General features: G+C 38.2%; 3 protein-coding genes across 5 annotated transcripts in view; 2 read left to right on the top strand and 1 right to left on the bottom strand.

The window, feature by feature from the left end:
- The window catches only part of LOC593806 (26S proteasome non-ATPase regulatory subunit 12), a 15,308-nt gene extending 12,060 nt beyond the window's left edge, over positions 1-3,248 (bottom strand). Inside the window, exon 1 of the mRNA XM_030984155.1 lies at positions 3,075-3,248. Within this exon, the coding sequence (XP_030840015.1) occupies positions 3,075-3,164 (90 nt within the window). The 5' untranslated portion in view covers positions 3,165-3,248. The remainder of the gene's footprint in view (positions 1-3,074) is intronic.
- Positions 3,249-28,598: 25,350 nt separating this feature from the next.
- On the top strand, positions 28,599-51,390 carry LOC590798 (alpha-L-fucosidase). 2 transcript variants are annotated; one of them, XM_003730587.3, is made up of 10 exons: positions 28,599-28,674; positions 30,226-30,405; positions 30,941-31,177; positions 31,587-31,693; positions 34,853-34,983; positions 36,503-36,633; positions 46,309-46,409; positions 46,857-46,989; positions 47,583-47,753; positions 48,949-51,390. In XM_003730587.3, exons 2-10 carry the CDS (start codon positions 30,302-30,304, stop codon positions 49,196-49,198), a joined length of 1,365 nt encoding a protein of 454 aa, XP_003730635.2. In that variant the 5' UTR covers positions 28,599-28,674; positions 30,226-30,301; the 3' UTR covers positions 49,199-51,390. The 2 variants fall into 2 exon arrangements, with proteins under 2 accessions (XP_003730635.2, XP_030840014.1); XM_030984154.1 differs by lacking the exon at positions 28,599-28,674 and adding an exon at positions 29,576-29,666.
- A 3,250-nt stretch (positions 51,391-54,640) lies between these two features.
- Positions 54,641-64,340, top strand: LOC590773 (lysosomal alpha-glucosidase). Of its 2 annotated transcripts, none has more exons than XM_030984153.1 (9): positions 54,641-55,133; positions 55,981-56,123; positions 56,540-56,708; positions 57,594-57,690; positions 58,153-58,391; positions 59,855-59,986; positions 62,089-62,199; positions 62,996-63,109; positions 64,005-64,340. In XM_030984153.1, exons 1-9 carry the CDS (start codon positions 55,080-55,082, stop codon positions 64,107-64,109), a joined length of 1,164 nt encoding a protein of 387 aa, XP_030840013.1. In that variant the 5' UTR covers positions 54,641-55,079; the 3' UTR covers positions 64,110-64,340. The 2 variants fall into 2 exon arrangements, with proteins under 2 accessions (XP_030840013.1, XP_003730637.3); XM_003730589.3 differs by lacking the exon at positions 59,855-59,986 and adding an exon at positions 59,585-59,716 and having other exon boundaries at positions 54,789-55,133; positions 64,005-64,207.
- The last annotated feature ends 7,749 nt before the right edge of the window (positions 64,341-72,089 follow it).

Genomic DNA, 72,089 nt, shown 5'->3' with positions numbered 1-72,089 from the left:
TGCGTCACCTGTTTAAAGCATGACATGTCAAAATCTCGGCGCTTGTTCAGAAACCTATCCAAAATTTGACCAGTAACTCTGGCATGGAGATACCCTACTAAAACATACCCAAAATGAAGTAAATATTCATTAAATGTCCAAATAAAGATCATGAGTTAAAATTTGTTATGTTTATTACCTGTTTCGTGTCAATTTTCTTGTTATTTTTAGAGCATTTTTCGGAAAAACATTTATTTAGGTATACACTTTTTCACAGGTTTCACAGCAAACCGCTGCACATTACAAGTGCATACCAATGGTGGGTTACGGGCGGGCGCGCACCTGTGTGAAGCTATCTACTGTAATGAGGATCTGAGACATTACTTACGGTAAATAACTTTACAGTACAGGCGCGCCCTCGCCCACAACCACCATCGTTATGTTTTAGTGGGGTAGAGTAAAGGAGCCCGTTTTCGGCCACTTAAGACAAAATCCTATTTTTAGGACTCTTTACTTCCTATTTATTATCATTTCTTGTTCAAATCATGAAGCAAATATTATTATTATTTAAACAAAAAAAGAATCCCAGAAAAAAATCACGAATTGCCATGACAATATTCATTTCAATTTTCACTGTTTTGGAGCCGGTTATGGGCCGAGCGTTTCAGTTTACGGCCGCATGTACAAAGTCAATAGGAAGCGCTCGCGCGCGCCGTGCGTTTCCTATTGACGCGTTTCCGCGCTGATGTACAGCACAAGCGGGCGGAGCAGGTATCCCACGCCGGAGCTCCCTGGTGCTCGCCTGGCCGAAGATAGGCACAGCGGTGATCAGAAGTTGGAATCTGAATTAGACAGAGATATCGTGTGTGCGTCGCGTTGTGCGGCTGCATTGATTTAATACATGCGATGAGATACTTTTGAGCTTGCGACTAGCACAAAATCGGGCTCTAAATCTGAAAAATACTTGAAATAAAGCTCATTTTATGGTACCCATATTTCTTACAGCCACGCGTAAGATACTCAATTTTTCAGATTTGGGTAGCGGGACCGGCGATTACATCGCTAAAATGTGATATTTTAGGATATATTTTCCATTGCAAATGTGGTTCTTCAGTGACACTGGCATGGTATGGTATGTGTGGGATATGTGTTATGCTATTAGGCCATGTAAAATTGATTACATGTTGATCGTCCGGATTTTTTGAAAAAGAGGAGGAGGGTGTACCATGTTATTTGATATTTGATATTTTTCCCAAGATGGCTGCCGCGTGTACAAATAGTATATATAATATGTACATCAACCAACGTTGCTGTAGTGAGTTTGATTTGCCCTAAAATATCAATTTTGGCTTTCTTCAACAGGTTTCTTTTTGTCTATTTTTAAATATTAAATGTTGCCTTTATTTTAAATATGTAATTTGTAAATATATTGTCATTTTTGTTTTGATTTTGTAATTGTTGTTTTAACATTTATGTAGATCTACATGAATGACATGATATTTAACATTTTCATTGGAAGCCTTGAAGGCGTACCTACAGGCTAGCTTTGGTCTGTCCAAGTCTGCACTACAGGAAGCTGCCTCAAGCAGAGGACGCCAACTAAGTGACATGCATACTACCATCACGTCATGATATTGAATGCCAAGTATTAAATCCTCACTCCAACATTGAAAGTACCAAGGGTGATGACCCATGCATGTATAAATCGAAATCCAGCTATGCTGCATATACCCTACCAAAGGAGTGCCAGAATGGGAGTATATGCCAGAAACCACTACCAAGATTTGTTGACTGTATCAAATGTTAAGGGCAAAATCCAATGCTCTCTCTTTCCTGAAAAGAAAAACACTGAGAACACATATATATATAGATCAAATTTCAACTCTAAATTTATTTTTGACAAAGAATTAAAACAAGTTGTACAAAATCTGTGTGGTGTGACGTAATTATGCCATTGAACTAAGTTAAGTAAAAGTAGGTCTAGGCTAGACCGAAAACTTCAGTCTCTCTAATCGTCGGTTGTTCCACTGAGACTACGTCTGGCTCCACTAGACCTCCGATTATAGAGACTGAAGTCTGGGGACCTCTTTCTGTGAGGCACTGTACGGAACAAATGGTTCGGTTCGACCGGACCGCGATGAATGAGATATGCAACGAGATTTTCACTCTTTACATCCTCATAACTGCTGCAATTACAACACAAATTAAAAATAACATATATATAGCTTATTTGACTTACGATAGCTTGCTCATTTAGATCCTAAGTTAATGATTAATCCGAGAAAGTCTCGTCGTCAACATTATCCGTCTTGGTTTTAGTTGATGAATATTCATTTTTTCTTTTCGAACGTCCAATAGCTACCGTAGCTACGTACGAGTCGGCCCAGCTTGACCAACGAACTCCCACGAAACGAGTGCTCTGATTGGCCATTTGGCTATGTTTTGGTAGGTGGACCCGGAAATATATCGGCCGCCGGGTAATATTTTGAATGCATGAACGTACTGCTTCGCGGATCTGAGATACAAATTGGATAATTCATATAAGTAAGTCCGTAAATTACGTATTTAATATTAAGTTATCAAATTTTGATAACTGTAATTAGGACAAATGACATACCGAACTAATTTACATCTGATTTAGAAATCAGAAAATTAGATCTAAATAAAGAAAATCGGGGAGAAAATGTTTTGACATAAAAAGCTGCCATTGTTGGCTATAGCTACCCGCACGGTACGAGATCTCTGGGTTGCCATCTGTACTATTGGGGAATGACAGCAAATGTCAGTTTTATTAAAGAAATGACCCAAATCAGATGGTTATTGCTGTCTAGTCTAGGCCCTCTCTCATTTAAATTTGAAGCCACTCGAGTAGATCGGCCAATGAGAGTGTGTAAACTCTGTGCACAGCGCGCAATGCGCAAGTTCTTCGTGGTGTGGCTATGTGATATGTGTGGGAAACACTGGTTTACAAGGTACACCAAGCCACAAACACAATTATCAGTACATGGGTCACTTAAAGTCAACGTGACTTGCAATTCGCACAGACTTTATCGCCCAACAATCGTTATCGATTCTCTTCCAAAATAATGGTTTACCTTTCCAAGTTGCTCACATTCCGGTATTCTCTTGTCAACCGTCTCTGTATAGTCCACCTCCATTTTCTGTATCCTCCCATCTTCGGCCATTTTTGCTTAATTTTACTTCTGATTTTCGCCTGGAGGTTTTACACTTTCAGTGTCAAACGATTGTCCTTTGTGATATTATGGTGTCTTCGAGAAAAAAATTAAAAGAAAAGGTAATAATCAAAGTACCGGTAGTCAAGCATTCCGCCTCGAAGAGAGATAAAAAGGACAAATGTGTGTATTTTTACAATATTATCTGAGAGTCAAGCATTACTATATGTCGACGAATTTCATATTCTTTAAAATTCGATGTAAGTTCTTCAGTAAAAGTAGACTTTTGCCTAGACAGAAATACCCGTCTGGTCAGTGGCGGATCCAGGGGGGGGGGGGGGGCCGGCCCCCCCCCCCCTTGAGAAAAAAAATCATGTAAAATCACGTGATTTTTACCTTTTTGGGGGGTTGGGCCCCCCCCCCTGGCGCTCAAGGGGGGGGGGTGCAAATTGAATTTTTTTTTTGAGTGCTCACTACCCCCCCCCCCCCCCCCCCCCACACTGAGCGAATTTTTGGCCGGCGGCGAATTTTTTTTCCGTACTCGAGAGAGCAAAAATCCCATGTGCGCATGCGCGTGGACTTATGATTTCTCTGCTACTTCCCATACGAAATGTACATGTATTCGCATGTACTGTGCACGATTCGCGTTCTACGAGTAAACGATGGCATAGTAGTCTTCAAACACAGACTCTGATTTGCCAGTTTGACAAATCAATATGCGTATGTGTCGCGATGTGCTTATTCAAGTCTGTGTAGTTGTATGATTCAGACCCAGTAGTGCATATGGAAATACATTGCAACTTGTATAGAATGGTATAGTAGTCTGCAAGCACAGACGCTAATCTGACAGTTTGACAACATACTAGTAGTGTGCTGAGAAGTACTTTATTCAAGTCGCCAACATTCGTTGTGTTAAGAGTTAACATCCTTCTGGCTCTCAGCAGACCATGATTATAAATAAAAGTAATACAGAGAGTGCGAGCATACTGGAGGGAGAGCTAGAGAGAGAGAAAGAGAGAGAGAGAGAGAGAGAGAGTGAGAGAGCAGTGGCACAACACAGACAACTACGAAAACTTGAATAAAAGCACTACTCAATACACAATAGGCCTATATTATTCTGTCAAACTGTCAAAGGAGAGTCTGTGCTTGCATACTACTATGCCACTCTATAAGTTGAGGTGCATTTCCAATACACGCACCAGTAGGGTCTGAATCATAAAACTACTCAGACTTGAATAACACTATTTTGTCAAACTGTCAGATTAGCGTCTGTGCTTGCAGACTACTATGCCACTCTGCAAGTTGAGATGCCTTTCCAATACACGCACCAGTAGGGTCTGAATCATAAAACTACACATATTTGAATATAAAGCACTACTCAAGACACTATGTTGTCAAACTGTCCGATTAGCGTCTGTGCTTGCAGACTACTATACCATGCTATTCAATTTGGATGCATTTCTGTAAGCACTAAAATGTCTGAATCATACAACTACTCAGACTTGAATACTAGTACTATTGCTACGCACGATATTCAAACTGGCAAATCAGAGTCTGTGTTTGAAGACTACTATGCCATCGTTTACTCGTAGAACGCGAATCGTGCACAGTAGATGCGAATACATGTACATTTCGTATGGGAAGTAGCAGAGAAATCACAAGTCCACGCGCATGCGCACATGGGGTATTTGCCCTCTCGAGTACGGAAAAAAATTCGCTGGCCGGCGCGTTTTTCAAATTTTCGGGAGCAAAAAAAAAAAAAAAAAAAAATTGTGCTCTGTATTAGGGGGTACTTGAAAATGGTGGCACCATGTGGGGGGGGGGGATAAGAGGACACTTCTTTTTTTTTTTTTGGGGGGGGAGGTCTTGAAAATTGAAAATTTGAAAAAAATTCGTTGGGGGGGGGGGTAAGGTCACCTTTTTTTTAGGTCAGCCATTGTCATAATTTAAAGAAAACAAAAACAAAAACAAAAAACCAAAGGGGTGGGGGTTTCCTCCAAAATACACACATAAATACCAAAGGGGGGTTCAACCCCCTCCCCCCCCCCCCCCTGCGTATGCGCCTGGCTGCAATCATATTAATATGTTGGTGAACCCCTCAGAGTGTAAATTGATGAAAATGTCTGGAAGGAAATTGAGATATAAGGGGGGGATTTCTCCAAAATACACAAATAAAAAATACCAAAGGGGGGGGTTCAACCCCCAACCCCCCCCCCCCCTCCCCAGCCCCTGCGTACGCGCCTGGCTGCAATCATATTAATATGTTGGTGAACCCCTCAGAGTGTAAATTGATGAAAATGTCGGGAAGGATATTGAGATATATCAGATCCCTTATTACTGTGTCACACCATAACTCGGAAATGAAAACATTACAGCAAAAACGTTTGGGGGGCAGACAAAATCTGCACCACTCCGCTGAACGTTTTTCAAAGTGGGGTCTAGGGGCCAGGCGGGGATCCAGGATTTCTTAGGGGGCCCCACATTTGAAATTATGCGAGCCAAATATTGGTACGTTTCTCTAAGTAGGTGGGGGTGGGTGGTATTAACTGTCAGGTAGAGCGTAGCATAAATTGGCGTGGGGTCTATAGGGGCGAAGCCCCGGCGGGGGTCAAGGGGTGGATCTCCCAGGTGCCTGCATTAGGGCCCTAGATGGAATCCAGGGGGCACAGCCCCCGGAAGTTCAGGGGTTTTATGCATTTAATCACGGTCAGATGAGTAAATTTTGTGACAAAGGCAGGTCATTATTCTTTCTTTTTTTTTTTCTTTCTTTCCTTAGGAATTTGCCATTTTCCAACAAACGCATTAAAAAGTATAACTTACTAAAGATTGATTAAAAATATTTCTGGCAACATTTGTAAATCACCGGTATCGCTATGGAAATTAACCACGTTTGAATTATATTTGGGGCATCTGTACCCCCAAGCCCCCCCCCCCCCCCCCCCGATACACCTTGTTGGCGGGGAAAATCGCAACTGATCTCTCCCCCTACCTTTCTTCTTTCTCTTTTTTTTCCTTTCCCTTTCTCTCTTCTTTTTCTTTCCCTTCCCTTCATATTCTCTGTTTTAGGTTTGATGGGGGGGGGGAGCAAGGGCCTTTTGGGCCCCCGATCCACACGTTGTTGGCGGGCATTAATTGCAGCTGTTCTCTTCTTCTTTTCACCCTTTTGTTTTCTTCTTCCTCTTTTTGTTCCCGTTTAGCTCTCCTCTTTCCCTTTTCCTTCGACTGCGCTTGCGCGAACCAGGTCACGAATGATTTGTGGCGCCATTTTCAATTCGGACCTCACGCACGTACGTAAGTCAAGTCAAGCTTTAAGTTTTATGTCATTGTCGGATTGATTGAGGTTGTATGAATTTGGATATTGATAACATCGCGTAACTAGCATTTTGATGTTTATTTAACGAGTGTAATTTGAATTCACCCTGTCATGATTTAGAGAAGAAGGTTGATTTAATTAATTTGTTCATTTCGCAGGAATATTTATTCGTTTTTGCTGTGTGTGAGAGCTATCAGATATTTCGTAAATACGCATGGTAATGCATTCAAATTGAATTCACTATCTTTTTGTCAGGTGTATTACTATTGCGACAGTGTTACTAATTCATCTCTAATGAGATTTTATTTCAATCTATTAGTCAGAATGCAGTTTACATGAATCATGGTCCAATGCGTGCAATCTACATTCTGACTCGTGAAGAACACCTGTAAAAATAAAGTGGTCACCAGGCAAAAGTGTTGTACGAAAATGGCCTGCAGTATTCGATTCATGATTAATAGCAGGTAATTAAAAGTAGGAAAGGCTACCTATATACCATGATATCAATTTCATTCATAAAAAATGAATTTTGCCATAAATCTCTCATCGTGCTTCTGTATCTTTTAATTACACACATTTCATTTCGTGTTCATGTAGGAAAAGTGATTGGAAGTTGGTGACATTCCGGCCGGGCATTCCAGATTCCATGCGACTTTCGGATAACTCGAGCCTAGATCTATAAAGGATGCCGAAGAAAATTAATAAAAAGGTACTGTAAATATAAGTTGCCCGCATTAGATTACATTATTAGATTAAATTGGTCTGAAAATAATTCATGGAATGTAAAATGATTGCACCGAATGAATGCACAAAATCTACTTAGGGTCTATTCCTTGATGGTTTCCGTTCAACATGCTCCCAACCAACAATTAAACATTCAGCACATGCTGTCGTTTTATTGGCTTGCATGTCTCCCTGTTCTTTTCCTTTTCTTTCCCATGCTTCCCTTTCGTTTAATTTCAAAAAAATTAATAATTCTATTACAATTCCGGTCCGATTATTCAATGATAGGGGTGACGACAATGTTTGATTGTTAGATGGCCAATCAGCAAAACATAATATTTTTATTACCACTACTAACGCAGATGATAGTTGAAATGAACAAATTATATGAATGAATAATCATATTCTGAGGATATGACAGTGGGATTTTTTCCACCCATATCGCTTAAAACTGTCGAATACCGAAAAGGCCATTTTCAAAATGTAATCAAATTTAATGCAGAAATCTTTGTCAAGTGCCTTGTTACAAATTATTTCATTCACCCGTTACGAATAATTGTATTTCAATAGATCTAGGAAGAATGCAAATTGCAACATTAGGACAAGTCATAACTATTGGTGTCCTACCTAGCAACAGGTCAATGAAGTAATTAGTAACGAGGCACTTGACATTAAAGATTTGTGCATTAAATTTGATTACATTACGAAATGGCCTGATGCCCCGCAATATATCAGCTTCATTGCAGGGTTTCTGCCTCTCGCTGTGTGCTATATCGCAATGTAGATCATTCATCAGATTTGTTGAAAGAGTCCCACCCCCCCCCCCCCCCACCCCCCTCCACTCTAACCCGTTTTCTTTTTTAGGGTTGGTCCAGGGCAGACAAATCCAGTTTGGCAGATTAATAATAATAAGATTTTTACTGTTTTATCCTTTGCTACTTTTGTAGATATTTGTGAGGCAAGATTTAATGTATAATTTTATCGGGACTATGTCAGTTTTTTCATGGAGATATAAATGTATATATGTTAAATTTTGAATATCTAGATCTTTCATGATCGTGTAAACATACACACAATCATGGGAGCTAGATGGCAGCATGAATGGTTGGGGCGAGTGTAGATGGAAGACCTTTGTTATTACAGCACTTGTGGACTTCATTCGGAAACTGTCAGAGGACAGGGCATTATAAAAACAGTTGCTGGGTGTACTTTTTTCTTTCTTGAAAGGTCTCACTTTTGTATTGTTTTATTCTAACAAAATAAAAATAAAAGTTGCTTTGACTTCTCTGTATATTTCCCATATTATGTTGTAATTTCCTTTTTTCGGTGGCAGCACCAATCAGGCTCTTGCATTTAATAAGCTGTCCCCTCATTCATATTTTATATCATGTATTTTTTTATATCCTGGGCCCGTCCTAGAGTTGCTATTAATAAGAATCAATCATAAGTCCTTAGTAGTCAATCGCAAGTTTGCAGTTTCCAATATTCTATGCCACATAGTTGCGATTGACCTTTTATTTTTATTTGATAGAATATAGTTAACTATATTTTTTATCATTTTTATTGTACATTTATATGATTATTCCTGTTTTTATGCACATTTTTTGTAAACATTGTATATATGTTGATATTAATGAATCGAAATTGAATGGAATTGAATATCAATCGCAAGTGCACTTGTGGACTTGATCCTTAAACTGCCGGCGAACAGTATACAGTAATACCAGGTGACGGTTTTATTTGTCCTATATATCTTCATGTTCTGAAGGGGGGGGGGTAAACTAAATATAGTTGAATCACCTGTATTACTAAAGCTGGCTGGACTTGATCCTTAAACTACCGGTGAACAGTGCAGTAATACCAGGTGATGGTTTTCTGTTTCCTATCTATATTTTTTTTCAGGGAGTAAAATAAGAATAGGTGAATAATTTGTAATACTAGAGCACTTGTGAGTTATGAGCTGGCTGGAGTTGATCCTTAAACTGCTAGTGAACAGTGCAGTAATACCAGGTGATAGTTGTCTGTTTCCTATCTATATTTTTTTGTCAGGGGAGTAAAATAAGAATATGTGATCACCCAAACCACTAGAGCACTTGTGAGTAATGAGCTGGTTGGACTTGATCCTTAAACTACCGGTGAACAGTGCAGTAATACCAGGTGATGGTTTTCTGTTTCCTATCTATATTTTTTTTCAGGGGAGTAAAATAAGAATAGGTAAATAATTTCTAATACTAGAGCACTTGTGAGTTATGAGCTGGCTGGAGTTGATCCTTAAACTGCTAGTGAACAGTGCAATAATAGCAGGTGATAGTTGTCTGTTTCCTATCTATATTTTTTTGTCAGGGGAGTAAAATAAGAATATGTGATAACCCGTACTACTAGAGCACTTGTGAGTAATGAGCTGGTTGGACTTGATCCTTAAACTGCCAGAGAACAGCGCAGTAATACCAGGTGATGGTTTTCTGTTTCCTATCTATATTTATGTTCTAGGTGTGAGTAAAATTAGGTAAATGACTTGTATTACTAGAGCACTTGTGAGTAATGAGCTGGCTGGACTTGATCCTTAAACTGCTAGTGAACAGTGCAATAATAGCAGGTGATAGTTGTCTGTTTCCTATCTATATTTTTTTGTCAGGGGAGTAAAATAAGAATATGTGATAACCCGTACTACTAGAGCACTTGTGAGTTATGAGCTGGCTGGACTTGATCCTTAAACTGCCAGAGAACAGTGTAATAATACCAGGTGATGGTTTTCTGTTTCCTATCTATATTTATGTTCTAGGTGTAAAGTAAAATTAGGTAAATGACTTGTATTACTAGAGCACTTGTGAGTTATGAGCTGGCTGGACTTGATCCTTAAACTGCAAGAGAACAGTGTAGTAATACCAGGTGATGGTTTTCTGTTTCCTATCTATATTTATGTTCTAGGTGTAAAGTAAAATTAGGTAAATGACTTGTATTACTAGAGCACTTGTGAGTTATGAGCTGGCTGGACTTGATCCTTAAACTGCTAGTGAACAGTGCAGTAATACCAGGTGATAGTTGTCTGTTTCCTATCTATATTTTTTTGTCAGGGGAGTAAAATAAGAATATGTGATCACCCAAACTACTAGAGCACTTGTGAGTAATGAGCTGGCTGGACTTGATCCTTAAACTGCTAGTGAACAGTGCAGTAATACCAGTTGATGGTTTTCTGTTTCCCATCTATATTTTTTTTCAGGGGAGTAAAATAAGAATAGGTGAATAATTTGTAATACTAGAGCACTTGTAAGTTATGAGCTGGTTGGACTTGATCCTTAAACTGCCAGAGAACAGTGCAGTAATACCAGGTGATGGTTTTCTGTTTCCTATCTATATTTTTTTTCCAGGGGAGTAAAATAAGAATAGGTGAATAATTTCTAATACTAGAGCACTTGTGAGTTATGAGCTGGCTGGACTTGATCCTTAAACTGCAAGTGAACAGTGCAGTAATACCAGGTGATAGTTGTCTGTTTCCTATCTATATTTTTTTGTCAGGGGAGTAAAATAAGAATATGTGATAACCCGTACTACTAGAGCACTTGTGAGTAATGAGCTGGTTGGACTTGATCCTTAAACTGCCAGAGAACAGTGCAGTAATACCAGGTGATGGTTTTCTGTTTCCTATCTATATTTATGTTCTAGGTGTAAAGTAAAATTAGGTAAATGACTTGTATTACTAGAGCACTTGTGAGTTATGAGCTGGCTGGACTTGATCCTTAAACTGCCGGCGAACAGTGTAGTAATACCAGGTGATGGTTTTCTGTTTCCTATCTATATTTATGTTCTAGGTGTAAAGTAAAATTAGGTAAATGACTTGTATTACTAGAGCACTTGTGAGTTATGAGCTGGCTGGACTTGATCCTTAAACTGCTAGTGAACAGTGCAGTAATACCAGGTGATAGTTGTCTGTTTCCTATCTATATTTTTTTGTCAGGGGAGTAAAATAAGAATATGTGATCACCCAAACTACTAGAGCACTTGTGAGTAATGAGCTGGTTGGAGTTGATCCTTAAACTGCCAGAGAACAGTGCAGTAATACCAGTTGATGGTTTTCTGTTTCCCATCTATATTTTTTTCAGGGGAGTAAAATAAGAATAGGTGAATAATTTGTAATACTAGAGCACTTGTAAGTTATGAGCTGGTTGGACTTGATCCTTAAACTGCCAGAGAACAGTGCAGTAATACCAGGTGATGGTTTTCTGTTTCCTATCTATATTTTTTTCCAGGGGAGTAAAATAAGAATAGGTGAATAATTTCTAATACTAGAGCACTTGTGAGTTATGAGCTGGCTGGACTTGATCCTTAAACTGCTAGTGAACAGTGCAGTAATACCAGGTGATAGTTGTCTGTTTCCTATCTATATTTTTTTGTCAGGGGAGTAAAATAAGAATATGTGATAACCCGTACTACTAGAGCACTTGTGAGTAATGAGCTGGTTGGACTTGATCCTTAAACTGCCAGAGAACAGTGCAGTAATACCAGGTGATGGTTTTCTGTTTCCTATCTATATTTTTTTCCAGGGGAGTAAAATAAGAATAGGTGAATAATTTCTAATACTAGAGCACTTGTGAGTTATGAGCTGGCTGGACTTGATCCTTAAACTGCTAGTAAACAGTGCAGTAATACCAGGTGATGGTTTTCTGTTTCCTTTCGATATTTATGTTCTAGGTGTAAAGTAAAATTAGGTAAATGACTTGTATTACTAGAGCACTTGTGAATTATGAGCTGGCTGGACTTGATCCTTAAACTGCTAGTAAACAGTGCAGTAATACCAGGTGATGGTTTTCTGCTTCCTATATCTATATTTTTTTTCTGGGGAGTAAAATAAGAATAGGTGAATAATTTGTAATACTAGAGCACATGTGAGTTATGAGCTGGCTGGACTTGATCCTTAAACTACCAGAGAACAGTGCAGTAATACCAGGTGATGGTTTTCTGTTTCCTATCTATATTTTTTTCAGGGGAGTAAAATAAGAATAGGTGAATAATTTCTAATACTAGAGCACTTGTGAGTTATGAGCTGGCTGGACTTGATCCTTAAACTGCTAGTGAACAGTGCAGTAATACCAGGTGATAGTTGTCTGTTTCCTATCTATATTTTTTTTGTCAGGGGAGTAAAATAAGAATATGTGATAACCCGTACTACTAGAGCACTTAATTGTGAGTAATGAGCTGGTTGGACTTCATCCTTAAACTACCGGTAAACAGTGCAGTAATACCAGTTGATGGTTTTCTGCTTCCTATATCTATATTTTTTTTCCAGGGGAGTAAAATAAGAATAGGTGAATAATTTGTAATACTAGAGCACTTGTAAGTTATGAGCTGGTTGGACTTGATCCTTAAACTGCCAGAGAACAGTGCAGTAATACCAGGTGATGATTTTCTGTTTCCTATCTATATTTTTTTCCAGGGGAGTAAAATAAGAATAGGTGAATAATTTCTAATACTATAGCACTTGTGAGTTATGAGCTGGCTGGACTTGATCCTTAAACTGCGAGTGAACAGTGCAGTAATACCAGGTAATAGTTGTCTGTTTCCTATCTATATTTTTTTGTCAGGGGAGTAAAATAAGAATATGTGATAACCCGTACTACTAGAGCACTTGTGAGTAATGAGCTGGTTGGACTTGATCCTTAAACTGCCAGAGAACAGTGCAGTAATACCAGGTGATGGTTTTCTGTTTCCTATCTATATTTTTTTCAGGGGAGTAAAATAAGAATAGGTGAATAATTTCTAATACTAGAGCACTTGTGAGTTATGAGCTGGCTGGAGTTGATCCTTAAACTGCTAGTGAACAGTGCAGTAATACCAGGTAATAGTTGTCTGTTTCCTATCTATATTTTTTTGTCAGGGGAGTAAAATAAGAATATGTGATAACCCGTACTACTAGAGCACTTGTGAGTAATGAGCTGGCTGGACTTGATCCTTAAACTGCTAGTGAACAGTGCAATAATACCAGGTGATGGTTTTCTGCTTCCTATCTATATTTTTTTCTGGGGAGTAAAATAAGAATAGGTGAATAATTTGTAATACTAGATCACCAGTGAGTTATGAGCTGGCTGGATTTGATCCTTAAACTGCTAGTGAACAGTGCAATAATACCAGGTGATGGTTTTCTGCTTCCTATATCTATATTTTTTTTTTCAGGGAGTAAATTAAGAATAGGTGAATAATTTGTAATACTAGAGCACTTGTGAGTTATGAGCTGGCTGGAGTTGATCCTTTAACTGCCAGAGAACAGTGCAGTAATACCAGGTGATGGTTTTCTGTTTCCTATCTATATTTTTTTGTCAGGGGAGTAAAATAAGAATATGTGATCACCCAAACTACTAAAGCACTTGTGAGTAATGAGCTGGTTGGAGTTGATCCTTAAACTGCCAGAGAACAGTGCAGTAATACCAGTTGATGGTTTTCTGTTTCCCATCTATATTTTCTTTTCAGGGGAGTAAAATAAGAATAGGTGAATAATTTGTAATACTAGAGCACTTGTGAGTTATGAGCTGGCTGGACTTGATCCTTAAACTGCCCGAGAACAGTGTAGTAATACCAGGTGATGGTTTTCTGTTTCCTATCTATATTTATGTTCTAGGTGTAAAGTAAAATTAGGTAAATGACTTGTATTACTAGAGCACTTGTGAGTTATGAGCTGGCTGGACTTGATCCTTAAACTGCTAGTGAACAGTGCAGTAATACCAGGTGATGGTTTTCTGTTTCTTATATCTTTATTTTTTTCCAGGGGAGTAAAATAAGAATAGGTGAATAATTTGTAATACTAGAGCACTTGTGAGTTATGAGCTGGCTGGAGTTCATCCTTAAACTGCTAGTGAACAGTGCAGTAATACCAGGTGATGGTTTTCTGTTTCCTATCTATATTTATGTTTTAGGTGTAAAGTAAAATTAGGTAAATGACTTGTATTACTAGAGAACATAAGAGTTATGAGCTGGCTGGACTTGATCCTTAAACTGCTAGTGAACAGTGCAGTAATACCAGGTGATAGTTGTCTGTTTCCTATCTATATTTTTTTGTCAGGGGAGTAAAATAAGAATATGTGATCACCCAAACTACTAGAGCACATGTGAGTAATGAGCTGGTTGGAGTTGATCCTTAAACTGCCAGAGAACAGTGCAGTAATACCAGGTGATGGTTTTCTGTTTCCTATCTATATGTTCTAGGTGTGAGTAAAATTAGGTAAATGACTTGTATTACTAGAGCACTTGTGAGTAATGAGCTGGCTGGACTTGATCCTTAAACTGCCAGAGAACAGTGCAGTAATACCAGGTGATGGTTTTTTGTTTCCTATCTATATTTTTTTTCTGGGGAGTAAAATAAGAATAGGTGAATAATTTGTAATACTAGATCACTTGTGAGTTATGAGCTGGCTGGACTTGATCCTTAAACTACCGGTAAACAGTGCAGTAATACCAGTTGATGGTTTTCTGCTTCCTATATCTATATTTTTTTTTTCAGGGAGTAAATTAAGAATAGGTGAATAATTTGTAATACTAGAGCACTTGTGAGTAATGAGCTGGCTGGACTTGATCCTTAAACTGCCAGAGAACAGTGCAGTAATACCAGGTGATGGTTTTCTGTTTCCTATCTATATGTTCTAGGTGTGAGTAAAATTAGGTAAATGACTTGTATTACTAGAGCACTTGTGAGTAATGAGCTGGCTGGACTTGATCCTTAAACTGCCAGAGAACAGTGCAGTAATACCAGGTGATGGTTTTTTGTTTCCTATCTATATTTTTTTTCTGGGGAGTAAAATAAGAATAGGTGAATAATTTGTAATACTAGATCACTTGTGAGTTATGAGCTGGCTGGACTTGATCCTTAAACTACCGGTAAACAGTGCAGTAATACCAGTTGATGGTTTTCTGCTTCCTATATCTATATTTTTTTTTTCAGGGGAGTAAATTAAGAATAGGTGAATAATTTGTAATACTAGAGCACTTGTGAGTAATGAGCTGGCTGGACTTGATCCTTAAACTGGCAGAGAACAGTGCAGTAATACCAGGTGATGGTTTTTTTGTTTCCTATCTCTATTTTTTTTTCTGGGGAGTAAAATAAGAATAGGTGAATAATTTGTAATACTAGATCACTTGTGAGTTATGAGCTGGCTGGACTTGATCCTTAAACTACCGGTAAACAGTGCAGTAATACCAGGTGATGGTTTTCTGTTTCCTATCTATATTTATGTTCTAGGTGTAAAGTAAAATTAGGTAAATGACTTGTATTACTAGAGCACATGTGAGTTGTGAGCTACCTGGACTTGATCCTTAAACTGCTAGTGAACAGTGCAGTAATACCAGGTGATAGTTGTCTGTTTCCTATCTATATTTTTTTGTCAGGGGAGTAAAATAAGAATATGTGATCACCCGTACTACTAGAGCACTTGTGAGTAATGAGCTGGTTGGAGTTGATCCATAAACTGCCAGAGAACAGTGCAGTAATACCAGTTGATCGTTTTCTGTTTCCCATCTATATTTTTTTTTCAGGGGAGTAAAATAAGAATAGGTGAATAATTTGTAATACTAGAGCACTTGTGAGTTATGAGCTGGCTGGACTTGATCCTTAAACTGCCAGAGAACAGTGTAGTAATACCAGGTGATGGTTTTTTGTTTCCTATCTATATTTTTTCTGGGGAGTAAAAAAGAATAGGTGAATAATTTGTAATACTAGATCACTAGTGAGTTATGAGCTGGCTGGACTTGATCCTTAAACTGCTAGTGAACAGTGCAATAATACCAGGTGATGGTTTTCTGCTTCCTATATCTATATTTTTTTTTTCAGGGGAGTAAATTAAGAATAGGTGAATAATTTGTAATACTAGAGCACTTGTGAGTTATGAGCTGGCTGGAGTTGATCCTTAAACTGCCAGAGAACAGTGCAGTAATACCAGGTGATGGTTTTCTGTTTCCTATCTATATTTTTTTTCATGGGAGTAAAGTAAGAATAGGTGAATAATTTGTAATATTAGAGCACTTGTGAGGTATGAGCGGGCTGGAGTTAATCCTTAAACTGCTAGTGAACAGTGCAGTAATACCAGGTGATAGTTGTCTGTTTCCTATCTATATTTTTTTGTCAGGGGAGTAAAATAAGAATATGTGATCACCCAAACTACTAAAGCACTTGTGAGTAATGAGCTGGTTGGAGTTGATCCTTAAACTGCCAGAGAACAGTGCAGTAATACCAGTTGATGGTTTTCTGTTTCCCATCTATATTTTCTTTTCAGGGGAGTAAAATAAGAATAGGTGAATAATTTGTAATACTAGAGCACTTGTGAGTTATGAGCTGGCTGGACTTGATCCTTAAACTGCCCGAGAACAGTGTAGTAATACCAGGTGATGGTTTTCTGTTTCCTATCTATATTTTTTTCTGGGGAGTAAAATAAGAATAGGTGAATAATTTGTAATACTAGATCACCAGTGAGTTATGAGCTGGCTGGATTTGATCCTTAAACTGCTAGTGAACAGTGCAATAATACCAGGTGATGGTTTTCTGCTTCCTATATCTATATTTTTTTTTCAGGGGAGTAAATTAAGAATAGGTGAATAATTTGTAATACTAGAGCACTTGTGAGTTATGAGCTGGCTGGAGTTGATCCTTCAACTGCCAGAGAACAGTGCAGTAATACCAGGTGATGGTTTTCTGTTTCCTATCTATATTTTTTTTCATGGGAATAAAATAAGAATAGGTGAATAATTTGTAATACTAGAGCACTTGTGAGTTATGAGCTGGCTGGAGTTGATCCTTAAACTGCCAGAGAACAGTGCAGTAATACCAGGTGATGGTTTTCTGTTTCCTATCTATATTTTTTTTCATGGGAGTAAAATAAGAATAGGTGAATAATTTGTAATACTAGAGCACTTGTGAGGTATGAGCGGGCTGGAGTTAATCCTTAAACTACTGGTAAACAGTGCAGTAGTACCAGGTGATAGTTGTTTGTTTCCTATCTATATTTTTTTGTCAGGGGAGTAAAATAAGAATATGTGACCACCCGTACTACTATAGAGCACTTGTGAGTAATGAGCTGGTTGGACTTGATCCTTAAACTGCCGGAGAACAGCGCAGTAATAACAGGTGATGGTTTTCTGTTTCCTATCTATATTTATGTTCTAGGTGTAAATTAAAATTAGGTAAATGACTTGTATTACTAGAGCACATGTGAGTTATGAGCTGGCTGGACTTGATGCTTAAACTACCGGTAAACAGTGCAGTAATACCAGGTGATGGTTTTCTGTTTCCTATCTATATTTATGTTCTAGGTGTAAAGTAAAATTAGGTAAATAATTTGTAATACTAGAGCACTTGTGAGTTATGAGCTGGCTGGAGTTGATCCTTAAACTGCCAGAGAACAGTGCAGTAATACCAGGTGATGGTTTTTTGTTTCCTATCTATATTTTTTTTCTGGGGAGTAAAATAAGAATAGGTGAATAATTTGTAATACTAGATCACTTGTGAGTTATGAGCTGGCTGGACTTGATCCTTAAACTACCGGTAAACAGTGCAGTAATACCAGTTGATGGTTTTCTGCTTCCTATATCTATATTTTTTTTTTCAGGGGAGTAAATTAAGAATAGGTGAATAATTTGTAATACTAGAGCACTTGTGAGTAATGAGCTGGCTGGACTTGATCCTTAAACTGCCAGAGAACAGTGCAGTAATACCAGGTGATGGTTTTTTGTTTCCTATCTATATTTTTTTTCTGGGGAGTAAAATAAGAATAGGTGAATAATTTGTAATACTAGATCACTTGTGAGTTATGAGCTGGCTGGACTTGATCCTTAAACTACCGGTAAACAGTGCAGTAATACCAGTTGATGGTTTTCTGCTTCCTATATCTATATTTTTTTTTTCAGGGGATTAAATTAAGAATAGGTGAATAATTTGTAATACTAGAGCACTTGTGAGTAATGAGCTGGCTGGACTTGATCCTTAAACTGCCAGAGAACAGTGCAGTAATACCAGGTGATGGTTTTTTTGTTTCCTATCTCTATTTTTTTTTCTGGGGAGTAAAATAAGAATAGGTGAATAATTTGTAATACTAGATCACTTGTGAGTTATGAGCTGGCTGGACTTGATCCTTAAACTACCGGTAAACAGTGCAGTAATACCAGGTGATGGTTTTCTGTTTCCTATCTATATTTATGTTCTAGGTGTAAAGTAAAATTAGGTAAATGACTTGTATTACTAGAGCACATGTGAGTTGTGAGCTACCTGGACTTGATCCTTAAACTGCTAGTGAACAGTGCAGTAATACCAGGTGATAGTTGTCTGTTTCCTATCTATATTTTTTTGTCAGGGGAGTAAAATAAGAATATGTGATCACCCGTACTACTAGAGCACTTGTGAGTAATGAGCTGGTTGGAGTTGATCCTCAAACTGCCAGAGAACAGTGCAGTAATACCAGTTGATCGTTTTCTGTTTCCCATCTATATTTTTTTTTCAGGGGAGTAAAATAAGAATAGGTGAATAATTTGTAATACTAGAGCACTTGTGAGTTATGAGCTGGCTGGACTTGATCCTTAAACTGCCAGAGAACAGTGTAGTAATACCAGGTGATGGTTTTTTGTTTCCTATCTATATTTTTTCTGGGGAGTAAAAAAAGAATAGGTGAATAATTTGTAATACTAGATCACTAGTGAGTTATGAGCTGGCTGGACTTGATCCTTAAACTGCTAGTGAACAGTGCAATAATACCAGGTGATGGTTTTCTGCTTCCTATATCTATATTTTTTTTTTCAGGGGAGTAAATTAAGAATAGGTGAATAATTTGTAATACTAGAGCACTTGTGAGTTATGAGCTGGCTGGAGTTGATCCTTAAACTGCCAGAGAACAGTGCAGTAATACCAGGTGATGGTTTTCTGTTTCCTATCTATATTTTTTTTCATGGGAGTAAAATAAGAATAGGTGAATAATTTGTAATATTAGAGCACTTGTGAGGTATGAGCGGGCTGGAGTTAATCCTTAAACTGCTAGTGAACAGTGCAGTAATACCAGGTGATAGTTGTCTGTTTCCTATCTATATTTTTTTGTCAGGGGAGTAAAATAAGAATATGTGATCACCCAACTACTAAAGCACTTGTGAGTAATGAGCTGGTTGGAGTTGATCCTTAAACTGCCAGAGAACAGTGCAGTAATACCAGTTGATGGTTTTCTGTTTCCCATCTATATTTTCTTTTCAGGGGAGTAAAATAAGAATAGGTGAATAATTTGTAATACTAGAGCACTTGTGAGTTATGAGCTGGCTGGACTTGATCCTTAAACTGCCCGAGAACAGTGTATAGTAATACCAGGTGATGGTTTTCTGTTTCCTATCTATATTTTTTTCTGGGGAGTAAAATAAGAATAGGTGAATAATTTGTAATACTAGATCACCAGTGAGTTATGAGCTGGCTGGATTTGATCCTTAAACTGCTAGTGAACAGTGCAATAATACCAGGTGATGGTTTTCTGCTTCCTATATCTATATTTTTTTTTTCAGGGGAGTAAATTAAGAATAGGTGAATAATTTGTAATACTAGAGCACTTGTGAGTTATGAGCTGGCTGGAGTTGATCCTTCAACTGCCAGAGAACAGTGCAGTAATACCAGGTGATGGTTTTCTGTTTCCTATCTATATTTTTTTTCATGGGAATAAAATAAGAATAGGTGAATAATTTGTAATACTAGAGCACTTGTGAGTTATGAGCTGGCTGGAGTTGATCCTTAAACTGCCAGAGAACAGTGCAGTAATACCAGGTGATGGTTTTCTGTTTCCTATCTATATTTTTTTTCATGGGAGTAAAATAAGAATAGGTGAATAATTTGTAATACTAGAGCACTTGTGAGGTATGAGCGGGCTGGAGTTAATCCTTAAACTACTGGTAAACAGTGCAGTAGTACCAGGTGATAGTTGTTTGTTTCCTATCTATATTTTTTTGTCAGGGGAGTAAAATAAGAATATGTGACCACCCGTACTTCTATAGAGCACTTGTGAGTAATGAGCTGGTTGGACTTGATCCTTAAACTGCCGGAGAACAGCGCAGTAATAACAGGTGATGGTTTTCTGTTTCCTATCTATATTTATGTTCTAGGTGTAAATTAAAATTAGGTAAATGACTTGTATTACTAGAGCACATGTGAGTTATGAGCTGGCTGGACTTGATCCTTAAACTACCGGTAAACAGTGCAGTAATACCAGGTGATGGTTTTCTGTTTCCTATCTATATTTATGTTCTAGGTGTAAAGTAAAATTAGGTAAATAATTTGTAATACTAGAGCACTTGTGAGTTATGAGCTGGCTGGAGTTGATCCTTAAACTGCCAGAGAACAGTGCAGTAATACCAGGTGATGGTTTTCTGTTTCCTATCTATATTTTTTTTCATGGGAGTAAAATAAGAATAGGTGAATAATTTGTAATACTAGAGCACTTGTGAGTTATGAGCTGGCTGGACTTGATCCTTAAACTGCTAGTGAACAGTGCAATAATACCAGTTGATGGTTTTCTGTTTCCTATCTATATTTTTTTTCATGGGAATAAAATAAGAATAGGTGAATAATTTGTAATACTAGAGCACATGTGAGTTATGAGCTGGCTGGACTTGATCCTTAAACTACCGGTAAACAGTGCAGTAATACCAGGTGATGGTTTTCTGTTTCCTATCTATATTTATGTTCTAGGTGTAAAGTAAAATTAGGTAAATGACTTGTATTACTAGAGCACATGTGAGTTATGAGCTGGCTGGACTTGATCCTTAAACTACCGGTAAACAGTGCAGTAATACCAGGTGATGGTTTTCTGTTTCCTATCTATATTTTTTTTCATGGGAATAAAATAAGAATAGGTGAAAAATTTGTAATACTAGAGCACTTGTGAGTTATGAGCTGGCTGGAGTTGATCCTTAACCCTTACTGTACTGGGGGGGGGGGGGCCTGGGAGGCCCCCCCCCCCTCGACATTTTCGGAGATTGCGCCGCAACCGCTTGGAATTTTGAATTGTCGTTTCATGACTTTTTCCCCTCAAGTCTTACGCACATTTTGATACCATTTTCGTCAAAATCGGATATACCTATAAGGCGTTACATAACAATTAGTATGCGCATGTCATCAAAAAAAAAAAAAAAAAATGAAAATCGCATCAAAATTTGCATAAATTATCATTGTTAATTACATTAAAATAACTTTTTGTGTTAGAAAAGAAGTTTCATATGAATAATGAGTTTCAACATTCAAAAAGTGGAGTTTGACACGTTTTCGGTAAAATGCATAAAATTAGCGCATTTTGCATAATTAATTAGGCTAATGACAAAAATTTGCATATTCGGAAAAAACTAATTATACCATCTTGTTCCTTACGTAAATATCTACAAACATGCAAATTTTCGTGTTCATCGGACAATCGACGGCCGAGATCATAGGGGGGGGGGGGCCTCCCAGGCCCCCCCCCCCCCCCCCCCCCAGTCAGTGGGTGCTCAAAATAGCCCAGTACAGTAAGGGTTAAACTGCCAGAGAACAGTGCAGTAATACCAGGTGATGGTTTTCTGTTTCCTATCTATATTTTTTTTCATGGGAGTAAAATAAGAATAGGTGAATAATTTGTAATACTAGAGCACTTGTGAGGTATGAGCGGGCTGGAGTTAATCCTTAAACTACTGGTAAACAGTGCAGTAGTACCAGGTGATAGTTGTTTGTTTCCTATCTATATTTTTTTGTCAGGGGAGTAAAATAAGAATATGTGACCACCCGTACTACTATAGAGCACTTGTGAGTAATGAGCTGGTTGGACTTGATCCTTAAACTGCCGGAGAACAGCGCAGTAATAACAGGTGATGGTTTTCTGTTTCCTATCTATATTTATGTTCTAGGTGTAAATTAAAATTAGGTAAATGACTTGTATTACTAGAGCACATGTGAGTTATGAGCTGGCTGGACTTGATCCTTAAACTACCGGTAAACAGTGCAGTAATACCAGGTGATGGTTTTCTGCTTCCTATCTATATTTATGTTCTAGGTGTAAAGTAAAATTAGGTAAATGACTTGTATTACTAGAGCACATGTGAGTTATGAGCTGGCTGGACTTGATCCTTAAACTACCGGTAAACAGTGCAGTAATACCAGGTGATGGTTTTCTGTTTCCTATCTATATTTATGTTCTAGGTGTAAAGTAAAATTAGGTAAATGACTTGTATTACTAGAGCACATGTGAGTTATGAGCTGGCCGAACTTGATCCTTAACCCTATTTTAACTGGGCTATTTCAGACCAGGTTTTAACTGGGGGGGGGGGGGTCAATTTGACCCCCCCCCCCTAAGATCTCGGCCGTTTCACCGCCGATCGCCGCGAAAATTTGCACGCATGTCAATTGAAGTGTATAGAATACTATGGTAATTTCAATTTTTTGAAAAATTCACTAATTTGTATATTTATGGTAATTTATGCAAGTAAAGTTATAAAAATCACATTTTTACCCATAAATCATATATTATTCATATTTAAGCATTCTTTTTCACTACATATGTTCATTAGACCATTATGAATAATAATACGACAACAAAATTTGGAAGAGCCAGCTTATTCCTTATGTTATCCCTTGTTTTAATAATTTCTTATGTATTTCTTTGTTTTTTAACTTATGTATTTCATTGTTTTTGTTGTTTTATTTCATTTCTTACTACAATTCAACTATAATGACTCCCAAAACAACCACCTAAACTTTAAACAAGACCCAATAACCCATGTTTGATCTGTTTTTAGGAAAAATGACTTTTACATATGTTTTGTACACAAGTCACGAAAATGAGCGATTTTCGGGCTGACATGCAAAGACAAAAGGTCATGTGACCTTGTAACCGTAGGTCCGATTTAAAAAAGAAATCGTTTTAAAAGATGCGTAAGACTCGAAAGTAAAAAGTCATGAAAGGAAAATTTTATATCTGCTGCGGTTTCGGAGTAGTCGCGAAATTTCTACAGGGGGGGGGGTCAAATTGACCCTCCCCCCCCCCCCCCCCTGTTAACATAGGGTTAAACCGCCAGAGAACAGCGCTGTAATACCTGATAGTTTTCTTTTCCTTTTGTATCTGTTTTTTCAAGGGGGGCGGGGGGGGGGGTAAATAATTAATGATGAATCACTTGTATTACCAAAACACTTGTGAATAATGAATGGCTGGACTTGAACAGTGCAATAATACCAGGTGATGGTTTTTTGTTTCCTATCTAAATTTACGTTCTAGGTGTAAATTAAAATTAGGTAAATGACTTGTACTACTATATAGAGCACATGTGAGTTATGAGCTGGCTGGACTTAATTGATCCTTAAACTACCGTAAACAGTGCAGTAATACCAGGTGATGGTTTTCTGTTTCCTATCTATATTTATAGGTGTAATATATAACACGCTGGGATGCAAGCCTCCCCCGGCCCCAACTGAGAGTCAAAATTATGAAAATTTACTTTGGTGACAAGATGAGATATTGTACAAGCACCATTGGCGGATCCAGGAGGGGGAGGGGCCAGCCCGCCCGCGCCCCCCCCCCTCGAAAAAAGGGTGTAAAAACACGTTAATTTTACCCTTTTTTGGAGATGCCCCCCCCCCCCCCCACAATGAGCGAATCCGCGGCCGATGCGATTTCAAGTATCAAGTATCAAGTATCAAGTATCAAGTTTATTTGTCTTCCAGAAAACACATGTGACAAAATATAATAGAGTATAATCATAACAGTACAATGTAGAACAAAGGAAGACGAGGAGACCTTGGTTGAAGCACAGCTTGTTAAGTTAAGGCCCCCTCATATGATGTGACAAAGATAACTTATTTATGAATACAACAACAAATATGGAATATATAAAATTATATCCTGCATCAAAAATTTGTTGGCTTCTGATTGGTTGAGAGCTCGTCACATGACCAAAAATATTTGAGCTATTTTTAGAAAGTACTATATGAGAGTACTGTTTTGGTTTACTATTTGGGAGTTGAAATTTTTTTTTTTTTAATTTTTTTTTTAATTGAATCAATTATTTTTTTTCAAATCTTAATTCAATGAAAACAAAATATTTTAAATCATTTTAGATAAAAATTGACATTTTTTTTTGTTCTAAATTTTTTTTTTTTTTTTTTTTTTTTTTAATATAAATTTTTGATGCAGGATATAAAACAAATATACCATGCCTTCCATTCGAGGTACTGGTTAAACTATGGGCCTCGGTGACTCCAAAAGTACCATTTGCTTCGGGGCTGCGCCCCTCAGCAAATAGTACTATTGGAGTCACCTCTTGCGCATAGTTTTAACCAGAACCTCTCAAGGCAGTGTATATTTGTATACTATTTACAAAATACTCTCAGAGAACAACTACCCAACGTTGCATCTAATATGATCTAATATGGACAAACCCCAAGCCGACACCAAGTCGAGACATCAATGAGTTATTGCTCTCTGAGTGCAGAGGTCAAGTAGGAATATATGGTATATGTAGTATGTACAGATGAGAAAGAAGAAGAAAAAAAAGAAAAGGGATAAAGGGGGTTATGTCAAAGTCAAGAATTAACGAAAAAAAGATCAAGAGTAGAGTTAAAATATGCTACAGTACACTAACAATAAAGCTTGATAACACATTCATGTGTCATCGACATACTTGTCAAGAAAATATGACTTAAGTCTACGTTTAAAAACTGAGATACTTGAAGCATTTGTTATGGTAGTATCAAGTGAATTCCAGAACCTGGGGCCAGTGGACATTAGTGTATTCAAAGTGAAGGTTGTCCTTGCATATGGTAAATGGAGAGCAGAAGCCTGTCTAGTATTATAGCTGTGAATTTGGTTATTTCTTCTAAAGATTTGAGCAAGGGCAGGAGGGAGGTCTCCAGAGTGAATGCTAAACATGAGCATTCCAAGTTGCATTGAATAGAGATCTTCTAGTTTTAGAATACTGTTTTCATAATAAAGTAGATTTGTATGTGCACGATAATTTGCTTTACAAATTATTCTAATAACCCGCTTCTGCACAACAAAAAGCCTGTGGATTTGAGTTTTGGATGATTTGCCCCATGCCAACATACCATAATTGATATATGATAAAATAAGAGTAGAGTACAAAATGAACAATACCTCTTGAGGTATACATGATCTCAACTTATAAATAACACCAGTATTTTTTGACACCACTTTACTTAATTTGTCCACATGAGTTTTCCAATTCAGTTTCTCGTCTATGTATATTCCAAGAAATTTCGTTGAAGTTACTCTCTCAATTGGGTTATTATTGAATGCCACTTCGCCTGGCAAAATATTAACTGAATTACTGAACAGTATATAATTAGTTTTCTGAAGATTCAAGGATAACTTATTAGCATTGATCCACTTCATTACTTTTCGAAACTCTTCATTAACAGTTTTCAACAATGTTTGTGGACATCTATGAGAAAAAAATACACTTGAGTCATCAGCAAAAAATATGAATGATAATACTCTTGATGAGCGTTGAAAATCATTAATATACAAAATGAATAAAAGTGGTCCCAAAATGGATCCCTGGGGAACACCACATGTTACTTTTTGGGGACTAGAGTCAATTCCATTTAAGGACACATATTGCTTTCTATCAGTTAGATAACTTCTAAACCAATCCAAGGCGACTCCCCTGACACCATAATGACATAATTTACTTAAGAGAATTTCATGGTCTACAGTATCAAAGGCCTTGGAAAAGTCTAAAAATGTACCAATGGTGTGTAAGCGACTATCTAAGGCAGAAGCAAGTTTATCTATAAGGTGTAAGATTGCATGTGTTGTTGTATGCTTCTCCCGAAAACCAAACTGATAATTACTGAAGACACATGTTTTGTTTAAAAATGTTATAGTTCTTACATAAATAATTTTTTCCAGAATTTTTGAAAAACAGGTTAACAAAGAAATCGGACGATAATTTGTCAGTAATTGAGAGTCACCTTTTTTAAAATTGGTACAACTTTTGCGATCTTCATGTTTATCGGTACAACTCCGCTTGACATAGACAAATTAAAAATATGAACTAGTGGTTGAAGGATACCGACAATAACTTGCTTAATAAGTTCGTTCCCAATATGATCATACCCAGGACTTTTCTTGTTCTTGAGGGCTCTAACAATACCAAGCAATTCTTCTTCATTTGTGGGCACCAGAAATAAACTTTGCATGTTAGGTTCTACTAAGTAATCATGAAAATCAGTTTGACTGTTAGGAATATTTTTTTTCAGATTCGGACCAATATTACAAAAATATTCATTAAACTTTTCCACTATAATATTTTTATCTTCAACCATTTGGTCATCTATATTCATTTGTATTATACTTGTTACTTTAGATGCTTTTTGAAATACATTTCTTATCACCTTCCACGTGCCCTTGATATTATTGTAAGTTGCTTTAAACTGTGCTAAATAGTATTGTTTTTTGGCTGCACGCAGCACAGAAGTCAGAGTATTTCTGTAAACGGAATATTTCCTTTTTAGAGCTACCGTCCCTGCTTTCTTATACTTATAAAACAGCTCATTTTTCTTATTTATTGATTTCAGCATAGCATTGGTGACCCACGGCATACGTGGAGTTCTTCTACGGTTGTTTTTACTCTTTACTACTGGAATATTAGCATCATACAACAATAAAAACCTATTCATGAAAATATCGAAGGCACTCTCATCACACTGATTCAAAAGAACATCACTCCAGTTTGTCGCCAATAACGCCTCTCTAAACTGATTAATATTTTCTGGGGTGTTTCTTCTAACATAAATGTTCTTATGGGTGACTACAAGTTTTTTCCCAAAGGAATTACAGTATACACAGGAAAATGGTCAGACAAGTCCGACACAACAATAGTAGATAAGGGAAAAGGTTGTAAGTTACTAAAGATATTGTCAATTAGAGTAGCAGAGGATTCAGTTACTCTTGTTGGTTTTGTTATCAAGGGCAACAAAGAAAACGACAACATCAAATTCAGGAAATCATCAACATGAGCATCAACATTGTGCTGTAAAAGGTTTATATTATAATCTCCAACCAAAAATAAGGATTTACTGTTAAGTGACTGGCTTTCCAAAACTCTCTGCATTTCGTCCAAAAAAATGTTCAAAATACCATTGGGAGGTCTGTACACGACTCCAATTACGATATTATTTTTACCAGAAATAAAGACTTCAACAAATAAAGCTTCTAGATTTTCAGTCATAACATTAAGCTCGTGACATACTCGATAATCGAGCCCAGACGGAACATAAAGGGCAACACCACCACCACGTCTGTCTACTCTACTATTGCTTAACAAGTTATAACCTGGAATAACAAACAAATTTGCATCATTTTCATTGGTGAACCATGTTTCAGTGACACCAATGGTTGATGGCTGATTTTGTTCACAAATGATGTCACATGTTCAAAATTTCTACTCATGCTGCGGATATTAAAATGAAGAAGGGAAAGCTCTTTATCTGTGGCATTTTTAACTGACTCAAAGAACTGTTGTTCTGTAGAATAATTACATCTTAAAGAAATATTTTCAATGCTGTCACTGATATCACTCAAGCTAGCTTCAAGAAAATTGCAAATATTATGATCATCTATTTGAGCCATGATCGGTCAAGATAGGTGACAGGATAAACACGAGTACTGATAACATAGACATAAGGAAACGGCTAGCTAACTAAATACAACTAGAAAGATAAACACTTGAGACATATAGAATATGAGACAGCAAGTTGGAGAGGAAAAAGGAAGGTATAAACAGGGAAAGGAAGACAAAAAAGAACAGAATGGAAAACATATATATAACTGCGCACAGGATACATTGCGCAGATAAGTAAAAAGACAATTCATATGAAGAAAAAAACAAAACAACAACAGTACCAATAGTGTAGTAAATAAAAAGAGATGTTTTAAATATCATGTGGCAAGAGCTATCAAGTTATTTATAGACAAAGGTTGAATCTAGAGCCTGGCCAAGTCCGCTTCAGAAAAGATGGTTTTCTTCATTTCTTTGCCATCGGTTGCTGGCAACAAGGCGATGACTCGACCATCCCGTGTCCAAGCAGCTTTCACCCGTTGATGGTCACGGGTCATCTTGAGGAGCTTGGCGTTATCGCGCGTGAGGTCCTCAGCTCCTGGATGGATTTTCTCGTACCCGCGAGCTTGCGTCGACTCCCGAGGACCTCGTTCCTCTTCTTGAACGATTTTCAAATTTTCGGGAGCAAAAAAAAGAAGAAAAATTCGTGCTCACTACCCCCCCCCCCCCCCCCCCCCTTCCCCTACTTAGCGATATATTGGCCGGCACAATTTACAAATTTCAGCACACTAAACTTATATTATTCATAATAATCGACTCGATTGGCAAGTAAGTCGATCCTCCCGTATCGACGCACAGTACGCGTAGCTAGGGAACGCATAGCTACTATATATAGCTGGCATAGCGAGACCGCGGTGCATGCATGGTACGACCGATTAGAAAGTGTATTTTGTAAGTAGCAGTCCATTGACTTTATAGTATAGTACTGAAATTCATATGCGTTAATTACAGTTTTGTACATAAACGCGTAGACAGTCACAAGCTAAACTAGCACAATGCTAAGCCTAGGCTTAACTTTAAGTTTAAACGGCGCTAGTCATTAGGCTAGTGACAGTACTTTCGCTTTCGGACAGAGTCAAGACGGGAAGCTTAACCGGGCGGCGCAGCCACCACCGATTCGCCGAAGCGAAGCGTAGGACGCGGACCCAGCTAGGGTACGGTAAAGCCTAAAGGGATATCTTTACGGCGCCGGCGTGACCTACCGGGGGTAGACCTCTAGTCTACTTTGATTTCATAACAATTATTATTTAACAGCCTTAATTTATGATCCACACCAGGCGGGTACGCAGGGGGGGGGGGGGGGGGGGGGGGGGGGGGGGGGGGGGGGGTGGGGGGGGGGGGGGGGGGGGGGGGGGTTAGGGGTTGAACCCCCCCCCCCCATTGACTTTATTTTGTGTGCGTTTTAGAGTAAACCCCCCCCCCCCCCCTCAGGCTTAGCGATTTTTTGTTTTTGTTTAATAGATCTAGACCTAGATCTAGATTCTAGATCTAGATCTACAAAACAAACAAAAAAAAAACAAAAAATGATATTCTAGAGTCTAGATCTAGACTAGACTAGAAAAAACCCAACCTTCCCCCCCCCCCCCCCCTCCCCACCAAAACAAAATAGAATCTATCAATCAGCCAAATTTTCAATTAAAAAAAAAAAACGCTTTAATTTTTGAGACCAAAAAAATAATTTAAAAATGTGTCCTCTTAGTCTTACAGAGTCCACATCGTCAACATAGACTATGCCAAATGGCAATGCAACTTTCTATATTGGTTATCAAGTGCTTTAATTTTTTTGTGCTCGGATAACTCTAGATTACTGCATGAAGACATCTGTATGGATGTATTTATGAGGATTTGTGGTGAATCTTGATTTGAATGACATCCGATTAAAGGTAAGTAATACAAAGTTTTGGTAGGGGACCGTCGTGAATTTGGTTCAAGTGAACATATTGGAAGCATATGCGATCCTACAATATTCAGTGATCGTTGTCGCGGTTGAAATCAAGTCTAAATGCATAAAATTGTAAATAGGGTCTAATAAACTTTTTATGTTGTATATAGCTCCCTCTCAAGGGCAAGATATTAATTAAGCTATAAAACAATGTTTCTTGACTAAAATCGACATATTAGTATTAGCTATTCCCTTTGGTAATTGTATATCACAACTACATAGACCTATTCTGAGATTTTCAGGGAGTGTACGGATGTAGGCGCCATTTGAAATTTATCAAAATTTACTGGGAGTACCGGTAAATTTTTAGATTCCAATTTTCTCGAAAGCAGAAGTGTTTTAGGGGCTACGTTTTCTAGTGCTTATAAAACATCCACAGGGGCATCCAAACATCAAAATTGTAAAGAATCACTAGACCTATCCACCTAATTTTTAAAATTTCCCAAAACTTTGTATTTAATACCTTTAACGATGGTCTTTTGTGATTGTATATTACACAGTGACCTGGAAGAAGTGAAATAAGAGATTCAGTCAAATCCAGCCCTGATTGTTCAGAGTCAGGAATAGGTTGAAAAGATGAGAATTCTTTTGATCCTAGCCTGCTTGATGTTACCCCTTCTGGGTTCCTGTCAGTACCAGTCCAACTGGGATTCCATCGACTCAAGACCTCTCCCTGCTTGGTAGGTAATTAGTTTGTGTCAGTCTTAGTGGCTGTTATTGTGCAGTCAGCTCAGCCTTATACTTACGGTACTGAATTCTAAAGGGAAGTCCATCCTGCCAATCATCAATATTATTTGAATTGATGCAGAAAAAATCTTAAGATAGGTCAGTGGAAGTTGGAGAAAAAACATAAAAAGAAAGTTATCAAGTTTATTTAGGTTTTGAAGACTACATGTACACTATATATTATAAAAATTAGCAGACCTATGATTTTTTTTTCCTCAGTACTTTTAAAGATATACTTGTTACTTGATTTTGATGAAAGAGCAGTTTTATTTCCGACATGACTCTTTTTCCTGCTTGTTTAGTTATCACAGCATTTAAAAATCAGCTTAAATTCTGGAAAATTGTCAATCATAATGCATTTTTATGTGTGGAATAAAGATTAAAAAAACACATTTTACAACATCCCAACTGTTAATTGATTGGAGATATCATTTTAAAGATTCTTTTCTTCTGATGTAAATCAATTAAATTCTGGCCTATATTATGTAGGTATGATGAAGCCAAGTTTGGAATCTTCATGCATTGGGGCGTCTACTCCGTTCCAAGTTTCTTCAGTGAATGGTTTTGGGATCGTTGGCAAGGAGACCCTCCCTATCCATCTGTCGTCAACTTCATGAAAGAGAACTTCCGGCCTGGTTTCACGTATGCTGATTTTGGACCCATGTTCACGGCAGAGTTCTTTGACCCCAATGCTTGGGCCGACATCCTGGAAGCCTCTGGAGCAAAGTAGGTTAACCCATAATATTTGTAATATAGGGAAGATGAAGAAGGAGGAGGAAGAGGAAGAGGAGGAGGAGGCGGCGTTCTTGTATAACACTCATGTCAGTAAGCTTGAGCTTCTGTAAGATTTTCAAAATTTTAGGGACCAGACATAGACTAATGGGGTTTGCAAGAAAGTTGCGATTGATTGCAAGTTGCAAAATTTGCAACCGATATTTGCTATCGATGTACTGCAACTAAACTTTCTTGCAACGGCCCATTTCTTTTTTATGTGTGTAGTACCATAATTTATATCAAAATGCTACATAAGATGAAGGATTATGAAACTTTCACACAAGTTATATTTTTCTCACTCTTGTTTTGAGAATGATATACTGGAATAAAATTTCTTTCATTACTAATTTTTTTTCCACAGTTATGTTGTTTTGACTTCCAAACATCATGAGGGCTTCACCATGTGGCCATCCAATGTCTCATGGAACTGGAATGCAAAGGACGTTGGTCCTAAGAGGGATCTGGTCGGTAAGATATGATATTATATAATTTGGATAAGAATCTGCCATAATTTCTGGAATTGGTAATGTGTTAACCTTTTATAAAATGAAGAGCTCATAGACTATATTTCTTTTGTGCCGTTAAAGGGATTGTTGAGTTTTGTTGCAGAGGGCGCTACACAATGCATTTCTTAGGTGAGATAACGAAAAACTGAGTGTCAAATTTAAAAGAATATACAATTTGAATGACAAAATCATCTTTGTTTGATCAAAATCGATGCAGAGACGGCTGAACTATCCATAAATATAACCATTTCTAATATTTGTACATGGTGCCCCACAAATAATCCGTAATTTGAACCAGCCGTTGAAACACGAGATACCGTCTTATACGTTTTATTCCAGCCAATGCCAATATTGGCTTTTTGTTGGCTTTTTCGTGTTGGTTATAATACGCACAACCAGCCGGCCTGTGTATTATCATTAATTAATTGATTAATTAACGGTCACCATATTTTTTAAAAAGTGGAGCTGAATTGGTACGATCGTATTCACACATTTTGGGGTCTATTATTACCTTCATAGCAATTTAAGGTTCTAAAAGGGCACTAGAAATGTCATAATAAAGAATAAGAGCAATAACCATGCACTTTGAAGGCATTTGCAATCTGAAACATGATTCCTTTAAGTGAAATACTTCCGTAAATTCCAAACAGTAGCAATTAAATATTTGATTTAAATTCCTTTACATGAACAAGAAATGCACAACACTATTCAAGAAAGGAATGAGGTAACATTACAATTAGTTGAAGACAATTGATTAGACCAGGCAAACTAAAAAAAGTAGTTTTCCAGTTTCTCCTTAAGAGTGTGATGTGTGTATTGATACTTGGATATATTTAATTTTATGTTGTTTTATGATGGTATTTCATTCATGGTTTAACTTATACCAATGCTTGCTTGATCCAGTGCAGGGCTCAAATTAATTTTTTGTCCACGGGGGCTCTTCCCCCCAAAAAAGAGCCCCCGTGAGCCTTCTCACGGGGGCTCTTTTATTACTGACGGGGGCTCTTTTTTATACAAATATCCATTGAATTGGTACCTATGATACTCCTCAATTATTTGCTATTTCATCATTATCATTTCAATCAGCATTTTCCCTCTTACAAATTTACAAGCTACATAGCTGTTACTGGCCTGTGTATATAATATATACGCATACAACACTGATCTTTATGATGTCTTTAACGTGACATATCTTCTTCTCCCCTTGCAAACGAAAAAGAAAACATGGTCATTAAGAGGGATTAAGCGACAAATAATAATTGTGATTCAAATTGATGCGAATATTTGTTTGAATAAGCACTATTATTCACCCGAATCATTTTTGTAAAAACAACTTTTACAAATCTCAGCCATGCTTACTGAGTTGAGACGTTCCATTCAATTTAAAATACCCATTATATAATACACTTCTCCTAATCTCAAAGTGATCTTACAGCACAGTGGCAGAATTGCATTGCTGAGATTTGTAAAAGTCGTTTTTACAAAGAAGATTCTGGTGAAAAGCATTGCATATTCAAAAACATCCTTGCATCAATTTGAATCACAATGATTATTTGTCGCATGGTCCTTTTATTGAATAACCTTGTTTTCTGTTTTGTTTGCAGAGGGAGAAGAAGCTATGTCACGTTAAGAAATCATAAAGATCAGTTGTATTATGCGTATATACATATGATACCAGAACAAATGTTGATTATCAGAATGTCATTTTGGAATACCTCTATACAAATACCACATTGTCTTTAGCCCGTATTAGTATTAGTATGATCCAATATAAAGCTTTTATTCTTTATTTAATTCAGTATAATGCTTTTCCTCAAAAATAGTTTTGCTATTTTTTTAGGATTGAGACGCTAAGAAATGGTTTCAAATGTACATTACACGAACCCTGAACCATTGCAAAATGATGGTGGTTCTCTCTCTCTCTCTCTTTATTTTAATCATGCATTATCAACTACATATAAAGCAGAAACCAAAAACTTAGGGTTATCTGAGATAGGTGAAAGTAAGAGTTAAAAAGAAAGTCATGCTAAAACGGCGCTTCACTTCCCCCGCCCCCTGAAAAAAATAAAATAGATTAGTAGTCCTCCTCTTCAGAATCCCCCCCCCCCCCCCCCCCCCCCCCGCTGTAGATCTGCCCATGTTATCATATCATTCCACGCAGGGGCGGCGATCCCGGGGGGACGGGGGGGGGGACACGTCCCCCCTCAATTTTTTTAGGGGGGGGGGATCTTCCGCCCTGGAAATTTGAAAAAGTGCAAAACAAATTGTATAGCATATACTGAATAATGACTGCAACACACTTTTAGGCTCTGGAAGGCCCAAGAGTGCAGCGTTTAGACTAATAAAATTGCAAAAAAAATCTCGCTCGGTCGCTACGCTCCCTCGCATGAAATCCTTGTAAAAAAAATTCGCATTTCGTCCCCCCGGTCATTAACAGAAATCGCCGCCCCTGATTCCACAACATTTTGGTCTTCCTCTTCTCCTCAAAAGGGACTTTTAGATTTGCGTGGACGTGTTACGTCCTTTTAAGGCACTGGCAATCACATGTGACGTCCTTTTAAGCACTGGCAGTGCCTTAAAAGGAGGTCACACGTTGCAGTCCACGTTCTCATCGTGCAAATCTAAAAGTCCCTAATATTGATTTACTGGTCGAGGTTCATTATTTGCTGACAACGAAAAACTTCTCCAGGCCATGACCATGTTTCTGCCCTTGCCCGATCGCCTCCAGCTCCAGCAGACATGGCGCGGCAGCGTGCACACGCACCGCTACTAACGGCACAGTAGGCCTATAACCACTGCTGACGGCGGCACTGCACTGCGAGCTGAATCGGTAATAATAGGCCTACTCATAAAACGAGAAATCTTGCACGCTAATCTTAGTTCCATTTCATTGGTTTAAGGTTTGAAAATTGAAACTCAATATTGTGTTAAAGTTATAACAGAAAAGATTATCTTTATTTTATAATTCCACCGGGGCGATTTTTAATTTTGCAATCGCCCCCGTGAGCAACCTGACGGGGGCGATTTTGTAGCTCACGGGGGCAAATCGCCCACCGCCCCCGTATATTTTGAGCGCTGATCCAGTGGTTTTCTAAATAGAAAGACATTCTTATTTTTACAGGTGAATTGGCAGCAGCCGTGCGCAGCAGAACAAAGATTCATTTTGGCTTGTACTACTCTCTCTATGAGTGGTTTCATCCCCTTTTTCTGAAAGATGAGGCAAATGGCTTTCAAACAAAAGTGTACAGAGATGTAAGTTTATATACACCAATCTTGATTTATAATTTCATCAGCACATTACATATTCGAGTTTGAGCAGTTATGCACACAATTTTGGTCCAAGGGTCTATCGGCTTCGTCGGGCCCGGGGTAAGAATGTTGTTGCATTTGCGACCACTGACATTTGAGCCTCGATCACTGGTATAGCTCCAGCAATGGGATCAGTGCATATTGAGTGAATCAACAGAACATTGTGCAGCCTTGATAATTCATGAGTAAGTTAGTGAGCAATATTTTTTTTTTTTTTTTTTTTGGCCCTCAAAAATTTGCACCCCCCCCCTTGAGCGCCAGGAGGGGGGCCCAACTCCCCAAAAAAGTAAAATTAACGTGTTTTTACATATTTTTTCCGAGGGGGGGGGGGGGGGTGCTAGAAAGGCCTGGATCCGCCACTGCGTTAAAGTCACAATGGGATGATGAACCAGATTTGTTGAGTTGATTATCATTGCAGGCTCATCGTGACTCAACCAAGTGCAGTGAAAATTACTAATGCACAAGCTTCAAAAAACAGATTTTTTTTATTTTTTATTTTTTTTGTTAATAAAACAGGTTGACAATATAAATATAAAGCAAGAAACAAACCCACGATCAAAATGCCACAAATCGCACAGTCATGTGGGCCGCCATTTGCTTTAAATGACATCACAGTATAAGTGCAGCCAAGTGTTATGAGCGTCTCAGCACGCAAATCAATGTCCTTTCCATTTGAAACTGGATGCATTTCATCATGTATGGTGTATGCTTTAGATATACGCATACGCGCACCTTAGTTTTGTGTTATCACTTTTTGATGGGACCTTTCTTTGCAAAGCAAGCGTGGTAGTAAAATATTGTGCACTGTCACATGGTGTCATTTATTTTAGAACCAATTTTATAATAACTACTAACTAGAAGGATTGCTTAAAGGTAATACAAAGTTTTGGTATGGGGTCATGAATTTGGTTCAAATTAACATATTGGAAGCATATACGATCCTACAATATTCACTGATCGTTGTCGCGCTCGAAATCGACTCTAAAGTTATGAAATTGTAAATAATAAACACTTTATGTTGAATAGCTCCCTCTCAAGGTCAAGATATTAATTAAGCTATAAAACAATGTTTATTGACTAAAATCGACCGATTAGCTATTCTCATTCGGAAATGATATACCACAACTACATACTCTGAGATTTTCATGGCCGCAGCTACCATTGTACGGCCGTAGGAGCTATTTGAAATTTATCAAAATTTACCGGGAGCACCGGTAAATCTTTATATTCAATTTTTCTCGAAAATAGAAGTGTTTTAGGTGCTAAAATTTCTGGTGTTTTTAATACATCCACAGGGGCATCCAAATATATCAAAATTGTAAAGAATCACTTTCCACCCATTTTTCAAAACTTTGTAATACCTTTAATATTAGTGAGTATATAACTACATTTGTGTTTTATGATGCAGATATACTACAAATTTATGTCCCAACATATTTGCTTCGTCAAATTCTCATTGCAGCAAGTTATGATGCCACAGATAATGGATATTGTCAACAGCTACAAGCCGGATATCGTCTGGGCAGATGGGGCTCATGGTCCTGACTCTTACTGGAACAGTACAGAGTTTCTTGCCTGGCTCTACAATGAAAGGTTTGCTGTTTGAGAATGTGCTTAGAGACCACTTTTGATGGCCAATTTTCTGTTTTTGATATAAGGACCGCTATTCATGAGGTCCGCTATTCATTAGGACCGATATTCATAATTTGAGAAAAGGGTCATTATTCATAAGGGTCACTATTCATGAGGACCGCTATTCATAGTGAAAGAAGAGGGTCGGTATTCATAATATGAGAAGAGGGTCACTATTCATAATACAAAATCGGGTCGTTATTCACATGGGTCCCTATTTATAATACTAGAGAGGGTCGCTATACATAATACAAAATATTGTATTACCGTATCGTATTATTAATAGCGACCCTCTTGTCGTGTTATGAAAAATGACCATCTTCTTTTATAAATAGCGACCCTCCGCGTATTATGAAAAGCGACCCTCTCGTATTAGTGCGGTATGGTATGTAATCCCGTAGGATTTTTTTGCCAAAATTGAATTTTTTGCTGTTTTGGCTTCAAAAGGGTCCCAATTGGCCAAAAATGATGGGGTTCAAATTTTCAGACCCCTCCTTCACTTCCTGGGGGGTCCATTTTGGGCGCCAAAATTGCATATATAAAGCGCAATAGGGAAATCTGGTGTCTTCCACCCTAATTCATATATTTTTTCGCCAATTTCACTGTGAAGTTGTTTGAGGTATATAAGGATTCATTTTTAATGATATTGTGTCATAAAAAACTTTTTCACTTTGACGTTATGGGGGCGCAATTTGCGAAAAATTGTGAAAAACTGGGAAATATTTCCTAAAAATGTGCCCTTCTTCTTTCTTTTGGGCTAGAATTTTGAAATAATAAGTGGAAATGGCATTGTTGTGTATTATTATAGAGTGGAATAATTGTGAAACATACCACATGTCATTAACACTGTTATTTTAGGCTGTTAATATAAAAAATCAACCCTTTTTTAGTATTCTATCAAATGAATAACTTACTTAAACACCAGATGGCGCCAAACACCTTCAGATGATAATATAACAAAATTCTCAAATATCATCTTCTAGGCATTGTAATTGCATCAGTCAATCAGAAAGTTGACAAATTATATATGTAATATTTTTTTTCAAATGCACAATAATACGAAAATGTGCATTTTGTTTTGTTGATATGGTCCCCCCCCCCCCCCCCCCGAAGAAGAAAAAAAACAACAGAAACAAGTTGAGCTATTTTGGTCCGAAATACTTGTACATGACACAATCTTGATCTAAATCAAAAAATTATTTGGAAACATTTTCCAGTTATAAACAAAACATAAAATAAAATCGGGAAAGGGGTAACCACCTACTTCGTGGTTACCATGACAACAGGAAAGTTCATCAGACTTCCAGTAAAAGTCAATCGCTGTCACTATCTGGAGCATCCTCCCTTGTCCGGTTTTCACAGTCTCCACTATAGCATTTACATAGAGGAGTGCAGGGCAAATCGTTGTTGGAGCAGCTACACCGTCCCTTGCATCCTGCTTTGCAGCCACATTTGATGAGTTCAAGTACTGCCCGTGGTGCAGGGAGCCCAAGACACTTGACTGGAAGACATCCTCGATTATCTGAATACCATCCATTCTCTTCGATAGGAGAAAGCACTGGGTAGTTAGTCTTGTATGATTTATCTCTCATCGTGATGTAATTAGCACGGAGGATGTGAGGTAGTAATGCGGCACGAGTTGGAGGTAACATCTCACCTTCCAGGTTCTTTGATCGGAACAGTTCCCATCTGAGTGATGGTAGGGTTGTTGGACCTGATGAACAGTAAAAAACGACATATGAAATGCTCTAGTGCCTACACCTGTGTTGGAAGCTCTCCATTGCTAAGCTCAGTTGGAATGGAACCCTCGCCCAGTTCTTTGAAGCAGATAATGGCAGGATCATCATCATCAAGCTTTAAGTAGGCATTGATCCATGTCTTCTTGGATATCCCAACAAACTTCCTCCCCAGTCAGCACCAGAAAAATTGTGAAGTCCAAGGAGACCTTGACATTTTTGATGTCCAATGACTTGAACCCACTCCAGCACATCTATTTCTCGTTTGTACCCTTGCCTGTAGAAAATTGTAGAGAAGTGGGCACTGCATTGTTTCCACAAGATACTAGATGAATTAAGAAAAGGAGGACATCAGTGTCAGGGGACCAGACAGTAATTTCTTGCAAGGCACCACTAGCAGTAGAGGCAAGGACTTGATTATGAATCAGGGTATCAGCCTCTTCATGTGTGTGCGCCTCCTCCAAATCATGTCCCTTGATGAAGGTATCATACACAACTACTAGCTTGAAAGGGCTGTCCGTGTTCTGTGAAAAGTTATCAAGCAGCCCCTGACCTAACAGGCACGTCAGCTTTTTCTTGGTTGACGATGAAGATAGAAGCTCCTTGATGGACATTGTGAGCTTCATTTCTGGGTGTATCTCGTATTCTACTGATGTAGTTGCCCTCTTTTGTCGAGTCTTGTTCTTTAATGACTCTTCCATATATCGATCAAACACAACTCGACCTTCATCATAGCTAGCCATCATCCCTTCGATGCGCCTGTTGAATGCATTCTGCAGGTCTGACATATTTTGCATGGCAGCTAGTGTCTTTTTCATGCCTTGAAGTACACCCATGACGTCAATTATCAGCACCTTGACAGGAAGATCATGCAAGAGGTTAATTAGGTTTTTGGGCTGCTCCATAAGGAACCTGCGTTATCTCATATTCTACGGTAACCGGAACCTCTTCCTGCTTCATTTCAACCTGTGGGGAAGTTGAATATGATTATCCTCCACGACATCAGGCTGTTTTACAACATCGGGAGGTTCTGCCTTTGCATCTTCAACTGCATGCATCAGACTTGCTTTGTCTGTTGGGATGTACAAAGAACCATCGACAGCACATAGTGAACGGGGAACCACTGACATTTCATATTCACCTATTGTTTCCGCAAGTTTAGGAACTAAGCTTGGGCGGCTGCCTTGGATGATAAGGAATCTTCCCAGCAATTCACGTTCCTCCCGCAACTTGATGACCTTGTCTTCAACACGCACTTTCCTTTTCTCCATCCATTTCGAAAAGGATTTCAGCTTCAGTTTCTTCATTTTGTCCCACACCGAGAGGGTTGATGATGAAAGCAAACGATCAGATACAAACTCCTCAAAGCGCTTCTGGCCCTTTTCTGCAAAGTGGAGAATGTCACTTTTTGCCTCATTTGACACAAGTGCCGATGAAACCAGACTCTTCAATTGTGTCTTCTCCTTGAAAGGATTGACTCCGCCGTGCAGCTCGATTAGGTGGCGTAGTTTCATAGCATTCTTCTTTGACCTCACTGCAATGTCTCCTGAGAGCTGATGATGCTCCTTCCTCACCGAAGCTCCAGTAGCTTTTGGGAAGTCATTGAGGTAATGATTTACCAGAGCAGCAAGGTGAGGTGTGGTAGTGACTAGTCGGTCCAGAGCGGCTTCATTTCTTGTGAGTCCAACCATCCCACCATTCCCTTTAGTTTCTTGATTTCTTGCTCTAGATCCTGATCAGTGAAGAGAAGAGAAAAGGGTATCTCTGACTTTGCCACCACAAAGTCTCCAGACTTGAGGGCATTCCATGTTTCTGGATCATCCTATTCTAGGGCATTCATTTGAGCGAGATGGACTGGCATCTGGCGAGCATATTTCAGGAGATCACGAGCAAAAAGTACTTGGTGAGGTCTTCTAGTGATGACAAGTAGCCCTCCCAGTCCCCTGATCGACATGAACTAATGAGATGTTGAAGACTCTCCACCTGGTTAAGATACCGGGTCAAGAACTGGGCAAACTTTCCAAGGTCTTCAGCTTCTTCAAGCGGTTTGACATTGCTTGAGTACCAGGATTGGATTTCTTCATAGATCTCCACCATCTCCGGGTCATGTCCATGAAGTTTTTCTTTGAGAGAATTGCACTGGATGCGAATTGGACCCTTGGGAAGATCCGATAGTATGGCATCAAAACGCAACATTATGATTGCAAGGCTTGCAGTAATGTGGAATTCAAGGCCACGCTTATAAGCTTTACCACCAAAGATCCTGCGAAGAGATGCTGAGGTGTACGCACCACATTCGATAGCACACGTGCCAAGACTGCTACCATCGATGGTTTTGCCAAGAGCATGTAAGGCAGCGAAAGCAATGTGGAGAGCTCCAGCTCTTAAGATACAGTTGGCGTTTCCCACCGACTGCTGAATCTTCAACGCTCGGGAGTAAAGATCGAGATCTAGCGTTATCAATGTCTTTCTGTGAGGGCCAACAACAGTCGCAGATATTCCGTGGGATAACCGAAGAACAGTATAGAGGGTCCCATAATCAGTTGGCGATGTCTTGAATAATGGGGCAACCACCGCTGTGTTTGTAGGCGTGCTAGCGGGAGAGGATTGAGACAACAATAAGGACCTACATGTAGTTGCAGCCCATGTTGGAAGAACATCATTCTTTGCTAGTTTATCTGATTTCTTCACCTGCTTTTTGATGATCACGACAGAGTTTGTTTCCTCTCTGTCCTTTGAAGACCCAGCTTCCTCCTTCTTGCTAGAAGGGTCATTTGTAGACTCTGCATCACTTGGCATCTCTTCACTGCGCTGGGCTTCTTCATCATGCAGCTGAGGTTCAGTTCGGATGATTTCTCCGTTGTCATCTGTTGTAAGGTAGTACACAAGAGCCCAGGTATGAGTGAATTCTTGAGAAATGAGATTTTGTTTCCTCTTCTTGTAGGCCTGAAATCTCAGTGGGCTAGTTCTGATGTCTGGCTCTGGAAGCACATTCATCTCAAATGCTAGAAGGCCTTGCGAAGAAAGTTTCTCGGGTATAACACGTGGTTGATTCACTGGCTCTCCATCTACAGCCTGTTGGTTGATTACCACTGTCCCGTGAAAGGTTCCTTGCCCTGTGGGTGTGTCTTCCAAGAGATCAATGTTGTCAATGGTAAACCAGATGTTCACACCCTTCTTGACAAAATCAGGAAGACAAAACCCAAGAGAGGGATACTGCTCCTTTGTTAGTAACCGAAAATGCTTGAGCAGTCGTATTGTTAAAACAGCTGAATGTTCTCATTAAGATGCACATAATCAGAAGGCGGTGGATCTCATTGGATCAAAGAAAGAATAACGTTGAATGTCCTTCCGTAATAGGTCCATGATCTTATATATATATATATATATATATATATATATCAATGCATACAATGTTTACCAATTTGTCAATTTAACCATCTAAGTTGATTGATTGATCAAGAGTAATAAAGTTTTCTCTTGTTTTTGCAATTTATTTTCTTCTTCTCTAACCGATAATGAAGACCCACATCACATAAAATTTTAAAATCGAGATTTGCAATTGGCTATATGTTTATGCTTACCTTGGAAAATCAGGCAATATATTGCAAAAGAGGGGGTTTTATTCTGTCAAACTTGTGAAGACCAAGGAACAAAACAACTTTTACCACAGAAGAGCTGGAAACAATGATCACAGAGCAGCATAATATTATGTAGGAATGTGTGCGCGCTGTGTGCGCGCGAGTGCACTTGCCTGTGAATGTTTGGGTGTGTGTGTGAGTATGTGCGTGTGGAAGGAAGGGTGTGCGTGTGTGCACGCGCGTGCGTGTGCGTGCGTGTGTGTGTGGGGGGGGAGGTAGATGTGTATACATGAAGGTTGTCTGTATGTTTGTTTCTGTCTCTTTGTGTTTGGAAATGGGCTAGTAAATATATATGATAATGGTAATAAAAGTACTACACCTTAAAACAGCTGGCCGAACAATGGCAAAGGTACGCAAATTGGGCTGACGGGGGTGGGGTAGGGATGGGGATGGGTTGGTTGGAGGGTTTATCTAACTGAAAGTCTTCAAATTACCTTTCTCGGTGTTGAGGGATATAGTTCTAGAAAACAACTCAAGTTTTGTGAAACTAGTCATTAGATGAATGACACACCCAATTTTAGGGGGTCTCGTGATAGGAAACTACCCCCCCCCCCCCCCCCCCAGAGAGGGGTTGAGGGTCGGGAAAATTTGAACCCCATCAATTTCTGATAGCTTGGACCCCAATCAATCCAAAAATGCCAAAAAATCAATTTTGGCACAAAAGTCCTACGGGAGCTTTCTCAGTGACATACCGTACCACACTATATTATGAATAGCGACCCTCTCCTCGTATTATGAATAGCGACCCTCTCCTCATATTATAGGGACCCTTTTCTAGTATTATGAAAAGCGGCCCTCTTGCCGTATTATGAATAGCAACCCTCGTCTAATATTATGAATAGCAACCCTCTCCTTGTATTATGAATAGCGACCCTCTTCTAGTTTCATGAATACCGACCCTCTTGTACTATGAATAGCGACCCCTCATTTTGTTTTATGAATAACGGCCCTCTTCTAGTTTTATGAATAGCGACCCTCAATTCGTATTATGAATAGCGATCCCCTTCTCGTTTCATGAATAGCCACCCTCATCTCATATTATGAATAGCAACCCTCTCCTTGTATTATGAATAGCGACCCTCTTCTAGTTTCATGAACAGCCACCCTCTTGTTGTTTAATGAATAGCGACCCTCTTCTAGTTTTATGATTAGCCACCCTCGTCTCATATTATGAATAGCAACCCTCTCCTTGTATTATGAATAGCGACCCTCTGCTCCTATTATGAATACCAACCCTCACCTCCTATTATGAATAGCCACCCTCGTCTCATATTATGAATAGCAACCCTCTCCTTGTATTATGAATAGCGACCCTCTGCTCGTTTATGAATAGCGACCCTTTTGTTGTTTAATGAATAGCGACCCTCTTCTAGTTTCATGGATAGCCACCCTCTTCTAGTTTTATGAATAGATACCCTCATTTGAGTCATTTCGTATTATGAATAGCGATCCCCTTCTCGTTTTATGGATAGCAACCCTCATCTCATATAATGAATACCGACCCTCTCCTTGTATTAGGAATAGCGACCCTCATTTTGTATTAGGAATAGCGACCCTTTGCTCCTATTATGAATAGCGACCCTCATTTTGTATGATGAAAAGCATCCCTCTTGTCGTTTCATGAATAGCGACCCTCACCTCGTATTACGAATAGCGACCCTCATTTCAGATTATGAATAGCAACCCCCTTCTCGTTTTATGAATAGCGACCCTCTGCTCCTATCATGAATACTGACCCTCATTTCGTATTATGAATAGCCACCCTCTACTCCTATTATGAATAGCGACCCTCTCCTTGTATTATGAATAGAGACCATTTCGTATTAAGAATAGTTACCCTCTTTTCATTGTATGAATAGCGACCCTCATTTTGTATTATGAATAGCAACCCCTACTCTTATTATGAATAGCGAGCCTCATTTCGTGTTATCAAAAGCGACCTTCTCGTTTTATGAATAGCGACCCTCATTTTGTATCATGATTAGCGACCCTCTTCTTGTTGTATGAATAGAGATCCTCTCGTATTACGAATATCGACCCCTTCTCGTTTTATGAATAGCGACCCTCGTTTCATATTATGAAAAACGACCCTCTGCTCCTATTATGAATACAGACCCCATTTCGTATTATGAATAGCGACCCTCTACTCCAATTATGAATAGCGACCCTCATTTCATATTTTGAATAGCGACCCTCTTCTCCTATTATGAATAGCGATCGACCCTCATTTCGACCTCAATATTATGGATAGCTGTCCTTATGAGTAATGACCCTCAATTTGAATTATGAATAGCGACCCTTATCCCATGTTATGAATAGCGGTCCTTTTTTTTTTAGGAATAGTGACCCTCTTCTCCCATTTCGAATAGCGGACTCGCAGGTACGGGAAGTTGCACGTTATAAATAGTGGTCCTTATGAATAGCGAATAGACCCCGTCAAGATATAGTCACCAAACTAAATGCATGTTTAGACATGATGCTGTGAAACAACAGCGTTTCTTTTTCAATGATGACAGATACGGTTCACATTTCCGTATCTTATAACACAGGGCTCAGTGAATATGCGCATATCCTTTGTTACGCAAAGTTGTCTTTCATTTACATGTTTAAAAAAACCTGACGGCTGTTTTTGCTACAGTGCCATATATGAACAAACCTTAAGAATCACAAGACAACAAGCCACAGCACTATCGTCCTTTGGCAAGAAACTAATTTACATTTGCCTATCTCTAAAGTCGGGGTAATATGATATTGTATTGTCAAGACACTCTCTGAAGAGATAATGGTATTTGACTTTTATGGGCTTATATATTCATATAATATGCTCTATCCATCTATAAAGTTTCATATCATGTCACTTTGTGGCCGAGGTCCTTGGGGTACAGGGGGCTGTATATTTAATGTTTAGGAAGTAAAAGTGATATTTTTTTAATGAGGATAAGAAGATGTAACCCCTAGTAGTTTTGTGTGTTGCAAAAATATATTTTTTTCCTATTTTCTGGAAATTCAGACTATTTTTTTCCTATTTCCGATAAGAAAATAGGAAAAAAAATTTCAAGCACAAACTATTTTTTCCCCATTTTTTTCACCTTCAACTTTTTTGTACTATTTTTTTATAAGAAAATAGGAAAAAAATAGTGATTTTTTTTTTTTTTTTTTTTTTGAGTTTGAAACTATTTTTTTCCTACTTTTTTACTGTCAACCTTTTCAGACAATTTTTTCCCTATTTTCTCCAAGAAAATATGAAAAAAATAGGATTATTTTTTTCTCTTTTCGACTTCAAAACTATTTTTTCCCTTTTTGTTCATCTTCATCTTTTTCAGACTATTTTTTCCCTATTTTTTCACCTTTATCTTTTTCAGACTTCTTTTTACCTATTTGCGAGTACTATTTTCTTCCTATTTTTTGCACTTGAATTTTTTATGACATGATACAAATTTGTAAACTATTTTTTGTCTATTTTCTAAACTTGCATATTTTCATTGTTTATGACTGGCATCCTATGCAAAAAGCCCGCTTCTCCTGCCATACACGTTATTAATTAACTCTTTATATGCTACACAAATCATCTCCCTGTGCAACATTTGTATTTATCATGGGATAAATATTATACCAAAGGCCTCAAGATTCATTATGAACTGCTTCCGGTGCGAGATTAAAGATGAAGTTGAGTTCTAGTCATGCGATTGCATTGTGAAAGAAACGGTGTGGAATCGACCAGAAAAGGTTGATCATCTAGCATATAAGAATTTATGTGTATTGCAAGGTTCTGGAATCATCAAAATGATAAGAAATTTGGCCAAGTCTTGGTAAAGTTAGAAAGATGTATATGGGACTACACGAACACGTGGCGTAAAAATCCTACCCTCCCCCCTCCCCCTCCCCCGAGTTTTACAATGTTACATGACATATTTAGAATATGAAGGCATTTGAAGAGCCATGCTTTTCAGGGAACATGTCTTATCTGATGTTCTTCCACACTTGCATAATAAGAATGATAACGCTCACAAATTATTTTTTCACCTCTTCCCAGAACTCAACCTTCTCTTTAATCTATACCCTCGTTACAAGCTAATAGAGATAATCAAAACCTGAAATGAGTAAGTAATTTGGTTGAGCCATTGAGTGGAACAAAATAATCTGTCCACCATTTGGTGACTATATTGTTTTTTGTGTAAAATTACATGTGTGGCAAACAAGCAGAGAGGTGAAGAAAGTATTAACCACGCAAACCTTTATATTTTTACTTTTTTTTCCAGCCCTGTTAAGGATCATGTAGTGGTGAATGATCGTTGGTATTGGCCTGGCTCTTCTTGCAATCATGGAGGATTTTATACGTGCGGTGACAGATATGATCCAAGTAGGTAGTAAGATCGTTTTCAGTAGGAAAACATTGCCGATGTGCAATTGCCAAGCGATTTTCCTCTGTCATCATCCATATTGGGGAGGCATCAGCGCAATTTGGGGGTTTTGTTGGAGAGGAAGTATGGCAATAATGTTGTGGTATTGTGCAATCCTCCCCCTCACGTATAAATTCCCATTGTTTTTCTTGCCATTAAAAAATTCTTGTATCAGTTGTCTGATTTTGCTCAACACTTTATCTATTTGTTTATCAGATTTGTTCTACTTATTTTGAAATCAAGTTATTCTTGAACCTGATTGACCTTTCAAAACTACATGTATACTATGTGCTTGAGCATCAAGAACATTTCCTATACTGAATTTAAGGAGGAGGCATATAGGAGAAGCAGTCGCATTTGTCTTGTTATGTTATACCATTGGAATTATTTTTTTCTTTATTTTTTAGAGAAACTGCAAAGTCATAAGTGGGAGAATGCCATGACGGTGGACATGCGCTCATGGGGATATGTGCGAACGACTCCATTGAGTGGCATCTTTGATATCCATGGTCTGATCCAGAAGCTTGTCAGGACAATAAGGTATAAAGAGATGTAAGGTACTACCAAATCGAAAAATAGCAACAAATTAATTACAGACATACTTACAAGCTTTTCGCCTTACACTCATCAGAGTAAATCGCAAGAATGAACAGGAAGCCGAAATCAAATAATATAAGTGGAAGCTGAAGGAACAAAGGGCGCAACAAATTAAGGACTGTGATTGGCTGTGGGAAATAGATGTAACGATAGCCGTTTACATGCACTGTCTGATTTCACCTTTATGTTCATTATTGCAATTAACTCTGGTGAGTGCAAGATGCAGAGCTTTAGTACGTCAGTATTTGTTGATGTTCTTCAATAATGTACAAGTTTGGCAATCTGGTAACTCAGGAAATCCATGAGAGCCAGACAGGCATCAACACATGTCATCTAACCCAGATAAAGCTTCTTTCAGATATCCCGTAATAAACCGCAGCAGGTTTTTTTTATCTTAAAATTCAGAAGTTATATATAGAGTCTGGTAGACTTTTCATGTGGCTCAATGAACGCCAGATGAATGATCAAAATCATGGTGATTATTAGAAATATAAGATCTTAAGTGCTCTTAAACATTTCCTTTCTCTTCACCTCAGCTGTGGTGGTAACCTTCTTCTCAACATAGGTCCGACCCACGATGGTCGCATTGTACCCATCTTTGAAGAGCGTCTTCGTCAGATGGGGTCATGGCTAAAGGTCAACGGTGAGGGCGTGTACGGATCCATCCCATGGAGAAAGCAGAATGATACAGTAAACCCCGATGTCTGGTGAGAAAGTTGATTTATCCCTAATGATAAAGTTTTTTGTAGTTCAGTGATTGTTATTTTACCTGACTGCCAAGAAAGCATACAGGTAAATGCTTGTTTGTATAAGCAACCAGTCATTAGTAAGCAAAGTTGAGTTCTGGTCGTGCACATACCTTGAGAAACAAATTGACTCTCGGGGCAGTTTGGAAGGGTTGATGTATACTGTGAGGTTTTGGAATCATTAAAATAATATCAAATTGACCCCATCTTGCTGTAAAGCACCTGCACTCCACAAAGAAATGGGTATATGGGACCATACACACAAGTGGCATTAATGTTTGGTCCAAATACTTCTGCTTCTCTGTTTCACAGTTCGATTATGAGAGCATTAAAAGAGCAATCCTTTTCAGCTAGGGGACATTTCTACTATGATGTTTTCCCATGCTGATAGTAAAAGGAATGAAAAAACTCACAAAATTTTTCATCGCCATCACCATCACCATCACCATCGATCAGGATGTAACGCATAGGATAGGAATCGTTCACATACTACTAGGAGTGGTGTCAATCAGTTTCCTGAAAGGTTGAAGGGACTCATTGATCGTAAGCTCACGCTGAAGCCAAAGGCAAGCGCTTAATATGTGCACTGATGCTATTCTGCATGCTCTAGCTCTTTGTAACATCTGATTTGAAAAAATGATCATAACTCTCTAGTTTTAACTTATATCCATGTGAAATTAACACAGAGGTTAGGGATACTATTACAATATCCCCTATGAAATTTCATTGAGATTAGCTGAGGACTTATAAGATGATGCCAATCAAAATGTAGTTGCATTTTTTTAGACACCTCAAATAATTTTTTTAAATGAATGCTAACCCATGGATGCTTTCTATCCAGTGCGAAAGGGGCTATATAAATTGCAACTATTAACTTTTATTGGGAGATGTGAGTTGGTCTAGCGGCACGTTTACTTGGTCACCTCTCTGTCTTCGCCTACAAACTGGCTCAGGCGACTCCAGTTCGAAACAGAGTTACGTTTTCGGATGGTGACGTTAAAGGTAGGTCCCCAGACGTAAATAATCCTATCTGATTTATACACGTTTGTAAAAACCCAATTACACACACATATTATTGGTATTATTTAATGTGCCACAGTTATAGAATTATAAAGCCACTAAACATTTTTTTAATGTCCATCTCATGTTTTTATAGGTATACCACGACCAAGAAATCGGATGCTGTCTATGCTTTCCTCCTGAAGTGGCCTCAAAACAACACCGTTTACATTGACGCTCCTATCGCAGAACAGAACACCAATGTCACCATGCTGGGTTACGGTCAACCTCTGAAATGGGAAATGGGACCGAGCTATCAAGGAATGAATATCATGCTTCCCTTCCTCAATCCCTCTCAGACGACTTGTCGATGGGCCTGGGTTTTGAAGCTTAGAAATGTGTTCTAATTAAAGAACCCCCTGCGTTCAGATATGACACGGTTTTGTTATGATAGCATAAAGTGTAATATGTTTTACATTTCTGTATCTTATAAAGACAGAGCCAAGTGAACATGCCTATAGAACCATTAATGTGGCAGTTAATTGCCATTCATTTAAACGTTTTAAAAACGTGTTTTGTTTTTTGGGGTTCATTGGGTCAAATCTGAACGTGCCTTTAGCATGGAAGCATCATGACAGTCCACTATTAAAGGAGGTTGGGAATAATAGAAGGTGTCCAGAGAAATTTAAGTGCTTTCATTTTGTGATAACTTGAAGTAAATTTTGTATGTTTTATTTCTGGCTGTTAATGACCAGTTGTACTTCTTTGATGCAGTTATTATTTCAATTTAAGTGTGATAACTCAAAGTGAATTTTGTATGTTTTCTTCCTGGCTGTTTTTGACCAGTTTTGCTTCTACACAGTGTAGGTTAATATAAACTTTGATGTGAATAATCTGTAGCACTTGTAAACTATGATTATATATATCTAATCTTCGGTATCAGGGTAGGATCTCAATAAATGAAATGTTATATATCTTGTATACTTCTACTGAAAATATAAAGAAGTCCATACATGTCTTTGTCTTGTTGACAAAAACTTGCCTCCGTCTTTCATATTAGTGTGCGTATTCTTTTCATATGAGGGGTTGTGCTTATAATTTGTTCATTTTCATTTTTGTTTCAATTATGTAATATTCATGACTAGTAATGTCATTTCTGTATTGTGGCAAAGTTCATATATTTTTCAATATCATAACTTGTTTGAAAGTACAGTACTATAGAGGAATTCATAGGAGGACTTCTTTAATATGCCATGTTTAGAACTTATCAAGTGATAGAGTAATAAGTCTGAAATATACAGGAGCTCAAATCTTCTTGTTTCGATTACCGTAAATTTCAAATTGCCATTTAATGGGTATATTTTTGTATACATCTTGTTTTTGTATTTGTTTGATAAATCGTTTGCTTTGTGCTTTACCATTTTGTAGGTAAGCCTAAGAGGCATATTTTCATGTTTCCATGAAATTTGCAATAGATCAAGATCTATATAGTTAAAGTTGATATATGTACACTATATAACATACCGGTATATATATATATATATATATATAACAGTGTGTTATATGCAGGTCTAATAAAAGACAGAGAAATAATTTCTGTCTGTATATTTTTTTTAAAGGGACCCATGTTTTCCATTAGATTTAAAACTAACTGAAAATAAATTAGGTGATGTCCTATTGTCCTTTCCTTTAAAAAAAAGTTACTTTTTCTCACTTTTAGCTCATTTAATGAAACCCAATGAGCGAAGCTGATTGGTCATATTGCAATGTATGTATAAACATGATGTAATTTATGTTATGTCACTTTGCTGTGTTATTTGTGTAGCGAGTTACTGGTCACTAAAATGTACTCGAGGAGATCATATAATGAACAATAATTCAATATATACGTATATCCTCGTTTTATTGAAATGAAATTCATAGAAAAACAAACAAAATGTTAATTTCAGTAATTTATAAATCTGTATGGGTAGGTCAATGCTATTCTTTTAGTAAACTATAATATTAAAAATGATTGTCTTTTTAAAGCTTAAACTTTGGATTGCATGATCCTCTTATTATTTTGGGTCAAAAGTAGGTACCGGTACTCAAAAGTGTAATTTCAGAATTCTATATGCTAATTATTCAAAATGAATATTAATCAGCGTGACATACTAGGTATTGTATTCTTTTATACATTACATATTTAAGTCTTCTTCAGATTCTTCTCATACAGGGACAAAAAGAATTAAGGCATGTAAGTTATTGCGAAGAAATAAAGTTAAAAGAATAAGTAATCTTGCTAATTTAGGTAATGTCAAACAATTTGTCCCTGTGATAGTCACACTTTTTATGTGTATTTTTTTACATTTTAAGAAAGAAGTAATCTTTATTTTTCACAAATTTTTTAAATGTAGTTCTGGATTAGTACCCAACGAAAAATCATGATAAAGTAATCAAGCTATTATCTAGTGCAATTACATAATTCAAATACAGCACAATTAACTGAACTGTAAATAATGCATTTCCCTGTTTTGTTCTGTTCTTGCTGAGACAACTAATTGCTTGTACATATATGTGCCTTTAACTCTTGAAGTAATAAACTTTAACAGAAATCAAAGTGTCTCCTAATAAACTGGTTTTGTGCCTGTCAGTGTTAGAGAATTGTTGAACTGTACGTGCCCCCTCCCCCCCTACAAGGCCAAGGAATGCTGACCAGGCGGCATTTTCCAGCCCTTAAGCTATGGCCTTTAACTCTTGATGTAATAAACTTTTAAGATATAAGTCAACCGGTTTTGTGCCTGTCAGAGAATTTTTGGAATCTGCCCCCCCCCCCCCCCCCCTAGCTCGGCCTACACACACACACACACAACCAGAGATCCTATAGAGCTTGTTGCTTACTTTATGAATGTATAGATCGCTCTTACACCGTTTCATTAGTGTTTAACTATTTTTCATCCTTATTTTTTCCGGCTTTACCATCCTTAACCCTGTGCTTGATTTATACTGTCTGCACGATATGTTCTTAACATTTTTTGTCTTCAATCAGAAATCTTTTAAACAGCTAGCCTATATGAATTCATGAAGTACGTGGATGCATGCAAATCCTCCATCTGACATATATGTCCAAGTTTACTCTCATTTGAAATGTATGAATGAATATCTAGATATGCCTTTGGTCTGGCAGACAAGTTCTCTGCATGCCATGGGGGCGTGGTTGGTTGCAGGGGCGTCGCTAGACCTTTTTCAGTGGGGGGGTGTAGAGGCTTACGATTACCGACAAAACTAGCCACCAATTACCTACAAAATTAAATGTCCAATATCGAAAAATTCAACCCTATAAACCTGGGGCCGAAGGCTAAATTGTTTTTCCTATGGACTATCTCTTGTACTTGCATATGCGCAAAATGGTCATTTTCCTCGACGACATAAATATACGAATTATTTCTTCAATTTAGTCAGCATCATAGCTAGACATTTTAATGCAGGCGCGGAGCTGGATCTTATTTTAGGGAGGGGCGGTAGTGAGCAAGAGAATCACTTAAAAGCGCGCTCATTAAGGGGGTGTGGGTGATGGGCCTCCCGCGCGAAGCGCGGAAGCTTAGACGTTTCCTTAAATTATTAGGAAAAGAAGACGATTAATATAATACCGTTTTCGACTGATAATCCTTGGCTCAATGAAGTTCCCCCCCCCCCTCCCGCGCGAAAGCTTTGGCGTTTCATTGAATTATTATAAAAAAGAAGACGATTTGCTCTACCGTTCTCGACTGTTTATCCTTTTCTGAATTCAGTTCCCCCCCCCCTCCCGTGCAAAGCGCGGAAGCTTTGACCTTTCATTAAATTATGAGAAAAAGCAGACGATTCGGTGTACTGTTCTCGACTCTTAATCCTTATCTGAATGAAGCTTCCCCCTCCCGCGCGAAGCGCGGAAGTTTAAACGTTTCATTAAATTATTAGAGAAAGAAGACGATTCGTCATACCGTTTTCGACTCTTAATAAGGCCTATTCATCTGAATTCAGTTTCCCCCTCTCGCGCGAAGTGCGGAAGCTTTGACGTTTCCTTAAATTATTAGAGAAAGAACACGATTCGTTGTACCGTTTTCGACTCTGAATAAGCCCTATTAATTTTGTCTGAATTCAGTTTACCCCTCTCGCGCGAAGCGCGGAAGCTTTGACGTTTCCTTAAATTATTAGAGAAAGAAGACGATTCGTTGTACCGTTCTCGACTTGTCTAAATGAAGTTTTCCCCTTCCGCGCTAAGCGCGGAATTTTTCGCGTTTCATCACAATATAGAGAAAGGAAGACGATTCATCGTACTGTTTTCGACTCTTATTAAGCCCTATTCATCTCAATTCAGTTTCCCCCTCTCGCGCAAAGCGCGAAAACTTTGACGTTTCCTCAAATTATTAGAGAAAAAACACGATACGTTGTACCGTTTTCGACTCTAAATAAGCCCTATTAATTTTGTCTGAATTCAGTTTCTCCCTCTCGCTTTGACGTTTCCTTAAATTATTAGAGAAAGAAGGCGATTCGTTGTACCGTTCTCGACTCGTCTAAATGAAGTTTTCCCCTTCCGCGCAAAGCGCGGAATTTTTGGCGTTTCATCACAATATAGAGATAGAAAGACGATTCCTCGTACCGTTTTCTAATCTTATTAAGCCCTTTTCATCTGAATTCAGTTTCCCCCTCTCGCGCGAAGCTCGAAAGCCTTGACGTTTCCTCAAATTATTAGAGAAAGAACACGATTCGTTGTACCGTTTTCGACTTTTAATAAGCCCTATTTGTCTGAATTCAGTTTCCCACTTTCGCGCGAAGCGCGGAAGCTTTGACGTTTCCTTAAATTATTAGAGATAGAAGACGATTTCGTTGTACCGTTCTCGACTCGTCTAAATGAAGTTTCACCTTCCGCGCGAAGCGCGGAATTTTTGGCCTTCCATCACAGTATAAAGAAAGGAAGAGGATTCGTCGTACCGTTTTTGATTCTTAAACCTTGTTTGAATTGAGTTTCCCCGAAAATGTTAAACCTCTGATTTCTTTAGCTGAACTTATAGGAAAGTGAAACTTCGAGAAAATACAAGTATTGTAGTTGTAGTCACTCTCGAAATGGTCACAACGGATAAGAAATCACAGTTCGTAGGGAAAAAAACTTGTCGGCCGACCAACAATATACATCTCACCGACACAGCTGACACGACACAGCAACATATTTACCCGTGTCTTGCTTGCTCCCTCGACGAGACGACTCCACCCAACAACCCCTTCTCTCTTTTACTCCCACTCCTCCCCTCTCAGACTCTTATCTCCCCTCTCTCTCCTCTCTTTCATCCCCCGTATTTTTTGTTTCCCTTTCACTCTTTTTTCTTCTTTTTCCTTTTCTTTCTTTTCTTTCTTTTCCTTTCTTTCCTCTCCTCCCTCTTTTTCTTTTTTCTCTTTCTTTCTTCTCTTTTCTTTCCTTTCTTTTCCTTTCTTTCCTTTCTTTTCCTTTCTTTCTTTTCTTTTCCTTTTCTTTTTTTTTTTTTTTTTCTTTTCTTTTCTTTTTTCTTTTCTTTCCCTTTCCCTCTCTTTTTTCCCTCTCTTTTTTTTCCCTCTCTTTTTTTCCCTCCCTTTTTTTTCCCTCTCTTTTTTCCCTCTTTCCCCCCCCCTTTTCTCTTTTTCCCGACGGCAGCGCAATTTTACCGACAAAATCCTGACAGGTGGGGGGGGGGTGTCGCACCCCCCACACCCCCCCTTTGGCGACGCCCCTGGTTGGTTGGTTGGGTGGGTGGGGGCCGGTGTCACCGCGAAAAAAAATCTCAATCTGAGTGGGAGGGGCCATGCATGCGGAGGTCCAGATCATATCAGTCAGGTGACTTCACCATATTACGTCATGTGACGTGATTACTGTTCGTAGAAACTGAGCGCGCCGGGGACCCTGGCTGAAAACTGTCGAATCCGTGTTGAAACTGTCGCTCAAATTCAAAGCCATGATGGATTCCAGCGTGCTAGGGCACATTTTTGTGTTGCTCTGCATCATAGCTGCCTCTCAGGGACAACAATGTGGGAAAGTGGACGATAATCATCGCTTCGATTGCCATCCAGAATCGGGCGCTTCTCAGCAGAACTGTGTGTGAGGCGCGCGGCTGCTGCTGGGCCCAGGCGAAGTCCAGGCGGAACGACACCGTTGATCCCGCTCGTGTGAAGCTCGATGTGCCGTACTGCTACTATCCTCTTGACTATCCTGGCTATGTTAATGGAGCACAAACCCAAACCAACTATGGGTTTACTGCAAATCTCAAAAGAACCACACAGAGCTATTATCCTAAGGATATCATGAGTTTAAAGATGGATGTTTATTTTGAAACTGATGATCGGCTCCGTGTAAAGGTAAACTAGATCTAAATAGATCTAGAGTCTAGACCTATGGCAAATAAAGTAAAAAAATAAAAACCAAAATTCATTTTGATTGGTCATAATCTTAAAAGAGGAACCAAACAGTCCCTGCACAGTTAACAAGAAACATATGTTGTGCAGTAAGCCTTTATTACCGGCCTAGATCTATGCTTATTGGAGGGGACACAATCAGCTGAAAATTGCAAGGGCAAATTTACTTATAATTATTTTTAATTTAACACTCTTTTACTTTTAGATCTACTCTATGATCTATCCTTTAGATTTATATTAATTTATTGCTTAGCTTTTGAGGTAACATGTGTACTTTTGTTACATTCCTTTTATTAGTTTCTCATTGGTTAAATAATGTGCTGAGAATTCTACTGCATTAATTATCGAGAAGAATTTTTTTTAAAAATAAAGTCAATATTACATAATTGGGTCAAGTTTCAAAATTAAGGGAATTTTTGTTTGGAAATGCATATAGCTTTGCATAATGTGTTATGTGAGACACAAAAATAAAGTATTATTAATTTAATTTCCAGGAAAATCAAATAGAACAATAGTTTGGCACTGATATTCTTGTGAGTTAACTTGAACTTAAACACCAATCATAAGAAGTTTAAGGTTTTTTTTTTTTAAATTGTCACAAAAAAATTCTTTGAATCGTACAGCCTCAGGATAGTTTTTCCTATCCTAGCAAAGTAAAAATTTCTACATTTATGTCAATGCTAAATCAAATAGCATCTTTGAAGTTTGATCAATGCTGAAGTTATACTGCCCCTAATATAAAAGTGAATGCTTTTGGTGTTAAAGTATAATTTGTCTTCATTTTCCTTAGATCTATGATCCTAGCCAAGCGAGGTACGAAGTACCGATATACACCCCACCCTTCACATCTCTGCCATCTAATCCCAAGTATAAAGTCGAGCTGTCAGAACATTTTGGATTCAACGTGATCAGGAAGGCCAGCCAAGAAGTAATGTAGGTCTACAAAGATGACAGTTAGCTGCTATTTTAACTTTGAAACTAGAGCACAGAAATAGAGAGAGGTGCAATATAATTTGTTTCTCTTAAACCTAAAAGTTAAAACTAACTTTTGGTTAACTTTACATGCTAAAAATATGAAATTAGTGCTTTATTAATCCAATTATAGTAATTGCTAAATTACCATAATTATTATCATCATCATCATTATTTAATTTTGTTATTATTAATATTGATGTTACTGCTGTTAGTGCTGTTGTTAGCATCATTTATCATTTTTATATTGATCGATTGTCAAAAGTACAATAGTAAATCATAATTAATTTTGTGACTTGTAGATTCAATAGGCGATATACTTGCAGCTAAATCATGGACTAGATGTAATATTTTAGTTTTTTGTTTGTTTATTTTAGATTTAACACCACCGCCAACCCAGGCTTCATCTTCTGCGACCAGTTCATCCAAATCTCTTCATCTCTCTCCTCTTCCTACATCTATGGGCTTGGTGAGCATCGGAGTAGTCTAGCCCTGCCGACGGACTGGCAGAGGTTCACCTTCTGGGCCAGAGATCAGCCTCCAACTGTAAGTCCTGTCAAGAAAAATACAAATAGGCCTGTTTTCATCAGCTGGAGATTGCCAAATATCCCGCTATTTGAACTATCTACATCGCAAATTATCCATTTAATTTGCGTTTTCATAAGCCCAAAGGTGCAATTAGCGGAATATTAAGTCAAGATGATTATCCAGTATCTTGGGCTAGTTTGCAAAGTATCCCGCTATTTGTCCGGTGCGTCTTCACCAGCCTGAAGACTCGCACTATGCACGAACGCTGAGCAAATATCTTGAGGTCAAGTCGCGAGCTGATGAAGACGCGATTTGTAAGTTCTGGTTTATTTCCCAAATTAGAAATAGCGGGCTATTTGGCAGTCTTGAGCTGATGAAGACAGGCCTTATGATACCATTAACAGTTCCAGTACCAAAAGGAGATTGGAATGAAACTTGTCAGATAGTTTGATATTAGATAATAAATGGCCATGAAGTCAATACAAGGAAATATTGGGCGAGTCAAAGGCGCGTCCAATATTGTTTTTGTATATCAAGTTCAACTTTTCCTGTATTTTCTGAATTAAGCCATTCAAAATGAAATGTCATGATCATTCCAAAACAAAATATTCTAATTTGAGCAATTGGTCATGGTTTGGAATTCCATACTTTGCGTATCTGTACCAGATATCCTGATTTTCCATGCCTGTTTTCTGATGAACTTAAGCATAAACATGTTGATTCTAACTTGCTGAATAAGCGCTTTTTGGCTAGCTTGCTCCACTATTACAAATCATATCTAACTTCTCAATTCTCCACTTAAAAGTGGTGAGAAAAAAAGAGAAACCTAATGAAATATAATCTAAATGAACTTAATTGAAATTTATAAAATATTTCAACATTATTTTTTTTCTTCTTTCTTAGCCAAATGTCAACCTGTATGGAGTACATCCATTTTACATTAACTTAGAATCAAATGGAGATGCACATGGTGTCTTTCTTCTCAACAGCAATGCTATGGGTAAGTGTTCTCATCTTTATACTGCTCAGAGGTATGGAAGGGGAGGGGGGGGGGAGTGAACAGAGAGAAAATGAAGATGTGAGAAAAGGAGAGAAAAAAAGGAGTCTGGCAACCTTTTTTTTTTCTGTAATGACTTTGAATCAAGTGGTGATGAATACAGCGGGTTTTGATCTTCTCATTACCAATGCTATGGGAGAGTGCTCTCATTTTCATGCTCCCCAGAGTTATAGAACAATAGGGAAAGGGGGCGGGGAGAGAGAGAGAGAGAGAGAGAGATGTGGGAAGAGATGGAGAGAAGAAGGGGTATATATAAAGAAATCTATCACTTACAGAAGTAGACAAAAGGTTGGAGAGAGGGCCCTCAAAAATAGCATGTTTTTATGTTTGTATTATGTCACAATGCATGGGAGGTGACTCTTGACAATTATTCTCACCATTTCCCTCGCATCTTATGCAAACCAGATGCCATCCTCCAGCCGGCCCCGGCCATCACGTACAGGACCGTCGGTGGGATCCTGGACTTCTACATCTTCCTTGGTCCTGACCCCATTGATGTCATCCGGCAGTACCAGGAGGTTGTGGGGGTGCCTTTCATGCCCCCTATGTGGGCCCTGGGTTTCCATCTCTGTCGATGGGGCTATGGCTCGGCCAACGGCACCATGGCAGTCGTGGAGAGGATGCGGCAGGCCAGGATTCCTCAGGTATTGATTGATTGATTGATTGATTCTTTTATTGATCCATATTCAAAATATAGAAAATGGCCTCCACTGGCAGCACATAAACAGAATACAATGTAGTTACAAGATAATTGATAAACACTTGTGTATATGTGTATATACGTCACATAATGTACATAAATTCACATGAGAATCATGACATTCAAAAGTACGACTAAATCAGAACAAATAAACCAAGATGATGAGAACATAAAATGTCTTGAATATGAAAGGGCTTTAGATCTTTGTATGTTTCTCCAGTTCTCTGCTTTAATGGGATTGCTTTGGCAGTGTTGAAATATGCAGTAGTTATCCACAACATATTATTTCTAGCCTGCCTGTTGAAGTATTAGGGAGAGAGAGGGGGATTAACTAAGAGAGAGAGAGAGAGAGAGAGGTTTATAGACAACACATACAAAAAGCATTTTGGACAGTGCACAGATACAGAATATGCATAGTAGTGAAATCATTTCAGATAAACATTAAATGCAGGATGGCTATAAGAGGACTTCAAAACCCATTTTAAAATGAGTTTGAAAGTTACATGTAGGTACCTTTGAAGTCGACATATCGATCGACAAAGGGCAATATAGTTCCTGAATAAACCATTCTCTCTCGTCTTCAGTTTCATAAGTACTTCCTGTTATTGCACCACATGACAATGATTAATTTATGTCTGTTGCTTCCTGCCATTGTATAATGTACTCTATTCTTCTAAATCAGTATGAAGAAAATATTAAGTGTTTCAATATCCATGAGAAGTAACACTTAATGGGTGTTTTCGAAACGATTGTTATCATAACATCATCTATATTAAAAAATAAGAAATATTTCTGCCAGTTTTCTGATATATTTAGATACATGTAGATAATTTGAAAATTACATTTTCATATATTGCAATATGATAATGATAGAAATAGTAAGCTAAATTGGGTTAAAGCATGAAAACATATCTGTGATGCATTACACCACAGTCATTGTAAATTGACAATAAATATACAAACAATTTATAACATTATATTGAAATTACCAGATTACCAATTTGTGTGTTTTGAAACTGTGCAATATCTGTTTATAGAGATGTTTTAATTTGAAGCTCATATTTTGTATTAATGACATGGACCAGCAAAATATGTGTTGGTGACTGATACACTTTGAGCTTATTGTCTTACCGTTAGGATGGCCAGTGGAATGACATTGACTACATGAAAGATCATCTTGATTGGACGCTGGACCCCACCAAGTTCGAGACAACCGGCAAAGTCGTCGAAAATCTACACAGCAACGGCCAACATTACATTCCAATCGTCGTATGTACAACTGTCGAGTGTATTCACGTTGCATCCATTTTTTGTTTTCATTCACATCACCATTCATTTTTGTAATCTATTTATTCATTATCTTCTCTCATTTTATTTTGCATTAAAAAAAAATTGTGTGTGCTATAGGACGTGCAATGGAACGATATTGAGTATTCAGTCGGAAGAAAGGATTTTACCTTAAACTCGGCCACCTTTGCTAATCTACCAGGCTTGATAGCTGACTTGCATGCTAATGGTCTTCACTACATACCCATAGTTGTACGTTCATCGCATTATTACCTCTTTTTTTTTCATTTAAAAAAAAAATCACTATATTATTAACAAGCCTGAAAATAAAAGCTATTGAAATACTTAAATAATTAAAAGAAAGCTGACTTGTTCGTAAAAATATCTCTAGGTGCTTGAGCTGAAGAAGAAAAAAAATGTTGAAAAGGGTATTTTGTTTGACTATTAGATATTTAATGTTTTAAAAGAGAATTCTGACTTTTGTAATACATGTACTTGTATGTCTTTTTTTTGCACAAATGCCATAACTTCTCACTAATTTAAGTTTTGCCAAAATATTATATTCAGCATTTGCTTTTTCTTTGTTAGCTAATTACTATCATCTTTTTGTCACAGCACCAACATTGTTCATAGCAACTATTAGTGTAACAAGGCCTGTATCATAATGACAAAGAGAGGCACATTTTGAAGCAAATTCAAATCACCATTGACCATATCAAAGTAATAAAAGCATGACCAATAGAAATCATATATTTTCAGGGTTTGTTTTAAGTTTGAAAACATATGGGTACAATTGATTGGGGATGCCCACACTTTAGCTTTTAAATGAATGCATGGTTTGTATGAAAGGTGTTTGACATAAATTCTTTATTTTCGATACGATAGCAAGTACTTTACAAAATTAAACCGAAGTCAATTTTAATAGCTTTGTGCCCCACCAATTGAAATGTGCAAATATGACAATGACGTATTACATAATCCAAACATAATGTTGATGGGACATACATTAGGGTATTGAAAGTGACCCGAGTTGATTTTTTCAACATAATTGCAAATCTTGCTTTTCTGTTTCACATGCGTTTCTTAAAGTGAGAATACATTATTGTGGACTCCATCAGTAATAAGTTACCCCTACCAGTGATAATAAGGAAAGGATTCCATGCTTATTTGATTTGTGAAATTATTAAAAAGAATAAATCCCACAGCAATGTCATATATGCTTCAACATGCTCTCATTCTTGGCGAAAAAGAAAAACAACTAAATTATTGTGCAAATGAAAATATTATTTCATCAAGATCAAATATCAATCATGTCACAGTCATATCAAAATGGGAAATCTATTAGAGGCACTTGAAAGAAAGTGAACTAAAACCCTTGCCTTTTGGGGGGTTTATGGTCTAGTATTGGCTATTTCTGGCAGTTTTTACAATTTTATTTAGCTCAAGAGTAGATTCAAGATAATGCCTCTCACCCAAATTTTCCTTTCAGGGATATAGGACTCTTTTAATGGCCTTCCATGAACAAAATACAGCCCATTTCATTTTTAACATTAACATAATTACTTTGCTGTTGTTAATGGGAAATCCAACCTTCAGAACAAACAACTCTAAAAGAAAGCAGAAAAGTAGACTGGTGAAAGTTTGAACAAAATTGGACAAAAGAGTTAAGACTTTTTTAAATCACTTTACATACATGGGAACTTCAAGTTGATTTGTCCATCACTACGTCACAATCATTGACAAAATGGCCAATTTGAGATTTGCATAGCTGTATTGATCTTATATTTCAAACATTCATAGATTTGTTATCATTGGACCGATTTATCTTAAACTGTCACTATAATGTTTCTCTGATTGTTCTGCTTTCATTTAAATTAACTTTTTACAAGGGTTGGATTTCCCTTTAAGACCAGAAGGTTCTATATAATGTAGGGGATCATCCACCACACCTGGCAAACAAATATAACAAACCACAGAACCACTACAAATTACAGGAAGTTATCACTGATTCTGTGGTATTGCCGCTCCTTGAAACTGGTGACCAATTCTGCATGTGCACTTAATTAGCATATTCCATGAATATGTATGAAATATATATTTGTACCAGTTAAGATTCAGTCTTTATTCCATAATGGATTCAGTGATAACTACTTTAATTCCCCACTGTACTTGCTCCCTATAATTCCTAAGCGGTGCCTGTTGGTCTCCATGATCCTCTTTTTCATATGTTAATTGAGATCTGAGTTGATGAGATAGCCACCTGTCAGTGACCACACTGGATGGTCTAATCCCCCCTGGCCAAACTAGTACAGACGAGCTTTAAATGTCTTTCATCCTTTTTTTGCTCCATGTAGGATCCAGCAATCAGCAGCTCTCAGACTCCAGGTACCTATCCTCCGTATGATACCGGTGTCACTGACGACATCTTCATCAAGGCAGACGATGGAAGTATCTTTATTGGAAAGGTATGTTTTCTGGAGTTTTGTTTGTGTCAATTTACAATTTATAAAGAAGAAATTGTAATAATAATAATATGTCTTGTTTACCCAGGGTAGCCTCATCAGTATTCATACTGTTCTCCCTGAGGGCCCTGCAATCATATTATTACCCTGGCTTTAACCGAGCTACCATTAAAAGGTGCTAAAGCATTCAGGGAATTTCTTCCTACCGGGTACCTATTTACCTCACCTGGGTAGAGTATGGCAAATGTAGATTAATGTCTTGTCAAAGGACATTATGTGATCGTCCCTCCATGTTGTTTACTTTTGGAAGCCAAAATCCAAGCTGAGGATTATTATAACAATGTTCTAACTGTTGAGAATTGCTATTTATGTGTTTTTGAAACGATAATAAATGATAAGGCTTAATAACCACCCCCCCCCCCCAATGCCATTCAGTTATGTCTAATTACAACTTTTTTCCCCTGATATAATTTTATCACCAACTATATGCAACAGTCTTTTTCAAGACTACACCAACAGTCCTTTCAGGACTACACACCCTCAAGAAAGATTACCGAGAGTCCTTTTCAGAACTCCTCAATTCTCCCTCTCTCTCACATGGTGCATCCGCAAGCCTACTGTATATACCGGTATGCATTTTGTGTTCTGAACACTTCTTTTTTGTGCCACTGCATTTTGCTTATCATCTTACATGGCCACCAGTGCTCCAACTTGCTTTGTAAATTAAAGTACTGAGTTGTCGGTATCTTGTAGAGAGACGATCGGTTGAAATTTCATTGTTATCTTTTCTTTTGTTTAGGTGTGGCCCGGAGACACAGCATTCCCTGACTGGTTCCATCCCAATGCATCGCGCTGGTGGCAATCCCTTGCACAGAAATTCCATGATACTGTCAACTTTGATGGCATGTGGCTGGTAAAAAAAGTTGTTTCCCTTGTCCATCCGTCTGTCTGGGGCCCGTTTCTCGAAACCATCATAACCGTCTAACTTCTTGTCTAGTCGATAATCCCATTGAAACGCATGTTAATTCTATATCACATGTTTCAATAGGATAGTCAAGAAGTTAGACTTTTGACGGTTTCGAGGAACGGGCCCCAGTTGTGCAACTCCTCTCGTTTTTATTTGTTTCTTATGTTTAATGTGAATGTATTATATGTCCTTTCCAGCTCCCTTTACTGAATCAATTACAAATATTTGCATGACTGTTTTCATTTCATCAAGTATGTCTTTTAAAAAAACAGCCATTGTCAAGATAATTTGAGAGGAATACGGTCTGTAAAAATCTGAAGATGTATTGTTGAAATTTTCAAAAGGTGAAATACTACCCAGCATTAAATAGGGCTATTTACAGGTCTGGTTTGTAGCTTGTTCTTTAACCCATTGCCCACTGGAACCAAATGGTCCCTGCATTATGCCTATGGGAAAGAGAGAATTCAGCAATCAAAGGGTTAACTGTTGAAACTATCGCCATGTGATGCCATGTTCCCCCAACACTATGTACATGTAGCGACTATTTAGTGGACTACTCTGTGACTGTTTAGTGGACTACTCTGTGACTATTTAGTGGACCACTCTGTGACTATTTAGTGGACCACTCTGTGACTATTTAGTGGACCACTCTGTGACTATTTAGAGGACCACTCTGTGACTATTTAGTGGACCACTCTGTGACTATTTAGTGGACTACTCTGTGACTATTTAGTGGACTACTCTGTGACAATTTAGTGGACTACTCTGTGACTATTTAGTGGACTAACTCTGTGACTATTTAGTGGACTACTCTGCGACTATTTTCATTGTCGTCCTACAGGACATGAACGAGCCCTCCAACTTTGTGAATGGTAGAGTTACAGGAGGGCAACCAGGTTGCACCAACAACACTTACGACAACCCTCCGTATGTACCTGGTGAGTAAATCATACATCGTACAGGGCCGTCACGGAAGATTCGCAAACTTTGAATGAGCTGGGCAGATAGAGGAGGTCAGTTTACCCCTCCATCAGATTTGACATGTGATTATTTATTGCTTCCTGTATTTTTATGTTTACCAGTACTCTTGTATCTGAGATATGTTTGGCAGAGTTACATTGAACAAAGCAGTGCGAGTATAAATACTCCTTTTTCAGTGAAGATGTCACAAGAGTCAACCTTTTTTATGCCTCCGCCACCGAAGGTGGTGCCGGAGGCATCATGTTTTCGGGTTGTCCGTCCGTACGTCCGTCCCGTTTGACCGTTATCACAATATCTCAAGAACCATTTAAGATTTAAACTTAAGACTCCAAAATAGTATTTATCACCATAGGAAGACGATCTGATTAGATTTTAGAGTACGTAGGTCAAAGGTCACAGGTCACAGAGGTCAACTTATGAAATTCCTTGTATTGGGTTTGTTAGCGCGATATCTCAAGAACCATTTGAGATTTAAACTTCAAACTTAAGGATAGTATGTATCACCATAGGAAGACGATCTGATTAGATTTTGGAGCACGTATGTCAAAGGTCAAGGGTCACAGAGGTCAACTTATGAAATTCCATACATTGAGATTGTTATCATGATATCTCAAGAACCATTGGAGATTTAAACTTCAAACTTAGTGATAGTGTGTATCACTATAGGAAAACAATCTGATTACATTTTGGAGCACGTAGGTCAAAGGTCAAGGGTCATAGAGGTCAACTTATGAAATTCCATACATTGAGATTGTTATCATGATATCTCAAGAACCACTGGAGATGTAAAAACTTCAAACTTAAGGATAGTATGTATCACCATAGGAAGACGATCTGATTAGATTTTGGAGCACGTAGGTCAAAGGTCAAGGGTCACAGAGGTCAACTTATGAAATTCCATACATTGAGATTGTTATCATAATATCTCAAGAACCACTGGAAATTTAAACTTCAAACTTAATGATAGTGTGTATCACCATAGGAAGACAATCTGATTAGATTTTGGAGCACGTAGGTCAAAGGTCAAGGGTCACAGAGGTCAACTTATGAAAATCCATACATTGAGATCGTTATTGCAATATCTCAAGAACCACTGGAGAATTTTCACTTCAAACTTAATGATAGTATGTATCACCATATCATAATATCTCAAGAACCACTGGAGATTTAAACTTCAAACTTAATGATAGTGTGTATCACCATAGGAAGACAATCTGATTAGATTTTGGAGCACGTAGGTCAAAGGTCAAGGGTCACAGAGGTCAACTTATGAAATTCCATACATTGAGATTGTTATCATGATATCTCAAGAACCACTGGAGATTTAAACTCCAAACTTGTTTAAATTGCTCTATGGCGGAGGCATCATTTTCGACTGCGCGCAGTCAAAATCCATCTAGTTTTTTAATAGGCTAGTTTCCCCACAATGAATGTACATACATGCCATTAGATGGATCCTGACCCCCATATCCCTTTGAAAGGGGCGTAGCGGCAAATATTGGAAAAATTTGAATTATCACATTTTTCGGGCCGATATTAGAAGGTCCGGGGTGGTTCAGCATTTTGGAGGAAAATATTATATTTTTTGAATAGGCTAGTTTCCCCACAATTGAATAGGCTAGTTTCCCCACAATGAATGTACATACATGCCATTAGATGGATCTTGACCCCCATATCCCTTTGAAAGGGGCGTAGGGGCAAATATTGTGATAATTTGAATAAACACCAATTTCAGGCCGAAATGGTAAGGGCTGGGGTGGTTCAGCATTTTGGAGGAAAATATTATATTTTTTGAATAAGCTAGTTTCCCCACAATGAATGTACATACATGCCATTAGATGGATCCTGACCCCCATATCCCTTTGGAAGGGGCGTAGGGGCAAATATTGTAAAAATTTGAATTATCACAACTTTCGGGCCGAAATTAGAAGGTCCGGGGTGGTTCAGCATTTTGGAGGAAAATATATATTTTTTTTAATAGGCTAGTTTCCCCACAATGAATGTCCATACATGCCATTAGATGGATCCTGACCCCGATATCCCTTTGAAAGGGGCGTAGGGGCAAATATTGTGATAATTTGAATAAACACCAATTTCAGGTCGAAATGGTAAGGGCCGGGGTGGTTCAGCAGTTTGGAGGAAAATATTATATTTTTTGAATAGGCTAGTTTCCCCACAATGAATGTACATACATGCCATTAGTTGGATCCTGACCCCCATATCCCTTTGGAAGGGGCGTAGGGGCAAATATTGTGATAATTTGAATAAACACCAATTTCAGGCCAAAATGGTAAGGGCCGGGGTGGTTCAGCATTTTCGAGGAAAATATTATATTTTTTGAATAGGTTAGTTTCCCCACAATGAATGTCCATACATGCCATTAGATGGATCCTGACCCCCATATCCCTTTGAAAGGGGCGAAGGGGCAAATATTGTAAAATTTTGAATTATCACAACTTTCGTGCCGAAATTGTAAGGGCCGGGGTGGTTCAGCATTTTCGAGGAAAATATTATATTTTTTGAATAGGCTAGTTTCCCCACAATCAATGTCCAGACATGCCATTAGATGGATCCTGACCCCCATATCCCTTTGGAAGGGGCATAGGGGCAAATATTGTAAAAATTTAAATTATCACAACTTTTGGGCCGAAATTAGAAGGTCCGGGGTGGTTCAGCATTTTGGAGGAAAATATTTTTTTTTTTAATAGGTTAGTTTCCCCACAATGAATGTCCATACATGCCATTAGATGGATCCTGACCCCCATATCCCTTTGAAAGGGGCGAAGGGGCAAATATTGTAAAATTTTGAATTATCACAACTTTCGTGCCGAAATTGTAAGGGCCGGGGTGGTTCAGCATTTTCGAGGAAAATATTATATTTTTTGAATAGGCTAGTTTCCCCACAATCAATGTCCAGACATGCCATTAGATGGATCCTGACCCCCATATCCCTTTGGAAGGGGCATAGGGGCAAATATTGTAAAAATTTGAAATATCACAACTTATGGGCCAAAATTAGAAGGTCCGGGGTGGCTCAGCAATTTGGAGGAAAATATTTTTTTTTTTATTAGGCTAGTTTCCCCACATTGAATGTCCATACATGCCATTAGATGGATCCTGACCCCGATACCCCTTTGAAAGGGGCGTAGGGGCAAATATTGTGATAATTTGAATAAACACCAATTTCAGGCAGAAATGGTAAGGGCCGGGGTGGTTCAGCATTTTCGAGGAAAATATTATATTTTTTGAATAGGCTAGTTTCCCCACAATGAATGTACATATATGCCATTAGATGGATCCTGACCCCCATATCCCTTTGGAAGGGGCGTAGGGGCAAATATTGTAAAAATTTGAATTATCACAACTTTCGGGCTGAAATTATAAGGGCCGGGGTGGTTCAGCATTTTGGAGGAAAATATATATATTTTTTAATAGGTTAGTTTCCCCACAATGAATGTCCATACATGCCATTAGATGGATCCTGACCCCCATATCCCTTTGAAATGGGCGTAGGGGCAAATATTGTGATAATTTGAAAAAACACCAATTTCAGGCCAAAATGGTAAGGGCCGAGGTGGTTCAGCATTTTGGAGGAAAATATTATTTTTTTGTTAATAGGCTAGTTTCCCCACAATGAATGTACATTCATGCCATTAGATGGATCCTGACCCCCATATCCCTTTGAAAGGGGCGAAGGGGCAAATATTGTAAAAATTTGAATTATCACAACTTTCTGGCTGAAATTAGAAGGTCCGGGGTGGCTCAGCATTTTGGAGGAAAATATATATTTTTTTTTAATAGGTTAGTTTTCCCACAATGAATGTCCATACATGCCATTAGATGGATCCTGACCCCGATATCCCTTTGAAAGGGGCGTAGGGGCAAATATTGTAAAAATTTGAATTATCACAACTTTCAGGCCGAAATTAGAAGGTCCGGGGTGGTTCAGCATTTTGGAGGAAAATATATATTTTTTTTAATAGGCTAGTTTCCCCACAATGAATGTCCATACATGCCATTAGATGGATCCTGACCCCGATATCCCTTTGAAAGGGGCGTAGTGGCAAATATTGTGATAATTTGAAAAAACACCAATTTCAGGCCGAAATGGTAAGGGCCGGGGTGGTTCAGCATTTTCGAGGAAAATATTATATTTTTTGAATAGGCTAGTTTCCCCACAATGAATGTACATACATGCCATTAGATGGATCCTGACCCCCATATCCCTTTGGAAGGGGCGTAGGGGCAAATATTGTAAAAATTTGAATTATCACAACTTTTGGGCCGAAATTGTAAGGGCCGGGGTGGTTCAGCATTTTGGAGGAAAATATATATATTTTTTAATAGGTTAGTTTCCCCACAATGAATGTCCATACATGCCATTAGATGGATCCTGACCCCCATATCCCTTTGAAAGGGGCGTAGGGGCAAATATTGTGATGATTTGAATAAACACCAATTTCAGGCCAAAATGGTAAGGGCCGGGGTGGTTCAGCATTTTGGAGGAAAATATATTTTTTTTTTAATAGGCTAGTTTCCCCACAATCAATGTACAGACATGCCATTAGATGGATCCTGACCCCCATATCCCTTTGGAAGGGGCGTAGGGGCAAATGTTGTAAAAATTTGAAATATCACAACTTATGGGCCAAAATTAGAAGGTCCGGGGTGGCTCAGCAATTTGGAGGAAAATATTTTTTTTTTTATTAGGCTAGTTTCCCCACATTGAATGTCCATACATGCCATTAGATGGATCCTGACCCCGATACCCCTTTGAAAGGGGCGTAGGGGCAAATATTGTGATAATTTGAATAAACACCAATTTCAGGCAGAAATGGTAAGGGCCGGGGTGGTTCAGCATTTTCGAGGAAAATATTATATTTTTTGAATAGGCTAGTTTCCCCACAATGAATGTACATATATGCCATTAGATGGATCCTGACCCCCATATCCCTTTGGAAGGGGCGTAGGGGCAAATATTGTAAAAATTTGAATTATCACAACTTTCGGGCTGAAATTATAAGGGCCGGGGTGGTTCAGCATTTTGGAGGAAAATATATATATTTTTTAATAGGTTAGTTTCCCCACAATGAATGTCCATACATGCCATTAGATGGATCCTGACCCCCATATCCCTTTGAAATGGGCGTAGGGGCAAATATTGTGATAATTTGAAAAAACACCAATTTCAGGCCAAAATGGTAAGGGCCGAGGTGGTTCAGCATTTTGGAGGAAAATATTATTTTTTTGTTAATAGGCTAGTTTCCCCACAATGAATGTACATTCATGCCATTAGATGGATCCTGACCCCCATATCCCTTTGAAAGGGGCGAAGGGGCAAATATTGTAAAAATTTGAATTATCGCAACTTTCTGGCTGAAATTAGAAGGTCCGGGGTGGCTCAGCATTTTGGAGGAAAATATATATTTTTTTTTAATAGGTTAGTTTTCCCACAATGAATGTCCATACATGCCATTAGATAGATCTTGACCCCGATATCCCTTTGAAAGGGGCGTAGGGGCAAATATTGTGATAATTTGAATAAACACCAATTTCAGGCCGAAATGGTATGGGCCGGGGTGGTTCAGCATTTTGGAGGAAAATATTATATTTTTTGAATAGGCTAGTTTCCCCACAATGAATGTACATACATGCCATTAGATGGATCTTGACCCCCATATCCCTTTGAAAGGGGCGTAGGGGCAAATATTGTGATAATTTGAATAAACATCAATTTCAGGCCAAAATGGTAAGGGCCGGGGTGGTTCAGCATTTTGGAGGAAAATATATATATTTTTTGAATAGGTTAGTTTCCCCACAATGAATGTCCATACATGCCATTAGATGGATCCTGACCCCCATATCCCTTTGAAAGGGGCGTAGGGGCAAATATTGTGATAATTTGAAAAAACACCAATTTCAGGCCAAAATGGTAAGGGCCGGGGTGGTTCAGCATTTTGGAGGAAAATATTATTTTTTTGTTAATAGGCTAGTTTCCCCACAATGAATGTCCATACATGCCATTAGATGGATCCTGACCCCGATATCCCTTCGAAAGGGGCGTAGGGGCAAATATTGTAAAAATTTGAATTATCACAACTTTCAGGCCGAAATTAGAAGGTCCGGGGTGGTTCAGCATTTTGGAGGAAAATATATATTTTTTTTAATAGGCTAGTTTCCCCACAATGAATGTCCATACATGCCATTAGATGGATCCTGACCCCGATATCCCTTTGAAAGGGGCGTAGTGGCAAATATTGTGATAATTTGAAAAAACACCAATTTCAGGCCGAAATGGTAAGGGCCGGGGTGGTTCAGCATTTTCGAGGAAAATATTATATTTTTTGAATAGGCTAGTTTCCCCACAATGAATGTACATACATGCCATTAGATGGATCCTGACCCCCATATCCCTTTGGAAGGGGCGTAGGGGCAAATATTGTAAAAATTTGAATTATCACAACTTTTGGGCCGAAATTGTAAGGGCCGGGGTGGTTCAGCATTTTGGAGGAAAATATATATATTTTTTAATAGGTTAGTTTCCCCACAATGAATGTCCATACATGCCATTAGATGGATCCTGACCCCCATATCCCTTTGAAAGGGGCGTAGGGGCAAATATTGTGATGATTTGAATAAACACCAATTTCAGGCCAAAATGGTAAGGGCCGGGGTGGTTCAGCATTTTGGAGGAAAATATATTTTTTTTTTAATAGGCTAGTTTCCCCACAATCAATGTACAGACATGCCATTAGATGGATCCTGACCCCCATATCCCTTTGGAAGGGGCGTAGGGGCAAATGTTGTAAAAATTTGAAATATCACAACTTATGGGCCAAAATTAGAAGGTCCGGGGTGGCTCAGCAATTTGGAGGAAAATATTTTTTTTTTTATTAGGCTAGTTTCCCCACATTGAATGTCCATACATGCCATTAGATGGATCCTGACCCCGATACCCCTTTGAAAGGGGCGTAGGGGCAAATATTGTGATAATTTGAATAAACACCAATTTCAGGCAGAAATGGTAAGGGCCGGGGTGGTTCAGCATTTTCGAGGAAAATATTATATTTTTTGAATAGGCTAGTTTCCCCACAATGAATGTACATATATGCCATTAGATGGATCCTGACCCCCATATCCCTTTGGAAGGGGCGTAGGGGCAAATATTGTAAAAATTTGAATTATCACAACTTTCGGGCTGAAATTATAAGGGCCGGGGTGGTTCAGCATTTTGGAGGAAAATATATATATTTTTTAATAGGTTAGTTTCCCCACAATGAATGTCCATACATGCCATTAGATGGATCCTGACCCCCATATCCCTTTGAAATGGGCGTAGGGGCAAATATTGTGATAATTTGAAAAAACACCAATTTCAGGCCAAAATGGTAAGGGCCGAGGTGGTTCAGCATTTTGGAGGAAAATATTATTTTTTTGTTAATAGGCTAGTTTCCCCACAATGAATGTACATTCATGCCATTAGATGGATCCTGACCCCCATATCCCTTTGAAAGGGGCGAAGGGGCAAATATTGTAAAAATTTGAATTATCACAACTTTCTGGCTGAAATTAGAAGGTCCGGGTGGCTCAGCATTTTGGAGGAAAATATATATTTTTTTTTAATAGGTTAGTTTTCCCACAATGAATGTCCATACATGCCATTAGATGGATCCTGACCCCGATATCCCTTTGAAAGGGGCGTAGGGGCAAATATTGTAAAAATTTGAATTATCACAACTTTCAGGCCGAAATTAGAAGGTCCGGGGTGGTTCAGCATTTTGGAGGAAAATATATATTTTTTTTAATAGGCTAGTTTCCCCACAATGAATGTCCATACATGCCATTAGATGGATCCTGACCCCGATATCCCTTTGAAAGGGGCGTAGTGGCAAATATTGTGATAATTTGAAAAAACACCAATTTCAGGCCGAAATGGTAAGGGCCG

Source organism: Strongylocentrotus purpuratus, unplaced genomic scaffold (genome assembly GCF_000002235.5).
Source record: "Strongylocentrotus purpuratus isolate Spur 01 unplaced genomic scaffold, Spur_5.0 spur5_scaffold_14, whole genome shotgun sequence".
In the NCBI taxonomy this organism is placed as follows: domain Eukaryota; kingdom Metazoa; phylum Echinodermata; class Echinoidea; order Camarodonta; family Strongylocentrotidae; genus Strongylocentrotus; species Strongylocentrotus purpuratus.
Note: the sequence above shows the minus strand (reverse complement) of the source record. Positions and strands in the feature narration are given on the sequence as shown.

Excerpts from the sequence above, each read along its gene's own strand:
- LOC590798 (XM_003730587.3), top strand. The coding sequence starts at position 30,302 with ATGAGAATTCTTTTGATCCTAGCCTGCTTGATGTTACCCCTTCTGGGT. Across the intron at positions 31,694-34,852 it reads TCCTAAGAGGGATCTGGTCG|GTGAATTGGCAGCAGCCGTG; the intron begins GTAAGATATGAT and ends TTATTTTTACAG. Across the intron at positions 36,634-46,308 it reads GCCTGGCTCTACAATGAAAG|CCCTGTTAAGGATCATGTAG; the intron begins GTTTGCTGTTTG and ends TTTTTTTTCCAG.
- LOC590773 (XM_030984153.1), top strand. The coding sequence starts at position 55,080 with ATGAGTTTAAAGATGGATGTTTATTTTGAAACTGATGATCGGCTCCGT. Across the intron at positions 55,134-55,980 it reads ATGATCGGCTCCGTGTAAAG|ATCTATGATCCTAGCCAAGC; the intron begins GTAAACTAGATC and ends CATTTTCCTTAG. Across the intron at positions 57,691-58,152 it reads TCTCAACAGCAATGCTATGG|ATGCCATCCTCCAGCCGGCC; the intron begins GTAAGTGTTCTC and ends TATGCAAACCAG.